Source organism: Carica papaya, chromosome 8 (assembly GCF_054855325.1).
Source record: "Carica papaya isolate Zhongbai chromosome 8, ASM5485532v1, whole genome shotgun sequence".
NCBI lineage: Eukaryota > Viridiplantae > Streptophyta > Magnoliopsida > Brassicales > Caricaceae > Carica > Carica papaya.
This window is the reverse complement of record NC_142316.1, coordinates 8,712,270-8,784,358: the sequence shown is the minus strand read 5'-3', so window position 1 is coordinate 8,784,358 and position 72,089 is coordinate 8,712,270. Positions and strand designations below refer to the sequence as shown.

At 33.8% G+C, this 72,089-nt stretch overlaps 3 protein-coding genes and 1 long non-coding RNA gene across 10 annotated transcripts; 3 read left to right on the top strand and 1 right to left on the bottom strand.

The window, feature by feature from the left end:
• Nucleotides 1–12,387: 12,387 nt before the first annotated feature.
• Nucleotides 12,388–16,266, top strand: LOC110814497 (ethylene-responsive transcription factor WRI1). Of its 3 annotated transcripts, XM_088209638.1 has the most exons (8): nt 12,388–13,003; nt 13,085–13,167; nt 13,366–13,374; nt 13,504–13,592; nt 13,680–13,804; nt 13,893–13,969; nt 15,294–15,713; nt 15,918–16,266. In XM_088209638.1, the coding sequence occupies exons 1-8, from the start codon at nt 12,765–12,767 to the stop codon at nt 16,022–16,024; spliced, it is 1,149 nt and encodes a 382-aa protein (XP_088065764.1). In that variant the 5' UTR covers nt 12,388–12,764; the 3' UTR covers nt 16,025–16,266. The 3 variants fall into 3 exon arrangements, with proteins under 3 accessions (XP_088065764.1, XP_021897663.1, XP_021897664.1); XM_022041971.2 differs by having other exon boundaries at nt 12,389–13,003; nt 15,294–16,266; XM_022041972.2 differs by lacking the exon at nt 13,366–13,374 and having other exon boundaries at nt 12,389–13,003; nt 15,294–16,266.
• A 17,442-nt stretch (nt 16,267–33,708) lies between these two features.
• On the top strand, nt 33,709–59,272 carry LOC110818164 (protein FAR1-RELATED SEQUENCE 3-like). 5 transcript variants are annotated; one of them, XR_015814099.1, is made up of 6 exons: nt 33,709–34,074; nt 36,248–38,590; nt 38,751–38,840; nt 46,565–46,714; nt 57,185–57,292; nt 58,949–59,272. XR_015814099.1 is itself a non-coding variant. In XM_088209892.1 (6 exons), the coding sequence occupies exons 2-5, from the start codon at nt 36,368–36,370 to the stop codon at nt 57,286–57,288; spliced, it is 2,574 nt and encodes an 857-aa protein (XP_088066018.1). In that variant the 5' UTR covers nt 33,710–34,074; nt 36,248–36,367; the 3' UTR covers nt 57,289–57,292; nt 58,949–59,272. The 5 variants fall into 5 exon arrangements, 3 of the variants coding, with proteins under 3 accessions (XP_088066018.1, XP_088066017.1, XP_088066016.1); XR_015814098.1 differs by having other exon boundaries at nt 58,866–59,272; XM_088209892.1 differs by having other exon boundaries at nt 33,710–34,074; nt 57,178–57,292.
• LOC148240471 (uncharacterized) lies at nt 46,724–55,775 on the top strand. Its single transcript, XR_015814100.1, has 2 exons — nt 46,724–49,030; nt 49,122–55,775. It is a non-coding gene; the product is annotated as an uncharacterized LOC148240471 (long non-coding RNA).
• Nucleotides 59,273–59,839: 567 nt separating the features above from the next.
• Nucleotides 59,840–66,248, bottom strand: VPS60.1 (SNF7 family protein). The gene is made up of 7 exons (XM_088209509.1): nt 65,996–66,248; nt 65,367–65,518; nt 62,662–62,755; nt 61,507–61,578; nt 61,312–61,423; nt 60,556–60,704; nt 59,840–60,210 (listed from the first exon to the last, which is right to left on the bottom strand). Exons 1-7 carry the CDS (start codon nt 66,062–66,064, stop codon nt 60,157–60,159), a joined length of 702 nt encoding a protein of 233 aa, XP_088065635.1. The 5' UTR covers nt 66,065–66,248; the 3' UTR covers nt 59,840–60,156.
• Nucleotides 66,249–72,089: the final 5,841 nt, after the last annotated feature.

Below are 72,089 nucleotides of genomic sequence, written 5' to 3'. Positions count from 1 at the left end.
AAATTCAGTAGAGCTGGGTTTGTCCCTCCTTTCTTCAAATCTCTTTCTCTCCTCCTTTTTAGGTTATATAGAACTAAACTGACGGGTAGACTAAGAATTATTTATGGAAGAACCTCTATACTTCAACTGTCTCTCAATCTTCATAGCCATGTGTACTGTATCATCCAGATCTATGTAGTGATGTTGTTCCACAACATTGGCAATCTCCTAATTCAGGCCACTCAAAAATCTAACTATGGTGGCTTTTAAACTCTCATAAACTCTGGCCTCGGCATTGTCATTTCCACCTCTTTATAGTAATCTTCTAGTGCAATTATCTACTATAATAAGATGGGACAAACCTCTTTCTCATGATGGACTTTATTTCTCTTGAAATGGATACAGGTTGGTCTCTATCTCTCCTCCTAAGGGTGGTCATTTGATCCCACCAAACAAGTGCATAATTTGTTAACTTAATTGCTACTAGCTTTACTTTCTTAGCTTCACTTTAGTTGTGGCAGTCAAAGATCAATTCTACCTTCCGTTTCCACTTGAGGTAGGTCTTTATATCATTCATGCCTTTGAACAAGGTTATCTGCATCTTGATAGATTTGGTGTCATCATCTTCCCTTTGGATTTCTCTTCTATCGACATCACTATTATCACCATAGAACTCATCATCGTCCTAGCAGTATCGGCATTTGGGATGGTTATGGATCATTCTTCCATCTCTCTCATCCATCATTGTTATACCTCCAATGGTTAAGCTCAGTCTATTGTACATATCATCCATCCTGGCTTTCATGCGTTCTTCCAAGGTGATAGGTTGGTTGGCTTCACTAGGTTGTGACATATCTACAAAAAGATATTAATAGAAAAAGAAAAGTAATCACTCCCTCACAATCACTCATGTTACCTCTCATATCTTCTTTCGTCAAGTTGAGTGTCAGAATTGGATCTCTTGAATCAAGATAACAAGGTTGTCTTTAAGACTCTACAAAGAATCTTAAAGGAATCTTGTTCTCTAAAAGTTCAGAAGTAAGCACATAGAAGAAGAATAAGCACATAGAAGAAGAATATGTGATGTTTTTATGCTTATAGCTAAGTAGCTAAAATGTAATTAACCACTTAGATGCGTAAGGGAATTAGAGCACTCAAGAAAAATGAAATGAGGAGTAGAAAAAAACAATGATGGATTTAAAGTGTCAAAGATTTGATTAATCCCTATGGATATAACCGGAAAGCTATACCTAATTATTCTACCTAGATTATGGATACGCTCTAAAACTGACTTGAGTTTTTATTATGCAGATGTTAATGCAGGATGTTTGAATACAATGCTAAAAAACAAAGTGGAAAACAAGGGGAATCAAGCATTTTTTAGAAAAAAAATTGGAATTTGACATTGGGATGTGTGACCTTGCTTATTGGCGACTTCGTTGAATTTTTTTCTAACCAAGCTTCTAAGCTCTTTTGTGGTTGACTTGCCTTCCTAAAGGGCAATCAGTCTTTCTAGAATTTTTTTTTACATATTTATTTTTCGCATAATGTCTTTTTTTATTGTAATAACATAATTTAACATTGCTTTGTAATAATTGAAAGAATTAGCATCTTATGCAATGAGTGTCAATTTAATGCAAAAGCCAAATACAAATAGTAAATTGAAAAGATAGTAGATTTACCAGAAGCTAAACTTTAATACCATCTAATGCAGAATCTAGGATTAATAACACAATCTAAAACCCTACATATACGTCAACAATCAGAAACTCAAAACTTTAAGTAAATCATCCATACTTGACCTCCACTTAATAAGGGAGTGAAAACCAAGTTTATAGGGAAAGAAATAAAGGACTAAAATTAAAAAAATGCCACGAGACTTACCTCAATAAGTGATCTCAATTTCTAGCACAAGTCAATCGAAGACCTATTCACTCACTCTTGAAAGATTGGAAGCTTAAAAAAAAGAATACTTGAATTTTATTGCTATAAAATCTTTGAATACCTACAACTCTAAATTAAAGGCCTATTTATAGTGTAGGTTATGTAAATAATAAGAAAAATAATCTCATAAATTAATAACAAAATTACATAAGAAAATAAATGTAGAGTAGAATAGAAAAACTAGCAAAACTAAGAGGATTGTTTTCTAAAATATGATAGATATTATCTCATTTTTTAAATAAAAGATATCTTAATCAATGGGGACAAATTTAGGAGGAATAAAATTGGAAAATTAGGACTAGCCATTAAAAGAGCAAGATTGCCACCCATTTATTTCCTTAATCGTGAGACTTGGCTCTTAAATGAGTTTTCCTCCTTTCTTCAATCAACTTGTAGTTTTATGAGCATCTTCCTCTTTTGGTTGATTCTCCTCCCTTAAGGGAAATTCCTTTCCTTTTTCTTGTTTGTTTTCCTCTTGCACTTAGAGGGAATTGTATATACCATTATACCCTTGGGTTAATGGCCTTATTGTCCTCTTTCTTTGGGCTTTTTTAGTGGGTCCAAGCCCATTTTCCTCACTAATCCACACTTGGACAAATAGTTAAAAGACTTGTTGTAATGTTTTAGCTCTTCCCCTTATAATGGGCCCACTTAGCATTGAGATATCTTCTTTATCCTTCCTCTCTTGGCCAAAAAATTTATCCATTCTTTTGGGCTTGGACACCACTCATCATCTCTTGGTCATTTTTTTATGATCCATGTGCATGTTCATATCACTTTATGCTTATGGAACCTGTCTATATGATTTTTAAATGAATTATGTCATTTTTTCCTTTGACCCCAAATTGTTTTCTACAATAACTACAAGTAGCTTTCCAACCATTATTTGTTTTATTTTCTTAAAATAATCCCAAACTTTACTATTTAGGTGTCCTCTACTGCTTTGAGTACTACTGTCACTATCATGACCCTATGTTGATGATTCTAGACTACTAGGTATCAGTGACAACTTTATTGGAGTAACAAAAACATATGATTCTCAACTGAATTGTCTGTTATAACTAAGATTTTGTTAAATCCAGACTTCTAATTCTTAAACATAAAAGTTTGTAGCTCACTAATTAGTAATTATGTAATATAATACAATGTGTTCATAAGTAATTAGTGCCAAATTTTCAATATTAAGTATTCAAATAATTATTAATTTCTTTTTGACAAGTAAATATAACTTTTTCAATTTGACAATTAAAAGTAAATTTTGCTTTAGTATTTTGCACATATTAAGTTTGTCTATGAAATTTATAACTAAAATTATGTCATAATTTTTTACCTAAATTTAATATGTCCATAAATAATTTCATGAAGTAACTTATATACTAATTTTGTACCTAATTTTAATATCTTTATAAATAATATCATATAGTGACACTAACAAATTAAGTTAGTAGAACTTGAACTTCATATTCTAAATTTCTTTTTAATGAATCCCACTCAACAGTAAAAAAATATTTTATACTAAATAGAAGTAAAAAATAGAAATTCTATAATAATTGAAAGATTCAAAACTAATTATAAACATAAATAGAACCTCATACTACTTTTTTTGCTTTGTTATGTAGCTTCTTACTATGTAAAGACCCAGAACCTTAAAGGAAATAAATTTATAATTTAAATGAGGAAGAGAACAATAGAGTTAGGGTTTACATTCCTTACACAATAATTTAGAATACCTAATAGGACTACGAGAATGTCACTTCTAAAAGACAAATGGTAATTAAAGAAAAAAATGAATAAATAAGCATCTTAGGACAACCTTCATTTGTACTTGAAGAGAGTCCGGTTGGTAAACTACTCATAACTCTCTTGCTGATCGGGAACTGGATCTTGGTCTTCTTGATCTGAAATGGTTAATAAAAAAGTGAGCTACACTAACATAATAAGAATATAATATTAATTACATATACATAAAACTGAATATTGGTAAAAATCAGAAAAATAACTAATGGAACCCTTGCTTTAACTTAAAGACGTTTGTTTGATACTTACCGTTATGAGTTTTTTAAAAAAAAATAACCTATGAAGATGTATATCCATACTACTTTTCATTTTCACATATAAGAGAACAAAAGACGAAAATTTTCCTTTCTTACTTGCTTACTGGTACACCTAGGGGTCCATAGGGATGTTCTCCTACTCATGAACCCAATATTCAATTTTAACATTTAACCAGTCATCCCCATACCCCGTCCAGTAATGGGCGCTAAACATTTCATCGCCTCGATACCCCGTCCAGTATGAGGGTGAACCATATCTCCCAAATTTTTTCGGTATGGGACTTTCCAGCTCCGTCCGACTAAGGTGATGTTCACGGTAGGGTTCCCTATGTATCGGGCCAGTTTGCCCTTTCCTTGGGTACCTAGTAAGTCTCTCATATAAAGATTCTCATTAAGCAAAACAACTAATAAACGCATACCAATACCTCATATTATATTTACAAATCAATTAGACGATATTTATGCAGATAATATAGCTTATCATAATAAGGGATCGAGTAACCAGATAATTGAATAAACTAGATAAATCGATAAGATCATTGAAACTATAAATTAAGAACAAGCATAATACGATAATAAGCAAGTAGAACAGTACATAAAATAAACAAGAAATCAGGAACATTGTGAACTAATCGGTTCTGTCTCCACTAGTGACTTGTAATTATTTTTAAGATTTTTTAACTTTTTACAAAAACACAAAATCATTCATCATTAAGCCTCAATTTACCGTAACGGAGAATAGGATGAGGGATTCTTACCCTAATCGATGTTCTGAGATGTTGCATTATCTACTACGCCTCCTAACGGGTACTAGATTTCCTGAATTTTTTCTGTGGAATCTAAAACACTCATCACGTATCTAAAAATACTTCAAAAATTCAAAATTGGCATCCAAAACTCTTTCCGACCAATTTTGGGATTCTGGCATGGTGCCGCCACCGTGCTCCAACATCGGCTCTGCCGCCCACGATAGTGGTTCGCCTCGGCCTAGCCAATTTTGGTCGATTTTAGCCAGTTTTTCACGTATCCCTGCTGAAAAATAAATTATAGGGCTTCAGTTGGTCAAAATATTACAAAAAACCCAAACCTACTGACAGGGGGTCTTTGGGTGCACCAACTCTGCTAGTTCTCATTCGCGGCTAGGGCTCCTTCTTCGGCTAACCTGTACAGAAAAGAACGGTGAACATAATAATAAAAAAATTACGTGAAATAAAAAACGAGAAGGGGCTCATCGGAAGGATTTTTTAGTTTCGGCCGTGGTAGCTCCGCCGGGATTTGCTCGTGATTTTTGACTCACTTGCCATCCCTCTTGCTTTAATATGGCCATAAGGATGCTCAAAATCGAATTCCGAACGGGTAGGAGAAAATTTTACCTTTTTTGGCAGTCAGCAGTGGCTCTAGTGTGGCGGCAGTCGGCCTTCTTCTCCGGCACCTGAATCTTTTTCTCCAGTGGGGGCTGGTGGCTAGGGTTTAGGTTCTCCTACAATGTAAGATATTTATACCCATCCCGCGTAGAACTAGATCGTTCATCACGATTGATCTCATCCGTACTGTAACGGCCCCAGAAATTTAGAATGAAATATGTGTATTAAAAATGTCAAATGCGGAAGCGTAATAAAAATTTTGATTAACATCCCTTACACTAAAACCAAAAACGTGCCCAAAGTATAAAAGAACAAACTAACTAAAAGAGATACTCGAAAATAAGAACTATAAATATAACTACGGAGTCCTTAGGCGTCCCCTTCGCCGTCTTCCTGTGGAACGGGCTCGGGAACAACGTCTTCCTGATCTGAAATGGTTAAATAAGGAGTGAGCTACACCAGCCCAGTAAAAACATCACACTATCTCACCGCCACGGAAGTAAAGGTGGGTAGAAAACTCAAAAGACCAATGGAGCATAATTTACAGTAAACTCGTTTATTAACATAAAAACCTTTACTGTCCACTTACCTCGGTGAGGTTCATAAAACAACATATGAAAGCAATGACGTTATCATCATCATGAAATCATATGAACTCTATAACAAAATACTTACCATGCCTTCGCATCTCAATCATTAAACAATACATTTTCCTCTTTTACCAACCTACTAGTATCCATGGGGATCCATAGGGGTCCCGCTACCCGTGAACCATTAACATTTATAACCTGATTCCAGAGCCGTCCCCATACCCCGTCCGGTATGGGTACCAGAACCATGAACCTCAATACCCCGTCCGGTATGAGGGTAAAACGGTCCATGCCCATACCCCGTCCGGTATGGGTGCCAAAACACAGAAGGTCTCCATACCTCATCCGGTATGAGAGACCACATTCCCGGTAGGGTTCCCTATAGACCCGGTCCGTCCACCATCTCCCAGAATATCTAGTCAGGCTATTCGCATTTTCCGTTTATCAATTCACGTAACCTTTTATTCCTTTTTTCCTCAGTCACCATCATCAAATCACACACAAACATGCAAACCAGTAGTTTATGCCAAACAAGACAACACACAACATCGGGTTCTCAGTCATTCAACCCATAATCAATAAAACAGTGATATATGCACACGAAACTATGAAATGAAAATACCAGACATCATACTGCATTTAAAACTGTAAAATAGAATAAACAACAATTGACTGACAAATACACCAGACTCGGGCTCCATTAGCGACCTTAAATAATTTCACACATCTATTGATTCAGGAAATACCGTTTTATCATTTATTGAACTTTAATACCATAATAGGAAATAGGGTGATGGGTCCTTACTTGTTTCGGTGTCTGAATACGGCTCTATAGTGCGCTTACAGGCTGTCCCTAATTTTTCCTGAATTTTTCTCGGGGAGTTGAAATGAACTACTAGTATCTGCACGTGTCCCAAAAATCTCAAATTAGACCTAGGGCCCCTTTCAGCCAATATCGCAATTCCGGCGACGGCACCGCCGCTTGCGGAGACGATTCGCCTCGAGTTGGCCGTTTTCAGCCGAATTCGGCCACGCTTGCATCGGTCCTTACGATAGAACAACCCTAAGGCCCTCGGTGGGCCAAAAAATCACGAAAAATCGAGTGCTCTCGGGTGCGGCGGCTCCACCGGCTTGAGTCGCGTTTTGATGTTTGGCTCGGATCAACCTGTAGAGAAAAGAGCGGTGATCACAGTGGTATAAAATTTGCATCAAACGGAGGCCGGGAAGGGCCTCATCGGAGGCAAAAACCGAGGAGGGGCACGGCGGCGCCGCTGGGTTTCGGCTGAGTTTTCTAGCCGTTTGGTCGGTGGTTTGGCTCCGGTTTGGCTATAGGCGGACTCAGCGTCGAAAAACGAGCAAGGGGGAGAAAAATTACCTCGATCAGCGGTTGGAAACTTCCCCGGTGCGGCGGCGGGTGGTGGCGGCCGGCTCCTCCGGCATCTAGTTCTTCTTCTCCGGCGAGCACTGGCGGCTAGGGTTTCTTTGGTCAGGTGTGGGTGGGGGTATTTATACCCTTTGCCTTTTAATCTTGACCGTCCATCAAGATTGAATCTGAGCCGTTCGATCGCGATTTAATTGGGATTAAATCTGGGCCGTTCATTGCGGTGCAATCTGAGCCGTCCGTACCTGATTGAATCTGGGTCGTCCGTGCGCACGTTTGATCTGGGCCGTCCGTGTGCGGGGGAACGGATCTGGGCTGTCCGATCGCGCGCAGTCGGATCGCCCCCGTGGCCCGTCCCCTGGTCAGCCTGTCCTTGCCACGCGACTCGTCCTGGTTGGCCGGGGCTGCGACCGGGCCGCTGATGTGGCTGCTGACGTGGTGCTAACATGGCACAACTTTTTTAAATTACGTTTTGACCCCCGGTTTTTTATTTTCTTTTCAAAAATACCCCCTGAATCCAAATTTTCACCCTTTTTTTTTCAAAATCAATTTCAATTAAATCCAAATAATATTTTTACCCAATTTTATCATTATTATTATTTTTATTTTCATTGAATTAAATTAAATTAAATTAAATAAAAATCCGAATAAATAAATAAATAATAAAAATAAATAAATAAAATATTTATTTTCATTTGGGTGTTGCACGTACGATCGCACTTAAGAAGGAAATGAATCTGGACCGTCCATCGCGATTGATCTCGTCCGTACGATCGCACCTAAGGAGGAAACAAATTTGAGTCATTCACATGCATGAGATCGAACTTGGGCCATCGGATTGCTGGGCATGTAGATCACCCGCGTGGTGCCGACATCAGTATGTTTTGACACGCGACATGTTTTAATTTGTCAGGGCTGCTAACTGGGTCATCCTACGTGGTCGAATTTTTTGTTTTTGCACTTTGACCTCTTGTATCTATTTTTTTTTTCAAAAACACCCCCCGAACTCAAATTTTCACTTATTTTTTTTAAAATTATTTTTAATCCCGTTCCTAATTCATTTTTTCTCAAAACTTTAATAAAATAAAACTAAAATAAATTAATTAATTATTTTAATTAAATAATTTCATGAGAAAATTTATCTCGGGTTGCTTTTCGGGCTCAGGTATTACATACTGTCACATTTACATCACCAACTTAAAAGGTTAAGAAAATTTAAGAGTAGGACAATATGTACATTAAATTAGTATACAAGAATTTCATATTTAAGCTCCCTTGCTATATAACTAAAAAAGGAAACTAATACTTCTTATTATTATTATATATATATATATATAAAACAAGAAACTATTTTATTATGAGATTTATCTTCAAAAGATTTCAATTAATCCATAAAAATTCAGAAAAAGTTAAAAAAAAAACTTTAATAAAAGTAGTTGAAATGAGAATCCAATACATTCTTGCTCTCTAACATCCCTATTTTTAGTGCAAAGACTCAATTGATTAAATATGAAATTAAAAAATTCCAAACGAAAAGAGTGGAAATGACGTAACAATATTATCAACACTAAGTATCATACTTGTATATCCTTTTGTAAATCACTATGAGATCAAGATCTCAATCTTTCAATTCATGTGTGTTGTGACAAACGCCAATATGATAAATTAAGGAAACAAATAAAAATTAATTTATACCAATTACCTGGCAATCTTTATTACTCCAAAAGATCTCTTAAACCTAAGATGTGAATATTCTACTAATGATAGAAAGGAGAATTAAAAACGCAACAAAATGAAACAAATGCTAATACTATGCCAATATATACAAATCCTAAGATTCACGATGTCAATTAGAAATCATTTATCCTATTATTGTTCATATCATGGTTATTTTAACTAAACCACCACCTATTCTCTAAAAAACTTCAAAAATCATACCAAAAAGAGAAAGAGAAGAAACAGTGGTTCCTAAATAATCTTATCACATTTTTAAACATTTCAAACAGAAGGTTCATATAAATATGATTATAATCCATTAAATCACATTTATATAAGCCTACCATAAGTACTGGTAAGAAAGAGGAACAAAAAGCATAACCAAGATATGACAATCTATCTTAATAGTTACTTCTCAAATTGAGATGGAGATAAAGAGTCATATCACCATAAAAGAGCATGGCATCTACATTATCATATCAATATGCCTACAAGTCAAGGGTACAAAAACTAATTCTATTCAAATAATATATATATGATGTACTTTTTTGTTTCTTTCTTTCTTTCTTTTTACTTGTTATATATATGATAACATATATATTTCTTATTAGTATACATAATTTACTTTTTTCTCTTTTTAGTTGAGGTGCATTATTTTATTATGAGCAAATTTATGAGGGATACAACATTTATTGTGGAGAAATGAAGGGAAACAAGATAAACTCGATGGGGAAAAACCCACATACCTTAATAGATAACAATAAAAGAAAAAAAAATATCAAACATATAATTTTATTCAACAACATTCTGAAAGAAACACATGACATGCAATAAGAAGTACAAAACCAAACTAACCTTGTATGTTAGTGCTGGCAGAGTTGTTGGCACGATTTCGTAGTCGATAATAGAAGGTTGAACTAGCAAGAAGAGGTTAATGAGAATTGAATCTGGTTGTTGACCTAGAGGTGTATTCAAAAAATAAAAAATGCAGCAAAGATGAAGGTTGGCTGCTGGACTGCTAGAGGTATGGATATGGCTGGTGGATGATATTTTGAGAGTGAATAATGAAGCAAAGGAGGTTGTTTGCTAGAGCTGGATTGTTGGAGATGTATGGGTGACTAAATAAGTGCTGTATTTAGAAGGTACATAATGAATAATGAAGAACAAGGATTTTTCTCTATGTATTTATATTTAATTAAATATTTATTATATATAGAAGATGGTCGAGTTCCGACAAATTTTGGAATCTGTAACCTGAATCTAACAATCAATATTTACCACCAATACATCTTTGTCCTTATCCGAACCTAACTTTTTTGTGAAAAACTACCTTGATCTAGATTCGAGTTAAACAGATCATGCAAGTCTAGGCTAGTCCAGTTGTCCTTAATCCGGAAAGTTGACTTTCACTTTTTAAATTAGCTTTTCAGTTACTAAATCTAAAAATTATTAAATCCAAAATTATCTAGGTTATAGTTAAGACTATAAAAATAAATTCATCATCAATAATTTTTTATATTTATTTTAGTTTATTAAAATGGTATTTATTTTAAAATAGCAATTAATAATGTAAATTATTATTTTATTGAATAAAATAAAAATTAAAGTACTTTAACATAATTTAAATTATTAGAATAAATTTCAAAAAAAATATTACTTAAATAGTTTTACGGTAGCAAATTTTTTATTTTTATATATCTTTTATCATCTTAACATTTATTAGTAATTCTATAACATAATTAATAAAATATAATCACATTTTATATTGAAAATATATTTACATCAGATTTTATTTAACATTATATTATCTTTTATCTAAATTTTTTTATTTAAAATTATTTAAAAATACTTTGACTAGTTCATAATATAAACACTAATGGGTTAAATAGACCTTAAAACTAAATAAATTATATTAAACATGACATAATAAATGTATTTGATATCAATGGAATTGGACAGAGCAAGCTTCTATTTTACATTTAGTAGCTAATGAATGGTTCAGAATATATTGAATCTCATGTCAATTGAATATCTTGTTATATATATATATATATATATATATATATTGGTACTAAAAAAAAAGTTAAAGTACTTTTTAATAAAAGACACCTTACTGTTTAATTAAGATAAATATTTAAAGAAAATTTAAAAAAGTAAAAAAGAAAAATCCCAGACATAATAATAACAGTTTTGTCCTACCAAATAAAATAACTAATTATTTTACATTTAATTTATAAAAATAAATTTAAAATAAAATAATTATAATGAATTATTAAATTTGTTCTCCATATTTAATACTTGTTATAATAAGAGGTTAAATAGTTATAATATATTTAAATATTTTAAATGATTTTAACTAATCAATTAAATTAATGAATAAATAAACTACTAATAATATTGGTTTTTATTACTATTATTGATTTATTAAGTTAACTAGTTAATTAAAATTAATTTTTTTAATTATCTTTACGATGCAATTTTTTTATTAATAAACAGAAAAAATATAAACATATAAAATAAATTAAAAATTAAAAATTATGTTATGATGAAAATAAAATTAAAAACAAAATTATAACAAATGTTAAATGGAAAATAACAATTAGTAGTTTGTCCTCATAGTTATTAAATGATTAATACTTATTACATTCTTTTGATTGGTTAAATATGTGTTTCTGCGTAATTATCGATTATTACAGAATTTGTAATTTTAATAATTTATAAATCAATAATTATAGCATCGGCTTTACATCATTTATTTATTTTTAAAATGATTATATATCTATTCATCAATGTGAGTTTTAACTCATTAATCATTTTTTGAAATTAAATTTTAAATATATTTTAAAATTTCAGCGACGAAATTTGACATTTTTAAAATTTTAATTAATTGAAGATTTTGTAATATTTAAAAAATATAAGAACAAATAATTTTAATATTCGATGTGGATAGATTTTATTATTTAGAGATTATTTTAAATTACTATCAACATAAAACACAAACTTTAGATACAAATTAATTTAATACTTGATTAAATTATTTTAAAAAAAAAATTAGAAAGGCGTTGAGGTGGGGCCCACCAACGGATGGTAATTTCGTAATATTGTTAGAAATAGATGGGCAATATTTAATGACGTGGCTGTTCTCTCTTCTCTCGGATTGTCTCCCCCAGTTTTGAATCGATTCCGCAAACAAATAACAAACGCCCCTCAAGTAACTCACTCTGCACGTACATCATCCCCCTATAAACTCTCTCTCTCTTGTCTTTTAAAAATTCTTTTCCCAATTTATATATATATATGTAGAAAATTAAATATTTTAGAAATTAGTAAATCACGAAATTCTTATAATATATATATGTGGGTAACAAACAAGGAAAAGGGAGGAGAGAAGGAGAAAGAGAAGAAAGGGGATTGGGAGCATGGCTGGAGTGGAACGACAAGTGTTGGGTTTGGCCAGTCCAGATGAAAGAAGAAATTAACCCTAACCCATGGTTAAATATTAACCATGGTTAAATTTCACTCTGTCTTTCCTTCCTTCCTCCTTTTTAACACAAATCTACTCTCCCTTAACCCCTTCTCTGTCTCTTCCTGTTTTGGTAAACCACTTTTGCTATTATACACAAATACATATACTACTGCTCTCTATATATTCATATCAATATCATTTTCTCCACATTTTTCTTGTCTCCCATTGCTACATTTTCTTCTTATTTATTCAATTTAACAGATTGTTTGAATGAAGAGATCGCCTAATTCTTCCTCTTCTTCTTCTTCTTCTTCTTCTTCTTCTTCTTCTTCCTCTTCTTCTCCTTCTTCTTCTTCGTATTCGAATTCGTCTTCGCATTCGTATTCTTTCGATCACATGCCTCGTGAATCGAGCGGGAGTAAACGCGTTCGAAAAAATCGAAAATCTGAGAATGCAAACAGTCCAATCTCAGCTACCAGAAGAAGCTCTGTTTACAGAGGAGTCACCAGGTAAAACGCAAAAATACTCTGCCGTTTTGGTTTTCTGTCTCTTAATTTGTTGCATGCGTCAGTTGTTATTGGTCAACACAGGCACAGATGGACAGGAAGGTTTGAAGCACATCTCTGGGACAAAACCTCATGGAATTCCACCCAAAACAAGAAAGGAAAACAAGGTACAATATTAATTAAATCTATTTTTTTATACATTAGATTAATCAAGATTCAATTCAATTCAACTGAGATCTGTAATGCTTATTTTATTTCAACAATAAATTAATTTTTTCTAATTAAATTTTTCTGTGTACTGACTATGTTTTATTCCGACTGATTCTGTCACTGTAACGTTCACATCCACTTTTGTCGCCGCTTAGTTTATTTAGGTAAGTGGTGTCTCTCGCAGCTTGCATAATAATTTCTTAATAAATTTCTGTTTATGGACGTTGTCGTTTTGCACTCAAGAAAACCGAAAATAGGGAAAAGGAAAAAAGTGATCATGTGTAAAACTGTAGGGGCTTATGATAGCGAGGAGGCTGCTGCTCGTACATATGATCTTGCTGCCCTCAAGTACTGGGGTCCAGACACAATCTTGAATTTTCCGGTTTGCAGACTGACTAATTAAATTAATTTACAAAATATATGTTAATTAATTGATTAACTAATTAATTATGTTTAATTATAATTACAGACTGAGGGATACAGTAAAGAGCTGGAGGAGATGAAGAAAATATCAAGAGAAGAATACTTGGCATCCCTGAGGAGACGGAGCAGTGGGTTTTCCAGGGGAGTGTCTAAGTATCGCGGGGTGGCCAGGTAATAAATACTACGTCGTTTTTCATGTTTAAAAAACTTTCTTTTCTTTAATTATTATTTCTTATTTTAAAAATTGGACCAACAACAGACATCACCATAACGGACGGTGGGAAGCTCGAATTGGACGAGTATTCGGGAACAAGTATTTGTATCTGGGAACTTACAGTAAGCAACTTCCACCTTATAATAACCTTAATCAACTGGGGAATACTTTCGTGTTTTTTTTTTTTATTTTTTTTATTTTTATTTTGTGGGTTTGATGAATAATCATTATCGGACATGATTGATGATTTATAAGAAATAGTAAATGGTTTTCCAAATTTGGGTTTTTTTTTTTTGCTTTCAATTATAATATTGACAGTCAAACTTGATATTTTATTATAATTATGTCGATTATTTTAATGAACAACAAAATAAATGTTTTCCATTTTTGAAAATCATTTTATTTTTATATTTATATGTATATGTTCGACAACAGTTATAGACAAAATAGGAAGATGAATGGTTAAAAAAAAAAAAAGAAAATAGGAAAGTAGGTGGCCTAGTTTGGGAGGTGCCATCTAAGAGTGAGAAAATGAGTTGCGGACTCACAATTGCTTGCATGAAGCTGACATGCACTGGCGCACGTGACCTGCCCCAAACTAAGGACAACAAAAGTCTGGTCACCCTCTCTCTCTCTCTCTCTCTGTTGCAGTGATAATTTTATTTATTTAAAGTACTGAAAAGATCTTCTATCTTTTTTGCTGACTAGGAGTCACGAGTCCTCACGTGCCTTTCATTCATATACATATTATATGTATATGAAATATATATATATGCTGGATATATAATTAGGTGAGCTAACTAAATCCAGTTCTGTTGGCCAGAAATCATAATATTTCACCAAATATTGGTGGCCAATTAAGTAATATATAGCGAACATATAAAATTTGAGTAATGGGTTTACTATTTGAAGGCACGAGTTTCTTTTTTCTTTAACATAAATAAATTATTGCACATGTTGAAAGGATAAATAATTTTCCATGTTTTGGGTTTGGTTAATGCCACGAAAAACAAATGTAGTTGGGGACATTTCAAGGTCAAATATATATGTATAAATATAGTTTGAAAAATCATCAGTGGTCAAATGCACACTTGATTATATATGTGTGTGTGTGTGTGTGTGTACTGCGTACTGTGTATATATTTTTATATATAGCATTTGTATGGTACAGCTGTACCTCTCTTCTAAATAAATAAAACAAGGGTATAGAGACATAACAGATGCTGGTGGACAAAAAGTCAAGATTTTTACGTTTATTATTACGAAAAAACAGATGGGTCTTGCAGTTTATTACGTTTAAAACTTCAATCTTCCCACTACCCTCAAATTTTCTCATTACTAATTATTTTTTTTTATAAATTAATAAATTAAACAATAATCTATAAATATATTTGTTGTGGGCCTAGAGTTTTGATTGTTTTTTTTTTTTTTAAAAAAAAAAAAAAGACACACAGGAAGAGGCAGCGGAAGCATATGACATGGCGGCAATAGAGTACAGAGGAGCAAATGCAGTAACCAATTTTGATATCGGCAATTACATTGACCGTTTGGAGAAGAAAGGAATTATCATCTCACTTCCCCCAGATAATAATCACCAGCATAAACCTCAACAACACCAACAAGTAGAAGAAGATGAAGAAGAAGGAGAAGAAGAAGAAGATGATGATGATGATAATGATGTTAACGATGATGATGATGATCAAGAAGATCAACAAAACCAGCAGCAGAAGCAACAGCAGCGGCAACAACAACAACAACCACAACAGCAGCAGGAACAGCAAGTAGAAGATCTTCACATACTGGAATACATGGAGCAACTCCCTCAATGCATGGATTACGGATGGAACTCCATAGATCACATAGCAGGTAATTTCAACTCCTTTCTCCTTCCAGATCACTTCCCCTGCACTTTCGAGAATCCAGCCGCCGCTCCTCTCGACTACTTCCCGACATTGCTAGGAGACTCTGTAGGTTTCCAAGACAGCATTGACGATTTGCTATTCGAAATAGCCGGACCAAACGATAACGCCAATAAACAAAACGAGGTTGAAGTTGGTGCTAATGTTTCAGGAAACATGGAAGGTGATCGAGGTGGCGGAAGAGAACCTCCATTACTTTTGTCTTCTTCTTCTTCATCATCTTCTTCGACCTTGATTTCTTGTAACTACCGGGTTTGAATAATTGGCGGCTTGGCGTTTTTTCCGGGAGCTTTGTTTTTTGTTTTTCTTGCTTCTTGTTTTCCGGATCGGTTGCTTCGTAACTCGAGAGAGGGTATCTGTGTGTGTGTGTGTGTGTCTGGATGCCAGAGGATAAATTCATAATTTCTTTTTCTTTTCTTTTTATGTATTTTCCTTCATTTTCTTCAAAGATCACATCGAAGTTTCAATAGAAAAAAAAAAGCTTACAAATGAATTCTAAATGCTGTTCGTTCAATTATTTTTTTTCCTCTGTACTTAATTTGACCTAGGCAAATTAATAGGTATAATTTGGAGTAAATAAATTGGTAACTGTAAATTATATTTTTACCTACCGTCATAGTCTCCATAATATTTTAATTAATTATAGTGTTAGTTTCAGTAAAAAAATTGAATTTGATATTTTAATTTTAGTATTTTTTATTCGATGGTTAATGGAATATTGTAATTAACTTTAATTTTGGTTTAATTTTCAATTATAGTTAATTAGTTTTTTGTTAAATACTTTAGTAATCTTAATAGAAATTGAAATTATATAGGTTTGTATAATTTTAAATTTGCTTATAAATGTATTAATGTAATAGGAAGGAAAATTATAATCTTAGTTTATGTAAAGTTAAGCTTCTAATCTAATCTATTTTGTAACTAAGTAAGAAATGAAAATATTTTAAAAATAATTCAAAATATTATATTGAAGGAAATCATATTAAAGACTAATAGATAATAAGATAATTGCATACATGTACTTGAAGATTAATTTGTAATACTCGGGTCCGAAAATCGGTTCGGGATAATTTTTTTTATTTATAAAAATTATATAAATAATTAATTTAATTTTATCTCAATTTAATTTTAGTGAATTTTTTAGAAAAAAAATAGATTAGAGACAAAATTAAAAATAATTCTGGAAAGAATGAGTAAAATTTTGAATTCGATGAGTGTTTTTGAAAGAGAAATTAAAAATAGAGAGTTAAATCGCAAAAAAAAAAAAATTGGCAACGTGGGACAACCCAATCAGCAACCCGACTGAACCAGAGCACGCCGCATGGTAGGTAGGCAGACATAGGTACCACGCGGGAAGCCACGTGAATAATCCGCATGCCTGACAATCTGACGATCTAGACTTCATCCCGCGCGTGTAAATGGCTCAGATGCATTTCCTCTTTAGATGAGATTGAATGGACGAGATGAATCGCGATCGGACGGATGAGATAGATCGCGATGGATGGTCCGGATTCATCCACGCCATCAACCTAAATGAAAAATCATCAAAGAGTCCTCCTCACTCCACGTCAACACAAACGGACAGCCTGAATCAAAGAGGAGATGACTATTTAAACTTCTCTTCGCAGGAAAACCTAACCCTAGTCGCCCAACCATCGCTAGAGAAGAAGAACCAAACACTAGAGAAGGAGGTCGACCCCCAGTTGCCGTCGTACTGGAGCCATCATTGACTGCCAAAAAAGATAAAATTTTCTCCTCCCCACTCGAAATTCAATTTCGAGTCTCCCTATGGCAATATCAGAGCAAAAAGACGGCATATGAGCTAGAAACTGCGGATAAAGCTCGGGTGAGCCGAAAACTGCGGGTAAAATTCGGCGGAGCCACCACGACCAAAACCCTAAACCCTCTCTGATGACCCTTTTCCCGTTTTTTGTTTCACACGATTCTTTGACTATCGTGTTTACCATCTCTTTTTGGTGCAAGTTAATCAAAGAAGAATCTCAGCTATGAAGGAGAACCGGCAGAGCTGCTACACTTGGAGTTCTCCGTCGGTAGGTTTTATTTATTTTTTTATTTTTCTGGCTAACTGAGGCTTCCTAACGTATTTTTTCGCAGGGATACGTGTAAAATCAGCCAAAACTGGCTAAAACTGGCCAGATCGAGGCAAACCACCACCGTGGGCACCAGAGCAAGACGACGTCACCGTGCCGGAAGCCTAAAATTGGCTGAAAAGGTTTTCAACACCGATTTTAAGATTTTAGAGTATTTTTGGGTACGTGACGAGTATATTAATTTTTACATAAAAAGTTCAAGAAATCCGAGACCCGTTAGGAGGCGTAGTAGATAGTAGCATTTCGAAATACTGATCCAAGTAAGAAAAATCCTAAAAATAATTACCCATATCAGTGTTTCGAAACGCCGTACTATCTACTACGCCTCCTAACAGGTCCCAAATTTCTTGAATTTTTTATGCGAAAACTAATATACTCTGTTACGATAAATTGAGACTTAATAATCGAATCTTGTGTTTGTGAAAAATTAGAAAAATCCTAAAAATAACTACAAGTCACTAGTGGAGTAGAAAACTGGTTAGTATACGATTGTCCTAACTCGTCTATGTTACCTATTTATTTTTCTATACTATCTAAATTACTTATTGTTCTACCGTGTAATTTAAATTATTACTTTTAAATTGTTTTCTCATTTATTGATTGTCTAATCGTGATTTTTATCTGATTGACTGATTTGAAATAAAGGCTCTAATTACGTTCTTAATTATTGAGGTATAAAATTGTACTGTTTGCTTAAATGTTATTTAATTTATTCGTGAATATAAAATAAGATGTTGGTATCCGATTAGTAGTTGTTTTGTTGATGAGGATCTATATATGAAAGGTTTACTGGGTATCCTAGAAAAAAGTGGACAGATCTGGTACATAAAAAACTCTACTGTGGACATTATTTGAGTCAGACGGGACTGAGAAGTCCCATATTGGAAGAGTTTAGGAGATATGGTTCACCCTCATACCAGACGGAGTATTGAGGTGATAGTGTGTTTGACACCTATTACCGTACGAGGTATGGGGACGACCAGTTTAATTGACAAATCTATATATGGTTCACAAGTAGAAAAATATCCCTATGGACCTCCAGAGATATCGGTAAGCAAGAAATGAGGTAAGTTTATTATTATTATTCATGTAAATATAACATAAGAATGATATTCAAATTTATTGTCTTCATAGATCGTTTTTTGAAAACTCGCAACAGTAAGTATGGAACAAACGATTGTCTTTATGTTAAATGAATTTACTCAAATTAAGAGCTCTATTAGTTGTTTTATGATTTTTACAAACCTTCAGTTTTCCGTCTCAACGATTAACGTGATATTCTTACTGGGTTAGTATAGCTCACTCTTCTATTAACCATTTCATATCAAAAAGACCAAGATCCAGATCCTGATCAGTGGGAGGGTTATGAGTAGATTAACTTTCTGGACTCAATCAAGTGCTAGTAGAAATTAACCCCTAAGACATTTATTTATTTATTTTAAATCATTTATTCGTTTTTATTTACGAACTGCTGTAAAATAGACATTCTCATAACCCTATTAAGCATTCTAATTTACTATGCAAGAAATGTAAATTCTAACATTATTGTTTGCTTCCGTATTTAAAATACAAATTTATATTCTTTAAATTCCGGGTCTTTACATAATTCGTAAGTATATCAAAATGTATCATATTCAAATATCTCTAACAAAAACATCATTTGAAGAAACAAAATTTATCTCTACACTTTTTTCATTTTTTTTTTAATTAAGTTTGATAAAGATCAATTAGATGTTTTGATGTACAACATGTATGAGACTCATGCCTTTTCATGTCACATCGATAGCATATACTTTAAGTATTATTTAAATTGTTATTATGACCCTTTTCCTTTTCTTTTTTAAATTTTTTTCATTTTTAGTGTATATGATGGTTCTTAAGAGATTTCGGAAATGATAAAAATAATTAATTGAATAAAATTGTATCCAAGTATGAAAAGTGAAATTACATGTGAGAAAGTATTAAACTCAGATAGTGCTGATAATTTATTATGAAACTTCAAAGTAGAAGTATGATAATATTAATAATCACGAAATCAACAAAAAATAAATACAAGGTAAAATGAAATTAGGTCTTTGATTTTTTATATTATCTAAAATATTTTATAATCCTTATTTATAAAGATACAAAATATCATGGATTAATATGGATACTAAATTAAAGGAACATTACGAATTAAATTAGAACTTATTAATGAATATCCATAATGAATGATGGTAGCTTCAGTTTCATAACATAAGAAAATTTATTAATTAAAATCTTATAATTATAACTACCAAACTAATTAACTATAATAATAACCTAACTCTCAAATTATTGTAATGTGTAGTAAATTCGTTTTTGTAGTTTAAGATTTTAAATGTGATAAAGGTGGAAAAAGATGAAAGACAACAATTATTAGTTAATTAATTATTGAATTTAATATTGACTTTTAATTTGTATTTAGAATTTAATAGGTATATGAAATCTCTCACATTATCACTTAAAGAAATTAAAAAATTGTAATATATGATATTTACATTAAATTACAATTCAAATTAAGAATTTGAAATATTACTTAAATTCAAAATTAAAAAACAAAAACGTGACATATGATATTTATGGCGGTGATTATTTCTAGATATAATAGATTTTTAGAGATATGAAGCTATCCAATGGAAGAAAATATGAATCAATTCTCCATTAATGTTCATGTCACGTGGCTCCTAATTTTCTTTGAAAAAGACTATTTATTTTTTCTCGTCATCCAAACACACCCTTAAAGAAAGAATGAGTAAAATATGAACAATCATCATTAATACAAATCTTTGACTAATTTTTCATTTTGCTTTTGTTCAAACTTATTGAGAGCAAAACTTAGACCAACAGAATCAATTCTCTCCACAACATGGGGGAAAACAGTCTTACAATAAAATTAAACAAAAGCAAATCTAAAAATTGTTTATAAGTGAAAATATAATCAATAATTTCAATCTTTTTTTTTTAAAAAAAAAAAAAAGCTAAATTGATTAAAGGGTAGTAATCATTTCTTGATTTTGTAACTTGAGTTTCCAAAAATTTATTGACCTAATCATAAATTAGGCATGTATACCATAAACAAGACTAAAACGATATTAACAAGCCATAAAATCTTGACTAACTAAAAATTAGAATGTTTAAATTCAATATGTCCACAGAGAAGGAAACTGTTGTGCAGAGAAGGAAACTAATCATGCATTCTCGAATCCTTCATACTACTGCTATTATAGTCAACCACTTAGTGAGCTCATTAACATTATCAGAGAAAATTTCATTGGTGTTTTTTGACCTAGAATATGCAACATCTAAGTTTTGTTTGTTCTTTTTTCTCTTTCGTATCTAAAAAAAAACTAGTAGTTTGTTTTTAAAAATAATTAATTGATTGAAAAAAAATATCTCAAGAAAAAAGTTACTCGAATAAAAAAGAAATTTTTATTTCATGCACCAAATAAAACATGGATTTTAATTAATATAAAACTGAAATTATGGAGATAAAACGAAATTGGAAAAAAAAAAAAAAAGGAATTGCTCAAAAAATTAACTAGATTAGACTGGGTTTATCAAAATTGAGAAAAATAGAAGTGAAACAATATTCTTAACCCTACTTCAATTGCATATATTTGAGTTTTATTTAAAATATAATAATTAATAATTTTAGTTCAGAGAAAAATATTCTAAAAATTTACACTAATTATTTGGCCATTGGGTAACTTTGAAAAGTATTTTGAAAAATAAACTAAATCATTGCATTAACAATTCTTTTTAGAGAAAGATAATAATCAATTAAAAGCAGCAGTAGGAGAACCATCCTGCCACAAAAAAAAAAAAAAAACAGAGAGAGCCAAGAAATTATATGGTTACCAAATAATACAATTATTCAAAGGGTTGTAAAGAGGTTTACATGCAAGTGCATGAGTTATCAAGTTACAATCTCTCACGATCCCCACTATGATTTTTACATGTACAATACTAAATGTAGTTGAAATAATCAAATTAGTTGTAATATTCGAGCTCAAAAAACAATTCGGGATAAAATTTTTTTATGAAATTATTTAATTAAATTATTTTAGTTTTATTTTTATCAAATTTTTGAAAAAAAATAAATTGGAGACAAAATTGAAAATAATTTTAAAGAAATGGATGAAAATTTGAGTTTGGGAGTGTTTTTCAAAGAAAATTTAGAAACAGGGGAGTCAAAGTGTAAAAATAAATTCGACCACGTGGGACGACCCAGTCAGCAGCTCCGATGAACTGGAACACGCCGCGTGTCAAAACACGCTGACGTCAGCGTCACGCGGTAGGCCACGCGAGCGATTTGCATGCCCAGCGATCCGACGAATCAGGTTCGATCCCACACACGTGAACGGTCCAAATTTATTCCATTCTTAGGCACAATCAGACGGATAAGATCAATCGTGATGAACGACCCAGATCGATACGGGATGGGTATAAATACCTCGAGTCGCGAGCAAACCCAAACTCTAGCAGTTAGCCCCCGATTCTGACCATTCTTGTAGCCATATAGGAGCAAGAGAGATAGTGAGTGAGCCGAAAACTACGAAAAAGTCCAGTGGAGCTGCCACGGCCAAAATTAAAAAATTCATCCGATGAGCCCCTTTCCGCTTCCCATTTCATGCGATTTTCTGACCATTGGATTCATCGTTCTTTTCTGTATAGGTTAACCGAAAGAGGAACCTCAGCCGTGAAGGAGGACCGGCAGAGCCGCCGCATTCAGAGACTCCCCTTTTGGTAGGTTCAGTTTTTTGTGATTTTCTGGCCAATTGAGGCCTCCTAACATATTTTTCTCTAGGGATACGTATAAAACCAACCAAAATCGGCTAGGCCGAGATAAACCGCCATCGTGGTCAACGGAGTCGACACCGAAATATGGTGGCACCACCATGCCGAAACTCCAACATTGGCCAGAAAGATTTTGGACACCGATTTTAGATTTTTTAATATTTTTAGGTAGATGATGAGTGTTTTGGATTCCGCAGAAAAAATTCAAAAAATTCAGTACCTGGTAGGAGGCGTAGTATACAGCGCAACATCTCAAAATACCGATCCAAGTAAGGATCCCTCACCTTATTCCCCGTTACGGTAAATTAAGGCTTAACAATGTATAATTTTATATTTTTGTGAAAATTTAGAAAACCTTAAAAATAATTACAGGTCACTAGTGGAGACAGAATCGATTAGTTCATAATTGTCCTGATTTCATATTTATTTTCCTGTACTTTCCTACTTACTTGTTATCGTATTGTGCATGTTCTTAATTTACAGTTTTAATGATCTTATCGATGTATCTGGTTTATTTGATTATCTGGTTACTCGATCCCTTTATGATAAAGCTATATCGTTTGCATAAATATCATCTAATTGATCTGTAAATATAATATGAGATATTGATATGCGTTTATTGGTTGTTTTGCTTGATGAGAATCTTTATGTGAAAGGCTTACTAGGTACCCTAGGAAAGGGCGGATGGGCATGGTACATAGAGAACCCTACCGACAACGTCACCTCAGTCGAACGGAGTTGGGAAGTCTCATACTGGAAAAGCTTGGGAGATATGGTTCACCCTCATACGTGAACCTCATACTGGACGAGATATCAAAGTGATGGAATGTTTGACGCCCATTATCGGATGGGGTATGGGGACGACCAATTAATTATTAAAATTCGATATTGGGTTCACAAGTAGGGGAACATCCCTATGGATCCCCAGGGGTACTAATAAGCAAGTAAGAAAGAAAAATTATTGTCTTTTGTTCTCTTATGTGTGAAAATGAAAAGTGGTATATGGATATAGGTTTTCATCGGTTGTTTTTCGGAAAACTCATAACGGTAAGTATCAAACAAACGTTTTTAAGTTAAATATATTTAATTAAAGCAAAGGCTCTATTAGTTATTTTTTCTGATTTTTACTAATCTTCAGTTTTTCGTATATGTGATTAGTATGATATTCTTACTGGGTTAATGTAGTTCACCCTTTCATTAACCATTTTAGATTAAGAAGACCAAGATCCAAATCTCGATCAGCAAGATGATTGTGAGTAGTTCACCACCCAAACTCCCTTCAAGTGCTAGTGAGAGTTGTCTTAGGATGCTTATTTATTCATTTTTTTTCTTTAATTATTGTTTGTCTTTTAAAATAAACATTCTCGTAGCCTTATTTATCATTCTAAATTATTGTGTAAGAAATATAAACTCTAACTTTATTATTCGTTTCGACATTTAAATTATAAATTTATTTTCTTTAAAGTTCTTGGTCTCTATAGTTGGTATCAGAGTCGCGTTCATCGGAACAATTCCTTACAAAAAGACTTAAAAACACCAAATAAGAACTATTGCTCAACCGTTCCTTGTGAAATGCAGGTATAAAGATATAAGGAGAAGAAGGCCCGCACTAAACCAAGTAGCCCGAGATGGTTCACTTCGAGAGGATGTTGACCGACTCTTTGAGATGCTGAAGATACTCATCTTTATCCAGCAAGCCCGGGAGGAAAGGAGGGAGCTGTCTGACCTTCTCCCACTGCCACAATTTTAGCCACCCTTACAGCAAGTAGATCCGGAGCACCCTGGTATAACCCTGCTCTTTCACCATACCATCCAGCATTGCAACAAGACAATTTGGTGCCTCCAATGCATCATCCAGCACTGTCACAATATAATTCGGTGTCTCCACTATATCATCCGGCACCACCACAGGGCTATCCGATCCTTCCCAGCACAATCCAGTCCCTCTTTCACAGGACTCAGTTCCATCCATGATGGACCCAGACTACATTGAAATGTATAAAAAACTAAACTCCTCTACCTTTGTAGGGTCATCCTCTTTTGAAGATGTCGAGTATTGGTTAGCTAAGATAAAGAAGATCTTCGCGACTCTTGGGGTAGTTCCTGAACATAAAGTTGTACTTGCCACCTACATGCTTATGAGAGAAGCAAGTCACTGGTGGTAGCTCAAGCAGGCCACCCTGTTTGTTTCGGTTACTTGGGAACAGTTCCTGATGGCCTTTAATGTAAAGCACCTCCCGGAGCACCTCTAATATTTGAAAGAAATAGAGTTTGCACACCTAGTCCAGGGTGATATGATTGCATCGAAGTATGCCTAAAAGTTTCTAAAGTTAGGCTATTATTCCCCTGAGAGCATGATGGATGAAGGCAGGAAAGCAAGTAAGTTCGAATGGGGCCTCCGTCCTGAGATTAAATAGTAATTGTACGTATTTGAGCTTAGTACTTACTAAGCCGTTCTGGCCAAGGCACAACTAGTGGAGAGAAACCTTCGCATCTTTCCTCCAATAGTGGAGAATCCCAGACCTCCAGTTTCACACTGCAGAACAGCACCCCCTGCACTTATTTAACAGAACAAGAGACCTAGGTCAGTGACTCAGGCTCCGGTAACAAGACGCGGTAGAACTTGTCAGCACTATGGCAATGATCATGCGGACCGACCCTGCTATCGTCTCAACAATACTTATCGCATATGTGGAAGTGTCTAACACAATGCGAGAGAGTACTCGTGAAATCAGAATTAGGCCAGACCTCCTATCTAGGGTAGAGCTTACAACCTCACTCAATAGGATGTTGAAGTCAATGCAGACGTGATGCAGGGTACGTACACTATCTGTAATCAATTTGCACATGTTTTGATTGATACTGGTGCTTTATATTCTTTTGTCTCATATGTTTTTACACCAAACTTGATTGTATTACCTGAAAGTCTTGATTTTGTGTTGTTTGTGTCTACTCTTGGAAGTAGGACACTACTAGGGAAAGTTATATATATAGTTTGTATCATAGATATAACAGATAAAAAATTGAGTGTGAACCTAATAGATATTGACACAGAGGACTTTGATGTAATCCTAGAAATGAATTTGTTAGTGGCGTATCATGCCACTCTACATTGTTTCCATAAAAAACTTGTATTCAACCCTCATAATGAAGAGTCATTTACAAGTTAATAAAAATTTTAAATATTATTCCCTCATAATAATTTTCTTATTACATAGTACTTTAACTCGGTTGTTTTCTCTACATTAGGCAAACCTAAGAAAGAAATTTGTATTTAAGAGATCCCGGTAGTCCAAGACTTCCTGGATGTGCTTTCAGATGAACTATCCGAACTACCAGTGGATAGAAAAATTGAGTTCACTATAGATCTTCAGCCTGACACCTACCTTATCTCGATTGCCCCTTACTGCATGAGTCGTGTTGAGATGGAAGAGCTAAGGAAACAGATTAATAAATTACATGATAGTGGGTTCATCTGACATAGTGTGGCCCATTCGGGTGCTGGAGTCACATTTGTAAGGAAATAGGATGGGACGTTAAGATTATGAATTAACTACAGGAGATTGAATAGGATAACAATAAAAAACAAGTACTCCCTCTCCAGGATCGATGACTTTTTTGACCCAGTTGTAGGGTGTCTAGATCTTCTCCAAAATAAACTTGCATTCAAGTTGCCATCATGTAAATATCAGGGCAAAGAACATTCCCAAGACAGCCTTTAAAACTAGGTACAGACATTATGAGTTCCTAGTTATGCTATTTGAACTAACCAATACACCAGCCATTTTTATGGTCTTAATGAACAGGGTTTTCAGACAATTCCTGAATTAGTTTGTCATTGTGTTTATCGATGATATCTTGGTATATTCAAAAAGTAGAGAGGAACACCCTTACCACCTGACTCAGATTTTGCAGGTTTTCAAGGAGAAAAAGTTGTATGCAAATTGAGCAAGTGTGCATTTTGACTCAAGCATACTATATTCCTAAGACACATCATGTTAAGGGATGAAGTATCAGTGAACTTCGAAAAAGTTGAGGCAGTACTTGGTTGGAAGAAATTGACATCGGTCAAGGAGATTCATAACTTTCTGGGAATGACATATTGTTACCGCAAGTCTATGAAAGAATTTTCTACTCTAGTCATTCTTTTGACCCGACTCACAAAGAAGAATGTTAAGTTTGAATGAAATAAGGACTGCGAAAGAAGCTTTATAGAACTCAAGAAGCAGTTGACTACTGCACCTGTGTTAGCTTTACCAGGTAGGACAGGTTGATATACAGTTTATAGTAATGCCTCCTACTTAGAGTTAGGTTGTGTTCTGATGCAGCATGAGAAGGTCATAACCTATGAGTTCAGGCAGTTGAAGAGTCATAAGAAAAACTACTCCACCCACGACTTAGAACTTGTCGCAATTATCTAAACTTTGAAGACCTGATGCTACTACCTGTATGGGGAGACTTTTGAGATTTATAACGACCATAAGAGCTTGAAGTACATATTTACTCATAATGATCTCAACATGTGTCAGAGGCGTTGGATAGAGATCCTCAAAGACTACAATTGTAATATTTTGTATCATTCGGGCAAGGATAATGTGGCAGCTGACGGGCTCAGTAAAAAAAATATAGGTATGTTAGCTCACCTAATGGTTTTTGAATGTAGAGTAATTGGGACCACACAACAGATACGACTTCAAGACTTAAAGAGAGTTACATGTTTGGTCCACTTAATTGTTCAACCCGAATTGATCTAGAGAATAAAAAAAGTTCAATCCATCGATTCTACCCTAGCAGCTCTCAGGAAAGATGCAGAACAGGGAACAAATTCAGAATTCCGAGTCTTTTCCAATGGGTTTCCCAGATTTCAAGACATGGTGTATTTTCCAAGTGACAATGAATTGAAAAAGGATATCATAATAGAGGTTAATAGCTCAAAGTTTACCATGCATCCTAGAAGTACTAAAATGTATCAATATATGCGACTTCGATTTTTGTGGAGCAGGATGAAAAGAGAGGTAGCTAACTTTATTTCTAAGTGTTTAGTATGTCAACATGTTAAGACAAAGTATCAACGCCCAAGTGGGCTACTTCAACCATTATTGATCCCAGAGTGGAAGTGGGGACATATGATTCATGACAAGATTGTCTAAGGCACACTCAGGACATGATGCCATTTTGGTAATTATTGACCGGTTCACTAAGTTTTCTCACTTCTTGGTTATCAAGATGATCGATCCCTTGGAAGAGATAGCAAGAATGTATATTCGAAAAATAGTCATGTTACATGGAGTTTTAGTGGCAGTAATATCCGATAGAGACCCCATGTTCATTTCTTAGTTTTGGTCTAATTTTCGGCAAGTCATGGGAATGAAACTGTCTCTTATACCGCATTCCACCCTTAAATTGATGGACAATCAGAGAGGATGATTCGCACACTAAAGGATATACTCCGAGCTTGTGTTCTAGACTTCAGGGGCCGTTGGGATGATCACCTACATTTAATAGAGTTCGCCTACAATAATAGCTACCAGACAAGTATCAGCATGAGTCTGTACGAGTTATTATATGGCCATCACTACAGACTGCTGATCTATTGGGAAGAGGTGGGTGATAGAAAATTATTCGGTCCAAATCTTGTAGAGGAGACTACAACCAAGATAGTTAAGATTAGGAAGAATATCTAGATAGTTCATAGCAAATATAAGAGTTATACAGACACTCGGAGGAGGGATTTTGAATTTGAAAAAGGTAATCGAGTGTTTCTTAAGTTCACTCCTTTCAAGGAGATCAATAGGTTTGGCAAGAGAAAAAAATTAAATTCCCGATTCATCAGGCCATTTGATATCTTAGACCATATTGGTACGACTGCCTATAGACTGACACTACTTCCAAAGGTATCCAGGATTCATAATGTGTTCCATTAATTTATACTATGCAAGTACAATACGGACCCCTCACATATCATATTCCATGAGCCCCTTTCACTCCAAGGAGATCTATCCTATGAGAAAGTGCCAGTAGGCATTGTACATCGAAAGAGTAGATTACTTCGCAATTGAAAAATTTCATTCGTCAAGGTGCTATGACATAACTATACGCAGGAAGAGGCCACTTGGGAACTAGAATCAAGCTTCAAGGCCCAATACCCCCAGCTGTTTGACTGAGTAAGAGAGTGACCAATTTGAGATACTAAATTTTCTTAAGGGGGAAGAGTTGTAATACCCGGACCCAAAAAGCTGTCTAGGATAAATTTTTCTTATGAAATTATTAATTAAAATAATTAATTATTATTTTAGTTTTATTTTATTGAATTTTTGAGAAAAAATGAATTGGGTACGAGATTGAAAATAATTTTAGAAAAAAATTGGTAAACACTTGAGTTTGATGGGTGTTTTTGAAAAAAAATTAGAAACATGAGGTTAAAGTACAAAAAAAATTCGACTACGTGGGATGGTCCAGTCAGTAGCCCCGAAGAACCGAAGCATGTTGCGTGTCCAAACACACTAACGCCGGCGTCATGCGGGAGGCGACGTGGGCAATCCACGTACCCAGCAATCTGATGGTCCAGGTTCGATCCCGCATACATGAACGGTCCATATTGATACGAGATGGGTATAAATACCTCGCGTAGTAGGAGAATCCAAACTCTAGCATCTAGCTCCTGCCAGAGAAGAAAAACCAGGCGCTGGAGAAGAAGGCTGATTGCCAACCGCCGTCGCATTGGAGTCACCACCGACTGCTAAGAAAAGTAAAATTTTCCTTTACCCGCTTGAAATTCGATTCAGAGCATCCTTGTCGCCATACCGGAGTAAGAGGGACAGTGGGTGAGCCGAAAACTACAGGTAAAGTCCAACGGAGCTGTCACAGCCAAAACTAAAAAATCCCTCCGATGAACCGTTTTCACTTCCTGTTTCATGTGATTTTTTTATTGTTATATTTACCATCATTTTTTGTACAGGTTAGCCAAAGAAGGAACCCCAACCGTGAAGGAAAACTGGCGGAGTTGCCGCACTTGGAGATCTCTTTGCTAGTAGGTTCATTTTTTATGATTTTCCAGCCAACCGAGGTCCCCTAACGTATTTTTCTATAGTGATACGTGTAAAATCAGCCAAAACTAACCAAAATTAGCAAAAACCGGCCAGGCCAAGGTGAACCGCTGCTATGGACAGCGGAGCCAGCATTAGAGCACGACGGCGCTGCTGTGCTAGAACCCCAAAATTGGCCGAAAAGAGTTTTAGATATCGATTTTGAATTTTTGATGTATTTTTAGGTACGTAACGAGAGTTTTGTATTATGCAAAAAAAAGTTAAAGTAATTTAATACACGTTAGGAGACATAGTTGACAGAGCGACGTCTCGAACCACCGATCCGGATAAGGATCCCTCACCCTATTTTTCGTTATAGTAAATTGAGGCTTAACGATGTATAATTTTATGTTTTTGTGAAAACTTAGAAAATCCTAAAAATAATTACAAGTTACTAGTAGAGGCGGAACCAGTTAGTTCACAATTGCCCTGATTTTCTATTTATTTTTGTATATTGTCCTACTTGTTTGTTATCGTATTGTGCATGTTTTTAATTTACAGTTTCAATAGTCTTATCGATGTATATGGTTTATTCAGTTATCTTGTTACTCGATCCTTTGTTATAATAAAGCTATATCATCTGCATAAATATCATTTAATTAATCTGTACATATAATATGAGATATTAGTATGCATTTGTTGGTTGTTTTACTTAATGAGAATCTTTATGTGAAAGACTCATTAGGTACTCCAGGAAAGGGCGGAGAGATCTGATACATAGAGAACCCTACCGTGAACGTCACTTTAATAGGACGGGGCTGGGAAGTCCCATACTTGAAAAGTTTGGGAGATATGGTTTACCCTCATATTGGACGGGGTATCGAGGTGATTGAATGTTTGGTGCTCATTATCGGATGGGGTATAGGACGGCCGGTTAATTGTTAAAATTTGATATTGGGTTTACGAGTAGGGGAACATCCCTATGGACACACAAGGGTACCAATAAGCAAGTAAGAAAGAAAAATTATCATTTCTTGTTCTCTTTTGTGTGTCAAAGAAAAGGGGTATGGATTGGATCATCATAGGTTATTTTTTTGAAAAACTCGTAACAGTAAGTATTAAACAAACGTCTTTAAGTTAAATGTATTTAATTAAAACAATGGCTCTATTAGTTATTTTTTTATAATTTTTACCAATATTCAGTTTTTCATATATATGATTAGTGTATTCTTACTAGGCTAGTGTAGCTCACCATTTCATTAACTATTTCATATTAAGAAGACCAGGATCTAGATCCCGATCAGTAAGAGGATTGTGAGTAGTTCACCACCCGAACTCCATTCAAGTGCTAGTGAAGGTTGTCCTAAGATGCTTATTTATTTATTTATTTTTCTTTAATTACCGTTTGTCTTTTAGAAGGGACATTCCCGTAACCATATTGGGCATTCTAAATTATTGTGTAAGGAATGTAAATACTAACTCTATTACTCGTTTCCACATTTAAATTATAAATTTATTTATTTTAAGGTTCCGGGTTTCTTCATTAGTAGTTATATTGACTCTTATCTTCCTTCTTAAATCTATATTAATAATTATATTCTAAATGATAGTGACAATTACAATGATAATTATATTTATAGTAAAAGTAAAAAAAGTAGTGAAAACGAAAATTCTACTATAAGAACTATCACGAATTGTAGTGATTTAATTATAAAAAAAAATTCTAAAAATTCGAGATATACAAATAGAATTAAAAAAATTAAATAGAGAAAATAAGTTATCGACAAGTAAACCTATGTTCGAATATGTCGATTATGGAAATTGCAAGAAGTTGATAACATGTTGTATGTTGCTTCCAATCTAAATATTTGTGACCTTTATTGACATGGCCACAACACAAACCTTACCAAATAGAAAAAAAATATCTATTTTTTTCAAATTAACGTTTTCTGTTTTTCGTTTCAAATAGAAAAATTTTATGTTTTCTTCCACAAAATGTCCTTCATTTTCCCTCAATTTCTTTTTGTTCTTTTTCATCTCTAACAAAAAAGTTCTATGAATTCCCTTAAAGCTAATCAATTTTTTTCTTTTTCATTTATTTATAATTTATAATCATGAAAAAAGGACATAATTAATATTCGAGTAACTAAAAAATCAGATCTTTAACTTGTATTAAGGAAACAAAACAATGTTCATTCTAGAAAATTACAGAGTAATAAGACAAAATAAATGCAGGCACATGATATATTAAATGGAAACATGCAACAAATTAAATGGAATGTCTCTACCTAGGAAGTAATTGACTTCCATTAAAGGTACTTACCTTTCATTAAAAATTAAAAATGTTAACTTTTTCTCTATTATTTTCTTCTCAGGTGCTCCCTGGTTAGATGACCACTTACTTTACTGAAGCATAGCCTCTTGGAAAGGTATGTGGAACATTATTGTGTGGGTCTAAATGTGTTATTGCGTTGTAATTAAGAATGTTTTATCCTTTTTTGTATTATTGATCGAGAAAGAACTAGAAATAATGAGGAAAAATTGAGAATTACTAAGAAAAATGACCTCAATGAGGTTGAGTGCAATAATATGAAAGGAAGAAGGACCTCAATGGCGAAAAAGGTCTCATCTTTTTGTGGTAGTTAAATGAAAAAGGACCAAAAAGCATGGAGGAGAAAATGGAGAGCCAAAAAACGTGCAACAATTGACTGGTTTGAATTGCTACAAGTAAGTAAGAGGAGACAGCTTGAGAAGGAAGATAAAGATGGAGGAGACAGTTAAATAAAGAAGCAAGAAAGTGAATGAGAGAATGGGAGGAGAGAAATGGAATTTAGGACTTATATGGGCAATTTTTTTTCTTTTTTTATTTTTTTAAATTCCTGAACCATGTCAAATAACACGTGACTTTTGATATGATATGATATTTACTTACATAATCGCAAATCAAATGGTGTCACGTGCTATTAAAGTTAACAAATGACACTATTTTTAAGGTGTATTGGATGACTTTCAGAATGGTTCATTAATGTATGATATTATATGGTAAATGTAAAATATAATAATATTAAAATTATACCATATTTGGGAAGATTGTATAATGACAACTATTTTTGTTTATATTAATAGAATGGTATAACTATATATTTGATCAAATTATCTATTTTATCCATATTTTATTGTATGTAATAATAAATAAAAAAATAAAAAGAGAAAAGATAAAAAATATATATAATTAAATATACATATATATGTATATATATAATTAAATATATTATATATATGTATATATATAACTAAACTTATACATGTATATATATAGTTAAATGTATAAATACATCTATATATATATATATATAAATAAATATATAATAAAATAAATAAATTTTATAAAAAAAAATCAAGTGGCAATGCAGTATACATATATATATATATGTATATATGTACAATTAAATAAAATAAATTTAAGAAAAAAAAAAGATATTTTTTTATATCCATATTATATATATATAATTGAATAAATAAATGAAATACAAAAAAAGATCAAGTGGCTATATGTATAGAAGAAAAAAATGTGTATAAATGTAAATAATAAAAAAATTTAAGGGTATAAATAAAAACAAAATCATCCAAACTACAAAAAACCGCTAATTGGATTGTTTGAAAAAATAGTGATTTTTGAATCATACAATAATTATAAAAAAAATTATATTATGCATATAAAAATACAAATAAATAAAATAAAATAATAAAAAAATTATATTATATATTAATATATTATTTATCAAAACAAAATTTTAATGTTGTTAATAGAAAATTAAAGAAAAAGATTATATTAAAAAAAATTTAAACATAGGAAAGGCCAGTTTGATGGAAAAATTGAGGTGAGAATTAATTTGAATAAAAATTAAAAGTATAGCAACCAAATTATTATTTTTGCTTCATATGAATCCATGAACAAAACATATATGTACATATAAATATATATGTTTAGTTTACTGTGTCCTAGCCCTAAAAAGCTTGCTCATGGTTCCGAATTGTTTTCCAGAGGCCGGCCTTTTGTCTGGCGACCTGGCTAGATATACGGGCTTGTGTCTAATCCCATCAAGCAATTCAGAAGAGAAACGGTACAGGAGAAATGGAGAAGAAAAAATGAGGCAACAGAAAACAGAGAAGGGAAACCAAATCATCAAACGGAAAAGTAGAGCTCCTTTCTGGTTTTGGGTGGGGAGTCTAACCTCTTAAACTCGGAGCTGGTCCAAGAAACTTGAAATTTCTCAGCCGTAGAATCCAACTGCTATATCTGAATTTTCAAGAACCTGAGGCTCTGTTGACTCTCTTCATAACAATCACGTAGGTCCGTTTTTCTGCTTCTCTGATCATTCATTGTATTTGGCATGTGGAGCTGAGAAAACTAGGGTTCATAATTGGGAAGTTGCATAGTATATATATGCTAAAGGTTTTGTTTTTGAATTTCATTTGGTGTTTCACAGAACGGGAATGGGAAGCAAATGGTCGGGTAACTTACTACTGAATTGAAGGAGTTGCTCGTTAGTCGTTATTGTAGTTGTTTTTTTTTTTATTTAAATTTTCCTCTTCAATGAAAGTATCTTCCTTTCTTTCTCTTTCATCTTCTTTTAGAAGTAACTTTTTTAAGGGTTGGGTAGAGCGGAAATTGCAAGCAAAAGTTTGGGCAACTTGTGACAGAAACTTTTTTTGATTCTTTTAAGCAATGGTATTGGTGATTGTACTGAAGTTGCATTGTGGGATTACTTGTTATGTGAATAGAATATTTATGACTTTTGCCTGCAAGGAAAAAGAAAATTAGGATTGCTACGGTTTCACCTCTGTATGTCCTGATTTCTGTTTTCTCTTTCAAATGTGTGCTCTTGTATATTGTGAATTTTGTTTATGGAAGAAAAAGAGAAATATTGTAAAGAAGCCACTAGGGGGTGCCACCCCTGTACTTAGATCTATCAGAAGAATGCAAAACGTCTATGATGTCTCCAAGATCCACACCACAAAGGACAGATTGACCTCTAGACGAAACAATCAAGATCTGGAACCAATAATCTTCAGTGCTACCAAAAGAAGATTTAGTGCCCTTGAACATTCGGTTGTTCCTTTCCTTCCAAATTACTGAGATAGTAGCCATAGGAATGAGAGAGATGGATTCTTTCTATCTATGTTACTGGTGATACCATCCCAAGCTTCTTCCGCAATCATGCAGCCAGATGCCCAAGAGAGGTTGGAGAGATTGAGTACTGAATCCCACAGTTTCTAGACTCAAGGCACAAGAGAAGAAGATGATTAGGGTATTCATTATGGAGGCATAATGGATGGCCATTCCCGATGATTCTCCCTCTTTTCCCAAGATTATTATAGTGAGGATTTTGCCCAGGTAACTTCCCAAGCAAAGAAAGCTATAGAGGCTATGCCTTTTGCTTATAAAGATGCTTCTATGAAAATCTGAAAGCAACTTCAGATTGTCAAGGGAGATTGAGGTAGTAGGACTTAACAGAGAATTCGCCATTCTTTGATAGTGGCCAAACAGGATTGTCAGAAACATTTGGATCATCCTGGCATTAGGAAAAACTTGGGAGGAAAACATTACTTGCTTATTCGTCACCTTTTCTTTGGAACTAATTTTACTTCCTTTTGAAAGGAAAAATATGATTCAATTTTTTCTTGGGTATGAGAGATGATTTTGATTAAACAATCATGCCATATTTAATAATTCATTTAAGAAACATTTTGACTCTTAAAAGGTTTTGATCCAATGGTGCTCTTTGCCCAAAAGTGTATTATGTGTTTTTAGAAGGCAATTTGATTATCACTTCTTTTTGTCCATAACGATGCTGTCTAGAGACTTTGAAACTGGTTGTTTGATTCCTTTTGTGTTTTGTGGGTCTTTACTCCTCTGGAGTTGGGGTTAAAAGGAGGAAAAGTTTATTTGTAGAGGAGTTCTATTTGAAGGATTACGAGTACTGTGGTTGGAAAGAAATGCTAGTCTGGATTCAAAGTGGCGTTTACCTCCTCCCACTTAAGGGATTTCTTTTTGGCTGTTTTGCAAATGTAACGGGCTGCAGTTATGTTGATTTTAATATTCTTAGTTTTTTTGCCTTTTTCCTATCTTTGTTCTGGAGGATCTCTTATCCTTCACTCATGTATCTGTCTTCTCATTCTATTAACATTTCTTTCTTTTCATAAAAAATTGGATATTTCCTGTTTTCATGTAAATTTTAAGAGGAACAATTCTGTATTCTGTGGACACAATTTGATAATGTCTTTAAAATTGTATTATCTATGGGCTCTGCTGTTCCACTGTGGTTGCTCAAGAAGGACCAAGCAACTTCATAGTAACTACTTTTTTTGTTGTTCTTTTCTGTATCCAAAACTGAAGTTTCTTTTTGAAGATATTTTCTTCTGAAACTTAAATAAAAAGATGTGGTATCTGTATGTTTACATCTTTCAAAACAGATTAATTACTTCAAATGATGTTTTGGCTAATTGGAAATTCCAATTTGCAGAGGTAGACTTGCTATAAGAATTATTTTCAATTTCACCGAGGCTGGGATAATCATGAAAAGGTGGTCGTAGTGTCCATCGAGATGCAATTTAGATGTTGTACCATATGCCCATAAACTAGCATGGATGAAGTTATAGATATGGAAGGAGAAAAAGGAGATGATTGTCTTGCTGTAAATGCTGAATTCAGCAAAGCTGATAAACAGAATGTAAAAGAAATTTCCCCAGAGAGAGAGTTGAGAAATCAGGATATTGATGGAAGTATTAATCCTCATGTGGGCATGGAATTTGAGTCAGAAGATGCTGCTAAGACATTCTATGATGCATATGCTAGACGTGTGGGCTTTAGTGCTCAAGTTGGTCAGTATAGCCGCTCTAAACCTGATGGACCAATCATAAGTTGGGATTTTGCATGTTCAAGAGAGGTTTTTAAAAGAAAGAATGTTGAGAGCTGCAGTGCAATGCTTAGGATAGAGAGAAAGGATGCAGAAAAGTGGGTTGTTTCAAAATTGGTTGAGGACCATAACCATTCTATGGTGACTCCTAACAAGGTCCACCAGCTTCGACCTCGTCGGCATTTTGCAGGTGCTACAAAAAATGTGGCTGAAACATTGGATGCCAGTAGTGATATATACCTTTCTGTGGATGGTGGTCATGTATCATATGAATCAAATCGCGTTAGGAATTGTTCCTCCATTGAACCTAATTGTGCAACTAGGAATTTCGGACCTCTGAATTATGTTCGATCTCCTAGCCGGAAGAGAACTCTTGGAAGGGATGCTCAGAATCTCCTGAACTATTTCAAGAAGATGCAAGCTGAAAATCCTGGCTTCTATTATGCTATACAACTTGATGATGATAACCGCATGACTAATGTGTTTTGGGCTGATGCAAGGTCAAGAACTGCTTATAATCACTTTGGGGATGCTGTTATTTTTGATACAATGTATCGACCAAATCAATATCAGGTCCCATTTGCTCCTTTCACAGGTATAAATCATCATGGACAGATAGTGTTGTTTGGTTGCGCCTTGCTTCTTGACGAGTCTGAGTCTTCCTTTTCTTGGCTATTTAAGACATGGCTTTCGGCAATGAATGGTCAACCTCCTGTTTCTATAACAACAGACCAAGATAGAGCCATACAAGCAGCTGTAGCTCAAGTTCTTCCTGGAACTCGCCACTGCATTTGCAAGTGGCACATCTTGAGAGAAGGCCAAGAAAGATTGGCTCACATATATCTTGCCCATCCTTCGTTCTATGGAGAGTTGTATAGCTGCATAAACTTTTCAGAGACGATTGAGGATTTTGAATCATCATGGAACTCTCTTCTTGATAAATATAACCTTCAGAAAAATGAGTGGCTTCAGGCAGTATATGCTGCTCGCAAGCAATGGGCCCCAGTTTATTTTCGAGGTACTTTCTTTGCTGCACTTTCTTCAAAACAGGGGGTTAGCTCCTTTTTTGATGGATATGTGAGCCAACAGACTACCATACCACTTTTCTTTAAGCAGTATGAAAGGTCTCTAGAGCATTCTATAGAAAAAGAAATAGAAGCCGATTATGATACAATTTGCACCACACCAGTGCTGAAGACGCCATCTCCAATGGAGCAACAGGCTTCAAACCTGTATACAAAGAAAGTTTTTGCTAAGTTTCAGGAGGAACTAGTTGAAACTTTTGTGTACACTGCCAACAAGATTGAGGGTGATGCATTGATAAGTAAATATAGAGTTGCAAAATACGAACATGATCACAAGGCTTTCATTGTCACCTTGAATGTTCCTGAGATGAAAGCGAATTGTAGCTGCCAGATGTTTGAATACTCAGGCATTCTTTGTAGGCATATATTAACGGTCTTTACCGTGACGAATGTTCTCACTCTTCCCTCTCATTACATACTAAAGCGATGGACAAGAAATGCCAAATACTCAGTTGGATTGGAAGATGAAAATGTAGATCCTCAAGGTATTGAAAGTCTAACCCTGCGATTCAACAATCTATGTCGGGAAGCTATTAAATATGCAGAAGAAGGGTCTATTGCAGTTGAGACTTACAATGCAGCTCTTAGTGCACTTCGAGAGGCTGGGAAAAAGATTGCCTCTGTGAAAAAGAATGTAGCCAAAGTCACCCCTCCTAGCTCACAGGGTTCAGGAAATAGTCATGAAGATGGTTATAAAAAAAGCGCACCACTGGTTTCTGAACTTATGCCATCGTTGTGGCCATGGCAAGATATAATACCTCAGCGTTTTAATCTAAATGATATTGGTGCTCCTGTTGCTGATCTGAATCAGCCTACCATGGCACCTGTGTCTATTCACCGTGATAATGGTCCTCCAGATAGCCCGGTATGACTAAGGAGAGCATTTAATCTTTCTGTATGGGTGGCTTATTGCAACATTAGATCTAAACCATGAATTCTGGTTACCAAACATTTTTCCTTGGGGATGGGGGTGTGGTGTTGGATCTTTTGAATTTTTGCATGAATGATGTCTACTATGAATGTAGGTGGTTCTCACTTGTTTTAAGTCCATGACTTGGGTTATTGAAAATAAGAATGCATCATCTGCTGGCAAAGTAGCTGTTATCAACTTAAAGGTATGCAGCATGTTCTATTTGGCAATTTATACATGCTTGATTTTCTTCTTCACACTTTTGATTACTAAGTTCATTACCATCATGTTAGCTTTAAACTTTGTGAAAATCAATACCTTGTTAATAAAGATGAACTCATGAGTATATTATAGTTTGCAGTTGCAGAGCAAAAATGAAACTTCTACTATATCTTTATTATATTAAGGGTTATGACCTCACCTTGATGTAGGACCAATTAGGGTTAAGCTGATCCATTCTTGGAATCTTTCACTCGACATAAAGTCTTTATAGAACTAGAACATGGTAAAATTATTATTTATTAATTCTATTATTTAAAAAAAAAACATTATTATTTATTAATCCAATGATGATGTAGGACAAACAGAAACAAACACAGGACTTAGAAAATTAAATAAGAATAAAATTTAGAGATCTCGAGTTTGAATAACCAAATCAATAATGCAATATTTGTATAAAAATTATATGAATCGTCTATCAAATAACTAAGTTAAAGATAGCTCATTTATGGGCACGAAGATACAATCAAAATAGGAAATTCAAAACCAATCTTGAAAATATACTAAATGGGAAAATGAACTAATTAATTGAATAAGTCAATGTAGTAAATCTACAAAATAGGAAAATAAACTAATTAATTGAATATTATAATAGCACTAAAATTCTACTAGAAGAAGATATTAAACCTTTCTATTCTCTTTTGATGTAAAACTTCTCAAAACACTTATTTTCCTTTATTGATTTTACGTCATATGTACTAGGTGAAAAAAAGGAGAGAGTCTAAAGTGGTCATTTAATGGACTAAACTAGTTGTGAATAATTCAGTAAGCATCAAAAAAGGAGAAGAGGTACATTGATGAAAACCTTCTCGCAAGCCTTGAGAAGGTAACACGACGCAATCAGGTGGAAAGATAACATTTGGAAATGCCATAAAGAATCAAAGAATTGAATTTGTTGCTCTCTATGTTTGAACTAAAGGCTTTTTATAGATGAATAAATAAGCTATTGCCTAGTTTTTTAGTAATTACACTTAGAGAATCTTAAGAACTGCACTTAAAGGTTTAATTGTATAAAAAAAGAGAGAATTTACAAAGTACTTTATTGAATAAATAAATTGTTTCAAAAAGTGAGATAAAAAAGGTATCTATAGTGCTTCCCAATTAAATTCTGTGAAATAGGATTAAACCTAAAAAAAATACTAAGTTTAATTGAAAACTAAATACTAAAAAACTAAAATCTTAAAGTTACTAGACTATGATAATAGATTCTATTAAAATTACCAAAAAATCAATTAAAAACTAGTGCCATTTAGGGAGGTGGGTGATTGTGAATGCATCTTCACATTAGGATTATCATCTCGTGGAATGTTAGGGAATCAATAACCACAAGAAGAAACAGGTGATAAGAGGGTATATGAATAGATGGAAGTCTGAGGTTATCTTAAGATGAATTCCACTTCAATTAGCATAGCCCGTGACCTTTGGAAGACTAGGGAGATTGGTTGGAAAAAACTTCCAGCTAATGAGGCTTCTATAGGATTCTAGTACTATGGAACAATGACCTTCTTAATTGCATGGAGATGTTGATTGAGGAATGTTCTATTTCATGCCTATTTGAAAACAGAAAAAATGGGTAGGGATAGGTGTTTACTGGTTTGTATGACAGAGGTGAGGGGAGAGAGGGGAAAGTTGTGGGAAGACATGATGAATATAACAAAAAATGAGATCTTCCATGGATTATGGGAGAAAACTTTAATATTGTTTTGAGTATACAGGAGAGACTGAGATAGCATTTCTCCAGGATTTGTGCTAATGAGTTCCTGGGAGATTCTAGATGAACTTGACTTACTAGATTTGTCTCTCATGGGAGGTAAATAGAGATCAAACCCTGTTTGCTCTAGAATTGATAAGTTTTTGGTGTTAGTTTCATATCAGTTTCAAATATTAGGACTATGTCAAAATTTTTTGCAACACATTATCTCTTAATCACATTTCCATTTGTTTTAGACTCCAATGGGATTAAATGGGGTCCCTACCCTTTTAGGTTTGACGATAAATAGCTATAAGTTGATGAGTTTTGTGACAAGGTTAGTGGATAGTGGAGATGGGTGACGGTGAATGGAAATGCTATTATAGTGGCTAGGAAGTTGGGAGGTAAAAGTTGAAATTAAGAAATCGAGTAAGGAGAAGTGGTCGGGGGGGAAGCTATGCTTACTTAGTGTTTACTATAGGACCTCGAGGCTTGGACCGGATAGAGATGAAGGATGGTTTGTCAACTAAAGATTTGACTCACAAAGAATCCATAAAATTTAAGTTAGCAAACAGAATACAAATAGAAGAGATCTCTTGAAGACAAAAATCAAGAGTTAGATGGATAAAGGAAGGGGATAAAAACACGAAATTCTTTCATTGTACGACAATTACCACATGAGAATTAATTATGTGGAGAAATTAGATATATAAACTAACGAAGGCACTGCATAGACTCAAAACAATCGTAAAAAATATGGTTTAGCAGGTTCACAAGGGGAATGATAGATTTAGAATTTAGGTAGGATCAAGAAGATCACATGATGTGAGCAAAAAGAGGGAAAAAAATTTCTTTGAAGGGAGAATCAATCAAAAGAAAAGACTTCTTTTTAAATCATATGATATCTTAAAGGAAGAGAAAATCAAATTTCATTCCTTAAATAATTAAATCTCATGGTTTAGGAAAGATATGGGTGACCTCTTTCCTACTTTAACGGCCAGTCTTAATGAACTATATTTATTTCCCCTAATTCCTGCACAATTAATTAAAATATTATCATTTAAAAAGAAAATATTCTATCTAGCTTATTATAGTTAAAATCTTCTTAATTTTTATTATTTTCTCATTTAATATGATATTTAATTTTCTTATAATTTCTTCTATTAATTTAGAAAATTTATTTACTTGTAATGCATATGGTTTACTCTATAAATAAGTGTTCAATTCACAATTGTAAAGAACCAAGTTTGATAATAATAAAATTATTAAGTTTTAGTTTTCAATTAGTTAGGTTTCTTCAAAATTCTTGTTGAATGGGAATTGATTTAACTTATCAAAATAAATTCTTTTGGCGTTTTATCAATTTTCTTTCGAATTGATTTCTAACTTATCAAGTTCATACTTGTGACATTTTTAATAAATTCAAACTAATCCAATTACCTTAATTGACATTCACGTGTTGAATGTAGGTCAAGTAGGGAAGATTTATTGAGAGTTTTATGATTCTGAATTACTAATGTTATATGCGAAGTTTTTAATCACGTTAGTTGATTTTAGATTCAGCATTATTTGGTATCAGAGTTTAGGCTTGAGATAAATCTTACTATCCTGCATATTTTATGTTTGCATATTTATTAGCCTTCATAGTAAAAAAAAAAAAAAATCATACTTTGCATCCGCTCATCTATATAAAAATAAATAAAATCATATTCATATTATTTTTCTTGCACTTTATGTTTCCTTGTGCTATTGTTTCACTACATCTCTAAGTAGTTAATTGCACCATAGTTACTTAGCATCATACATAAAACACGCACTATTTTCATCTGTGTGTTTGAATTGTTACTTTTAAAATTATTTTTCTACTTTCTTTCCCTAAGATTTCTTGAAGTATTATAAACAAAATTTGATTATTTTGATTCAAGAAACTTCAATTCTGACATTCAACTTGAAGAAATGAGGTCGAGTGAAATACGAGTGAAACACGTGAACGAGTGTTATTTTCTTCACTAACTATTGCTTGCAGATTTTCACAACGGTCTTATACAATGTCTCAACCGATGACATTTTCTCAAAAAAAACAGAATTGATAAAATCTCAACATAAGAAGTGTCCGATTCGAGGACGAATCGTTTTTAAAGAGGGAGGAAATGATGTGAGCAAGAAGAGGGAAAATAATTTCTTTAAAGGGAGAATTAGCTAAGAGAAAAAACTTCTTCCTAAACGATATGATATCTTAAAGGAAGAGAAAATCAAATTTCATTCCTTAAACAACTAAAATTCACGTTAGAAAGATATGGGTGACCTCTTTCCTCATTTAATGACCAGCTTTAATTAACCATATTTACTCCTTAATTCCTCAACAATTAATTAAAATATTCTCATTTAAAAAAAAAATATCCTATTTAGCCTATTTCGGTTAACATCTTTTTAATTTTCATATTTTCTTATTTAAAATAAGATTTAATTTTCTTATAATTTCTATTATTAATTTAGAAAATTTATTTTCTTATAATGCATATGGTCTACTTTATAAATAGGTATTCAATTCACAATTGTAAAAAATTAAGTTTGATAATAACAAAATTATAAAGTTTTAGTTTTCAATTAGTTAGGTTTCTTCAACCTTCTTGTTGAATGAGAATTGATTTAACTTATCAAGATAAATTCTTGTGGCGTTTTATCAATTTTCTTTCGAATTAATTTATAACTTATCAAGTTCATACTTGTAACGGTTTTAATCAATTCAAACTATTTCAATTACCTTAGTTGATATTTGTGTATTGAATGTAGGTCAAGCAGGGAGGATTTGTTGAGAGTTTTATGATTCTGACTACTACTATTATATACGAAGTTTTTATCACGTTAGTTGATCTTGAGCTCCGTATCATCACATCTTGATATCGTAGGGACTGTCAATAAGGACAAATGTGAAAGAGACCTTAGCAATACCTTAATATAGTATTTTGTATATTAAGGTATTGCTAAGGTCAATAGGGACAAACTATATTAAGAATGTCAATAGGGACCTTAATGTAGTATTTTCTTCTTCCCATCAAAAGAAAATCCTTTGTAGCTCACAGGGACTGTCAATAGGGACAATAACTATTAAGAATTGTTTGATGTATATTCTATTAAATATTTTTTTTTGAAATAAGTGTGTTTCATTGATATATTATACTCCTATATATATAAGTTTTCCAGGATGGGAAAAAGAAATAGGCAATTTAATGACAGTTATTTACAAAAGATGTGATTTACCCTTATACCCTTTAATATTATTTACTTGATTTCCTGCAAGCTAAATAGCTATATTGCTGTGACAAAGACCTTAGCAATACCTTGTTGGAAACTAAATTGCAGCAATAAAGAGATGATAATGAATCTACAAATTACTAGGGGGAATGAAGAAATTGCTCATTTGTTCAATCTATGCATCTAAATCCACAGTGGAAAAATGAGCATAAATGATCTATATCTTCGTCGTGCTTCGTATACAGGACACAAGTGAATCCATCAAGATCAAGAAATTTTCTAATCTAACCATGACTGTAGTAGACTTCACAACCACCTCTCCTTGAAGTCCTGTTGTCAAAAGACCTCCACGTTAAGAGGAGCCAGACACATCCTGGCAGAAGTTGTAATGGGTATTAAAATAGTTTAGCTGCGACTGAAAATCTTTAGAAGCAGCTCTTGCACAGGAAATTCCTATCATCTCCAAATAAGCCTATCATGTCAGTGCTACATGCATAAACTATAGAAATTTAATGTAGAGAGGAACTGATGCCACCAAGCTAACTCCTAGTCAGAAAAAGTTCATACTCTATAGGAATGAATTTCAATGTCCTAGAGATGCCATATTGAGAACCAAATTTATCCATTTTTCCCCTTTTCCTTACCCACTAAAGCATATATACTAGGAAAAGCATCTTTCAGGCATTGATCAGTTATTCACATATCTAACCCGAAAATAGGTGCTTATTCCATTGCCAACTGCAATTCTGATTTACTGTGAGAAGGGATTTTTAGGGATTTCGGGGCATAGAAGATATTCCTCCAAATTCCTGTTGTAAATTAAGGGGATATGGTTAGGGAGAACCAGATGACAATTCTCATACCATATTTTGCCACAATGGTCTTCTGTTCTTATAAAAGATTAAACAGCACAAATTACTCATTTCACCATAAGCAGCAGATATAAATTCTTTAAATGCTTCCAGATTCCCCTAAAAAATCTGGCAGTTGCATTCTCCAAGAAAGATTGCAGGATCTTTGTGTTGTTATACTGATCGTCCTCAGCCATTCAACTGATATTCTTTTCTCCACCTGAGAATTATTGCTTGGGAGAAAAAATGAGAGATTTTATTTAGTTTTTCATGAATTTTGAACAAAATGGCGAACATGAATCTTTACCCATCCAAAACCACTCCCTTATATAGGATAGTAGCTTGTAAGTTCCTGTGGCTGGTGATTTCTTTCTTGGATCTGGATGTGGGTAAAACCCTCATGGACACCCATCGGATCTTCTGGCCTGTTCCATATACCTACAGTTCAGACCTGCATGCCCATTTTAAAAGCAATTTCTTTTTTCTTTTCTCTAAATTGCCCAGCCAAGACCATCTCTCTCTTTTCGGCAAAAATAAATTTCCAAACTGATAAAATGAATAATTTGCTTGTTTGAAGATCCTGGCCAAAGGAAATCTCTATTGAATTCTCCACCTCTTTTTTCTTCTAGATCTCAACCACAAAGCAGAAAGCACTAGTTATGGGACTGCCTTGTGATGCAGTAGGACAGATTTAATCAGAACAAATATCACCACCTATAGAAATATTTTAACTTCATCCTTCATCAGTTGAAACTTTCATAATTCGAGACCCCAAATTCCTCTGGATAGGGTTGCACTTCTTTCCAGATGAACCGTCATCGTGCTGGAAAGATTCATCCTCCAACTAAGAATCCAAGACCGTCACTGAAGCTGCAATAACAAAGACATCTAAAATCTTCTCTTGTTCTGCTGCAATCTGAAAATTTGAGTTGCAATTCTAATACAAGTAATTTTTGGGGGATTGATTTCAGTCTCTGAAGAGGTCAGAATTCTTCCAACAACAAATTTCTCTCAGTTCTTTTAAAAAAAAATAAAAGAGAGTACAAAATTTTCTTAGTTAATTACAACAGGGTTGATAGATAAAAACGCACAAGATAATTACCGATCACTGAGAAGAAATTATATTCCAAACATATGTTTGAATATCTTCGCATTTAACCTAAGAAGCCTTTGACAGGCTGACACATAGCCTCAATTTATGGGAACGTTAACGAAATTATAGGAGACCCCATGATTCAAACTTCATATGGCCATGCATTTACTGAAGGAAATATTGATTGGCCAACCAATGATCTATGGAAATTTAGAGATTTCTACCGGAGATTTACTCAACCATTCCCAATTGTTCTTGCTTATGAGGAAATGTCAATCTCCTAATTGAGGAGCTTCTTAAATAACAAAACCCTGATGAAAGGTTCTGGTTGAGCTTGGTTCCAACTCTGGCCCACATCACTATCATAATATGAAATAAATTGAAACTCATAAATTCCACATCTTCCTAGATTATCCAAGTGATTGTAACAACACACAAATATTTACATTGCAATTGTAATAAAATTTTCTAATGCTAAAATTCTTCCACTGTAGTTTGTTCAAATAAATTACTTTTTTCCCAAACCTTTTTACTGCTTTTTTGTACTTAAAATAAATTAAAGCTTATTGCTTTACATAGGACGGAGGATTTTGGCTATATGGTTGACATATTTTGTAAATGGGTGGTACTCCCTTGGTACTTCAATTTTTTAATACATTTTTTATTGTTACATTAAAAAAAAACGCTTGTTGACTAGTTTAACCAGAACTTACTACTTTTGATTTTCTAATTTTCCTTTTTTCTCTATGCCTCTGCTCTAGCTGCAAGATTATGGAAAAAGTCCTTTCGGAGAAACTGAGGTGCAATTTAGGCTAACAAGGGTCACGCTGGAGCCTATGTTGAGATCCATGGCCTACATTAGCCAGCAGCTGTCAACACCAGCCAATAGAGTTGCCGTCATAAACTTGAAGGTATGCCAGGTTTGAATTTGTCTTTATCAGAAGTTCAAGGATAAATTACAAAAACATGGCTGAAGTTTAGTGTAGTCTCAAAATATTACTACATTTTGGAAATATGCAAAACACTACTTGACTAAATTTGGCTGTTTAACTGGTAAATTGGTCTAACAGTTTTCTTAAACACATAATTTGTATGACAATTTTGATAAGACAGCTGTGCTACCGTTGCATGTAAATTAAAAGATTGAACTACCCCTCTGCTCTGTAAACTAACCTCAACATGTAAACAAACATTATGCTGAATGTTGCAGTAACCGATAGCCTGTAAGCTGGTTTATATAATTTTACATCCCTTCACATTTTTGCTTGATTGTTTTCTGGTCTTCTTATTGATGATGATACAATCTACAAAATCTTTTGTATCAGTAGGAAGATTCATTTCTCTTGCAAACTTGGTATATGGTATATAATAGAGGCTCTTTAGAAGTGCCTATTAGTAAAAATGTTTGCTAGTCTCCTTCCCTACGACAAAGCCTTTCAAGATCGCTCTCTCCAACCTTCTATTCAACATCCTACTCAATACATCCACCACTAATGTAAATAGAAAAGGTGTGAAAATCACTCTGCTCCATCTTCTCAATGCCTGAAACCACCACTGTTAAGGCATCAGTAGTGCACTACACTCATCTTTAACCCTCTATTTGAATCATGATAAATGGTAAAATTTTAATGTATAGTATTTTACCGGCATAAAAAAATCGTGTTTGTTTCAATTTCTAATGGTAACAAATAGTATTTGACTGACAAATTTTGAACTGAATTTTTAAACCATCAAATTGGTGGTATTTGGTGGGCATTCTATTTGTTTCCCATTATGTCTCATCTAATTTAATTAATTTCATATATGTCATGACAATTAAAAACTCATTAAATTAATATAATAATATAAATAATTATTATTTATTTTATTAAATATAAAATTTTAATTTGATTATCTATAATAATTATTTATTTCAATACAAATATAATTATATTGATAAATTTTTTTTTTTTCTTACATACTTTTTTTATACCATTTACTATTACATATAATATGTAGGGGTAAATTAATAATTTAGCTAAAAGTACAATCATACCATCCTATTATTCAAACAAAAATATCTCATTAACATAATTAATATACTATCATCCAAATGTAAAAAAATTTCTTCATTACAATACTGTATTATTCTCATTCAATTACTGCCATTACTATACATTAATTAACTATTACTGAAATTTATCCAAATAAAGCCTAAGTGTTCGAGCAAATATCAAGATTAAGGATAAAATAAGTGAAGAGTGGGATCATTAGGATTAATTTTGGAGGAGGGAACGGTTAAATAGTTAGCATGTTTGATAGAATGTACTAAATTAGCATGACCTATCGCATATCTTGGTGTAACATTAGATGTTCAATCATAGAAATAGGAGTTTTTGGGAATGAATAGTAGATAAAGTGGTCAAGAGGTTGGTATGCTTGAAAGGGGGCTGTCCTCCCTAGGGGAAGGGTAACATTTATTTAAGCGAGTCTCTCTAGCGTATCGATCTACCTTTTTGTCTCTGTCTAGGATACTAGTGGGGTAGCAGAGAGAATTGAGGGGTGCATGCATCACTTTTTATGGGCAGAAGCGGTGGAGGAGAATCAAGACCACCTAGTGGGATAGGAGACTTGTTGTTAATCCAAATATTTAAAGGGCTAGGTATAATTTTAGATTAAAAACTATATCTTTATTGGCTAAATAATATTGGCGCTTCTCTGTGGCACAGAGTCATCAGCAACATTGATGGGAGTAGTGGGACGGAAGGATGCCTTAGCAGGTTGTCGGTCCATTTCTCATAGAAGCCCTTATAAAGCCATTTCCCAAGTTTACCAATTGTTTGTTCCCTTAACCAACCTGAAAGCAGGAAATGGTTTTATACATTGCAGTTCTGGGAAGATATCTAGATCGTGGATCAAGCTTTGCTGAATGAATTCCCATGGTTGTATAAACTATCTTCTAGATAAAATGATCCTATCTCAAGCTTTACATCCAATACAGAAGGAGGTGGAGCATGGAATTTTCACTTACATCGTAATCTCTCTGAAAAGGAGGCTCTTGATGTGCTCAGCCTCTTAAACATGTTGGAACGAGTTTCTATCAACTCACTTCATGATACCAAGGTTTGGACATTTGGAATCCTAGGGGCTTTCACTTATAAGTCTTTCTTTGACCACTTTACTAAACACCCAACCTTTAACCATCCATGATGTTTGACAATTTTTGGAAAGCTCCAATTCCAACAAAGGTAAGTGTATTTGCATGAATGAATATTCATTAAACGCTGAACACAAATGAGTCACTACAAGTTTGTCGGCCTAATAGAGTTTTGTCTCCAGGTATTGATGTAATGTGTTTTAAAGGAGGGAGACACATTCCCACTTGTTCATTCATTGGTAAAACAACATGGAACCTGTGGACAAAAGTACTTGATTGGTTTGGTCGTCGAGTCTTGCAGGTAGCACGGTTGACAATCCTTCACCCGACGGGTCCACTATTCTACCCAAAGAGACTGTGGATGATTGCGGCAAAAAGAAGTCACCAAGTGAATTCTCCAATCTCCTCATCTTCGTTGTCTGGCCTTGAAATGGTTCTTATTCCAGAGCCAGTGTTCTATCTACTTCCTATCTCGTCTGTTGAACCATGCATGGAAATGATGGGGCCGACAGAAGCTGTGACCCACTGCGACGAGAAATTTTATTCAAGATGGGTCAAACGAAATATTCTTAGAGTTAGCAAACTCTTAAGGTCACTTTTGAAGGCTGCAAAGAGCAATCAATAGCATTATTTGCCATGTTGGAAACAAAAACCCTTGAAAAAACGAAAGGCGAGGAGACAACCAGCCGGGGAAAGAAAAAACCGATCAAGGGAGGATCCCGCAAATTGAAAAGACTGCATTTTTCTATCAATTATGAAGGGAGAAACAAAATAGCATCCAACAGTGGGACAAAAACCAAGGAACGTCGATGATTAACAAAATTATATCTTGGAATATTCGGGGTTTAAATGATTTAAAGAAGAGAAATATCATCAAGGGGTGCATAAATAGATGAAAATCGGATTTGATTTGTCTGCAATAAACCAAAATGGCAGTCATTGACAAGATTACAGTCAATAGTGTGTGAGGCTTACAAGATATCGACTGACTCTATCTTCTGGCAAACAACACTGCTGGAGGTATTCTCATTTGTTAGAGATCAGACACAGTAGCATATATTGATTACATAAAAGTGAAATATCTATTTTTTACTTATTTGTCAACAAGAAAAATGGTCATTCTTTGCAATCTGCTGCCGGGGGAATGCATCGGATAGAGAAAAATTATGGAATGAGCTGCTCTAGTGTCAAGTCAGATGAGGAGTACATAGCATGGTGGGTGGTGATTTCAACATGGTCATGCACCGAGATGAATGATTGGGAAAAATTTCTCTGCTTTTGTGACCCAAAATTTCAAAGATAATATCGACAGTCTTGGGTTAGAAGACATTCCTCTCAAAGGAGGAAAATGGACATGGGGCAACCAAAGAGACAAGTCTTCTTTCCCCAAAATTGATAGATTCTTGATCTCCACTGACTTTCTTGTGTCTATTCCGGGCCTCAATCACTCATCCCATTCTGATCATTTTCCTATATACCTTGCTTCTGATGGGTTCAAATGGGGACCTACCCCATTTCGTTTTGACAATAAATGGCTACTAGTGAACAATTTTAAGTCCATGGTCAGTATAATATGGAACCATCAGTTTGAAAGAGGCACCGCAAGTTTCAGACTATATAAAAAGCTGATTAGACTCAAATAGAATATTAAATCTTAGACCAAGGAAGTTGGTTTGAAGGAAGAAAGCAGAACAAATGACTTGTTGAACAAATTTGCTGAAATTGCTATTCTGCCAAGTGACTCCGAACTGCTCCTTGAACAAAATGAGAAAAGGAATAGCATGCGTGAGGAACTTGCTAACAGACTTCATATAGAAGTAGTATCCTGGAAACAGAAAGCTGGAGAAAAATGGATTAGAGATGGGGACAAGAACACAAAGTTCTTTTATTGTTTGGCAAACCATAAAAGAAGATTAAATTATGTGGAGGAATTTTCTGTGAACGGTCGCCCAGTCAGCAGCAATGAGGCCATAAGGGATGTTGCAGGAAACCATTTCAAATCATTATACACAGAATTTGTTGAACAAAGACCGAGACTCGACAACATCCATTTCAACAAGATAACCGATGCTGACAGATCAATTCTAGAATCTGAATTCTCGAAAAAAGAAATTTTGACTGTTTAAAACATTGTGATGGTGACAAAGCACTTGGACCTGACGGTTTCAACCTAAAATTCTTCCAAGAATTCTAGTATGTGCTGAAAAATGATGTTTTTGATTTCTTCAATAATTTTCACAAGAATGACTCATTTGTTAAATCAGTCAACTCCATATTTCTTGTCTTAATCCCTAAGAAAGAAGGGGCTAGTTGTTTTGCCGATTTTAGACTAATAAGTCTAGTGGGCAGTGTTTACAAATTGTTTTCAAAGGTGTTGGCTAGAAGGCTCTCTAAGGTTCTAAAGTCTATCATCGGGGATTGTCAACATGCTTTTGTTGAAGGAAGGCAAATTTCTGATGTCATTTTGATTACAAATGAAGTGGTCGACGATCTTAACAGAAATAAAAGAAGGGGTTGTTGTGTAAATTGGATATGGAGAAGGCTTTTGACAATGTTAGTTGGGACTTTATTGACTATATGCTCAATTGTTTTGGCTTCGGTTTAAAATGATGCAAATGAATTAAAACTTGCATATCCACAACTAGTTTTGCTGTCATGGTCAATGGTGGTCCTTCCTCATTTTTTAATACTTCAAGAGGGTTGCGCTCAGGCGACCTGCTGTCTCCATTACTCTTCATCATGGTTATGGAAGCTTTAAACAAGCTTATTGAGCAAGCAAGAAACTCGAATCTTATTAGAGGAATCAATATGGGTAAAGAGGAAAACATAGAGATCACTCCCCTATTCTTTGTTGACGATATCATAATTTTCTGTCAACCTGAGGTTAACATGCTGCTTAATCTTAGATGCATTCTTCTTTGCTTCCAAGCTGTTTCAGGCTTAAAGATCAACATGTCAAAATCTGAGATGGTGGGCTTTGGGATCAACAATGACGTGGATCCTCTAGCTTCGGTTTTGAAGTGCAAAACAACTTTGCTTCCCATAAAATACCTTGGGGTCTCCTTTGGTACAAAACATAAAGATCCTAAAAGTTGGGAGCCAATTATGGATATTTTTGATAAACACCTTGCTGTTTGGAAGAGAAATTACTTGTCAAAGGAAGGGAGATTGACTTTGATCGAAAACACCTTATCAAACCTCCTAACATACTATCTTTCTGTCCTAACTATCCCTACGATAGTTGCCAAAATTCTTTAAAGAACACAATGCAGATTCCTATGAAGAGATGAGGAAAATAAGAAAAAATTCAATCTTGTAAATTGGGAGGAGGTGAAGACTCCCATCAGTTCAGGACGCCTCGGGTTGAGATCCATAAACACTTTAAATAAAGGTTTGCATGAAAAAATGGGCATGAAGATACTGGAATGATTCTAATAGCTTGTGGAAAAAAGTTGTGGACTGCAAATGGAATATGAAGGGTTGTCTAAGCAGAATCTGTTGAACCACAGCAATTATGGAATGAATCTATGGAAGAGTATCTCTAGTATGGGTAAAGCTGCTATGCAATGTTCTAAATGGCCAGTGGACAAAGGAAATAAAATCCAATTCTGATCGGACATCTGGTGTGGAAACAAAAATCTACAATCCCCTTTCCCTCTAATTTATGCTTTAGCCAAGGATAAACTTATGTGCATTGAGCAAGCGGTAGACAATAGTACGGGCAGCTGCTGGAATATCGTGCTGAACAGGAATATAAACGATTGGGAAATAGAGGAACTTGATAACTTGATGGTTATCCTAGAATCTATCAGAATAGTAATAAAAGATGACAAGCTGATATGGTCTTTGGATAAAGTGGCTTTTTTAGCACCAAATCTTTCTATAACCACATTACTGGCCATAACAGCGGGATCAAACAGGTTTTTCCAGCAAAAATGATATGGCAGACTAGTGCACCCCTAAGAATCTCCTTCTTTGCTTGGAAGCCTCCAAAAACCGTATCCTTACCATTGATAATCTCATGAAAAAAGGCATTACTCTAACAAACAGATGCTACTTGTGCAAGAACAATTCAGAATCATGTAATCATCTGTTGCTTTGGTGCCCTATCACTTACTCTCTATGGACCATGGTTTATGGTCTTCTTGGCATTTATTGAGTTATGGCTGGTACTGTCAAATATGAATTACTTGCTTGGGAAATGATAAGTAGAAAGAACAAAAAATTCAGACTCATCCCACTTACTATTTTCTAGATAATTTGCAAAAAAAAGGAACAACAGAGTTTTTGAAGGAAAGGAAGACACTTTTAGCAATATTTTGAACAAATGGCTCCATATCTTTAGTTCCATTGTGTTAGATCATAGCATTACCCATTTTAATAATTTAGGGTCAATTGTAGATATATTAATTGACTTGTAAATCCTTTTGTACATGGGTTGGATCCCCTTTGGTACCCCATATTAATATATTTCTACATTTTTATTTTTTAAAAAAAATTGAAGAAGATAAAAAAATAAGGACTTAAACCTAACTTTTTAGGTTCTTATTTTTTAAATAATTTACTTAATAAGTCTCTTGGTATTTTTTAAGATTAATAATACATACGTAAAACAATATAACTAATAAAATATTTTTGTTGCTTTATATAACTAATGAAATACAAACATATTTGTTAATCTTTATAAAAAATACTTGCTTATTTTTTGCAACAATACTTATTGGAACATGTAACTGCTTATTTTTTGAATAACAATTTATTTACTTTACTTTACTGCTTTAAACACGTTTCTTTCAGCAACCCAAACTCTCTCATAGAAGCTTCTTTACTGTGTTTTGTGTAGAATTTAAGTAATTCTCCTGGTTTATGTTGAGACTCCTCCACCGCTTTTTAATTTTCTTTTTTTAATCAAATCATATTTTTGTAGAATTGTTTGTATGAATGATGAGATATTAAATCTACTGATTGGGAAGTTTTTTTTTTTTTTTTTTAAGAAAAGTTAAACTCTAAAACAATCAAATTTCAGGAGCAAGGGTACGTCTGGAACATTCATGTTTCTCTAGAATTGGTCAACTTCTAGTGATAAATTCATGTTTCTCTAGAATTGGTCAACTTCTAGTGATAATCTGTGTTTCTCTAGAATTGATCGCCTCATCATTTCAACTTCATTCCAATCACACATGCCAAGAATGATATAGTGATTGCTGCCACAATTCAGTATGCATCAAAGTGAGGACCATCTCCTTTTAGATTTGAAAATAAATGGTTTAAGGTTTTAGGATCACATGACAAAGTTAAGGAATAGTGGGATGAGGCTCTGATGGAGGGTCATTCTAACTACAGGATCACAAAGAAATTTAATATATAATAAAACAAGATCAAACTGTGGAATAATGTTGAATTTGGTGCAGAGAGGTTGAAGAAGGAATGTCTTCTAAGAGAATCGGAAACGATAGGCGGATTGGATGGGGAAGGCAGAATATCTCCGGAAGATGGAGAAAGGAGAGTTGAATTTGTCTTCAAGTGGCCAACTTGTTCTAAGTGAAGGAGATTGCATGGAAATAGAAATCAAGAGCCTCACAGATTAAAGAAATGGATGAGAAAACCAAATTTCTCTGCAATATAGCTAATCATCATAGAAGATATAATTAAGTAGATGAGTTTGGAGAGTGATGGCCAAATTTTAAAGTGAACAGGGTGTTGAGGGAGAAAGTGAAAACTGTCTTTGAGAATCCATACTTGAGTGATGTTTTGGGAGATCTACATAAAGATGACTTAGACTTGTAATACGTTGGAGGAGCAGGAGCAGATTTGGTGGGATCTCCTTGCACGCAGGGAGAGATTTTTTGATCTTCCATGTCATGGATATTTGATAAAGCTATTGAATGGCTTCAACAAGTGTTTATTGAAGAAACTGGACATTGATAAAGGATGATTTTATGATGCTATTCAAGGAATTTTGTGAAATGTCTTTTTCATTTTCAGTCTTCACTTTCCTAGTATTCATCTCAAAGTTTGCTGGGGACTTAAGCATAAGGGACTTCCGACCTATCAATCTTGTGGGCTGTGTATACAAGCTCATTGCAAATGTACTAGTAAAGGGACGACATAGTAAGGTACTAAGAGAATGTCAACTTGCCTTTTTTGAGGAGAGAGAAATTTTTGATGCAACGGTGATCAGAAATGAACAGTAGATAGCTTATTAAGAATTGATGTGGAATGGGTAAATTTGCAAGCTTAGCATGGAGAAGACTTATGAATGTGTCTTTTGGAGTTTCCTTTTTCTATGTTGAATAGAATAAGTTTTAATGCCAAGTGGTGTTCGTGGATGAAGACATTATTACTTACAAGTCCTTTGCTGTCCTGTCAGCAGTGGTCCTTCAGGACTTTCTGAAGTCTCTAAGGGCCTTGGGCAGGAAGAACTTCTCTCTCCATTACTTTTATCATTGTAATGGAAGTCTTCAACGGATAGATCAACAAAGCTAGAGAAAATTAGTTATTTGGGGTTTTTTGGCAAAGGAAAGTGAAGATGTCTTAGAGGTGACTCATATGTTTTTTTGTCAATGATGGATTGCTCTTTTGCGAGCTCAACCCGAACGCTACACTAAATGTTAGATGTATTCTACTTTGCATACAAGCGATATCTAGTCTCAAAATCAATATACCCAAGTCTGAATCGACATCGATTGAAGAAGGGTGATATTTGGTTTTACTTGTTAGTAGTCTAGGGTGTAATGTGTTCACATTTCCATTAAAATATATGGGACTTCGCGTTGGAATTAAATTCAAAGAAATTGCTGTTTGGGACCTGATTATGAATAGGTTGGGTGGAAAAAGAGTTACCTTCTGAATGGGGAAGACTGAAACTTATTAAGCACATATTGGCTAATTTACTGATTTATTATTTGTCGCTTTGAACTATGCCAGAGAGCATTGGGAAAACTTTGGAGGCTATTCTGTGACACTTACTATGGAGTGATCCTGAGAAGAAAAGGAGCTTCCACTTGGTCGCTTGGAATACGGTTAAGGACCCATTTCATGAGGGTGGTCTTGGGATCAGGTCAATTGTTTAATTCAATAAAGCATTATAGAGCAGTGGCTAGAGAGGTTCATGTGAGAGCAGAGCAGTTTCCGAAAAAGAGTGACCAAAGCTAAGGTCGGAACAGAAATCAGGGATTGGTACTCTAGAAGTACTAGGGGTTTGTAGGTGTTGGACTATAGAAGAAATAATTTCGATAAGGAAGGTTTTTAGATGGATGTATCCAGTAAAAGATTGGATTGGGCCAAAAGGTTAGCTTTGGATGAATGTCATGAGGGTGGAACATTTGTACAACACTTTCCTCCAACTTAGTATGGAGTAAACATTTATTCCAATGTTTGTCTGAATGTGAAAGGCCAAACGGAGCCTTGGATGAGGCAACTTGGAAGCTTGGCTTGAAAGGGGCCTTTTTGATAAAATCCTACCATCTCCATTTAGCAGAGAACAGAAGAATCAACGTGCAGTTCCCATGGAAACTGATCTGGGAGATTAATGCTTCGCCTAAAATGACCTTCTTTGCATGGGAAGCGTCAACAAATGTATTTTAACTATATATAACCTCATTATAAACAGTAATGGTTATTGTGAATAGGTGTTGTTTATCTAAAACAAGTGTAGATTCAGCAATTATCCTCTTCTTTTTATCTATTGACTTTGGTACACAGTCTATAGTCTGTAGGGGGTCAATTGAGTGATGGTTGGTTCAGTATGAGAGGAGATTTAGGTGTTAAGGGACATCCATGGGGATAAGCATTAAAATAAGAACTTGGGCCCTATCCCTCTGACTATCTTATGTGTTAATTTGAAAGAAAGAAACATAAAGGCTTTCGAAAGTATCAGAATTTTCTTTTGATACTGTAAAAGGTTGTTTGACCCTAGACTTTAGGTTTTTTAACTAGGGTCATCATCTTTACATTTTTGAGGATTTAAGAGACTTGGTTGATATTTTGACAGATTTGTGCTTCTTGTATACGGGCTGCACATCTTTGATGCCTATATATATTGTAGTAATTTTTACTGTTAAAAAAAATCATAAGGTATCTACTGATGAAATATAGGTGATGTAAAGCCTAAAAGAGCATCTTGTGTGACTTTAAGCCTGTGGTAAGATGTCGGAGTTGCTTTTGAGATTTCTAAAAGGCAATAATTTTGTTCAATAGTCTGTTTTTAAGTAAGGATTACTAATTAGCACTTCTCAGCTCCAAGATATGAAGACTACTTCAGGAGAAACAGAGGTGAAATTTCAAGTGTCAAGAGATACACTCGGTTCCATGTTGAGATCGATGGCCTACATTCGTGAGCAACTCTGAAGTCGTAAGCATACTTTTTCCTTTACCTTTTAAGTATTGATTTTCTTGCGATTTAATTATTTGTCAAGAGCCTGTTTGCTGCATCCATGTTTTCTCTGAAGCACAGTTTCCCTTAATAGGGACCAATAGTTAAGCAATTTGCTTGAACTGGTTAAACATGTGGATCTTGTTGACCTTAATGGAAACATTTCAGCCTGACACCAAATTTAGTTGTAATAAGGACCAACTATTTGGACACATGTAAACTACTGTGCAGCTATGCATAGGCCAAAAAGTATCATGGGAGTAACTTTAGAATGTACATGAAATATTATATGTATGATATCTGAAGCATGAACCACTTATTGTTCCTTCCAAGACATAATTTCCTCATCACTTGTCTTTTTAATTTAAAAACAATTTCATTGATTCATAACCAAATACCTAGTCAATTGATTATGCTAGCTGTTCCTAACGTCATACCCTGTGCAACTGGTCAGGCCAGGGAGACTTTCCTGGAAGCAAATTTGGAAAACAAACACTATTCTTGAAATTACATTTCTTTTTTTTCTTTTTTTTTTTTTTGTGGGAACCTGCCTGGAAGAGAATTCTAGTAATAGACAGGAGGAGGAGGAGGAAGAGGAGGAGGAGTAGGAGGAGGAAGAGGACGGTTAAAGTACTAGTCAATGGTTGTTGTTTGGTGCCTAAAAAGGCATCTTCAAATTGTCTTCTGCTGGGGTGTTCGCAGCCTTGAAAGCTGTAGAATCGTTCTTTGGATATCTGAATTTGAGTTGCAAAACTTTTGAAAAAACAAGGACCAGTAGAGTTTATGATGCTGCATGTACCCATCTTTATAGAATTAGATATTATTGGTTTCACACTCCCTTTTCTTTTTTAAGGGTCGAAAATTCTCCCATGGGGAGTATTACAGGACACCATCGATTTGACTGACTTATGACCATTCTTTTGTATTGTCTTGGTGCCAATATCTTTGTAATACCATGAGTTAGTACCCACAGTTCTTATTAATTGGTATTTTTGCGATTGTTAGATTACAAATATATACAATCACAAATTACAAATATATGCAAAAATATCGGATGTGGAAGTTACATAAACAACATAATACTTCACACTGGTTTCACCTTTACTCAGTTTGGTTTGTAGAAGTCCACAGTTATACATCACATTGGAGTGGACACACTCATTTAATTTTCCCACCTTAGCAGACATTATATTGATGTCACGGGGGTAGGCAAATGCATGTCTCTAAGAATTTTATTTTCTTGTCATATATAACAATAATAAGCAAACTGGTAGGACCTACACCTAAACTTCATTTAGGAAGCTTCATGCACAAGAACCGGAGGTGAAACTTGATTATGCTATTGGTGCAACATGTCTCTTGTTCAGTAAGTGCCTATTTTTCGTAACTTCTTGTAAGTGGTGACTTGCTGTTAGAATAGCTTTTGAGTAACTGAGGTGAAGGAAGCTAAATAGTTGGAGCGTATTACAACAATTTTTTTTTTCCATCTATGATTTGTTCTTATGGACCCAAAAGTTATGATCGGTGACCCCTTTTTTTCTCTTGAGCACAGATCCCCTTGTGCTAAAGGAAGCATGTTTCTGGTTATGAACTCTATTAAGAAGAGGTCTCTCATGGTGAAGTTTCCCATCACAGGTCGAGACTCAAATTGATCACTGTATCGAGGCACAAATGGCGAGCCGCTCTCCATCTAAAAGGTTGTGTACCATGTGAACATTTTACTGACAGAATCTAGTTTGGTTATAGGTAGGCATTTGGTTACCTAAGTTTTTATCAACCACAATTGGTTTGTTTGTAGTTAGGTCTGATCATCCATATGTATACATACATCTAACGCGTAGATGGTATATCGTTTCCATGTAGAGGTGTATTGGAAACCATTTGTAAATGTATGTTGGCAACACTCAGATCTTGATTTAATGCACATTGCAGATATAGCTACATATCTTTCATTTTTAATTCCTTTTCTTTTGTTTTATTATAGTATAAAATCCACTTTTCAAGTGGCAATATTGGCATTTGAAAAAATTGCTATCTTCACTTTTGCTATATGTAATTAATATAGTTCTTTTAATGAAATCAATTGGATTCACTAAGATAATCAAGTTAAATGATACAGCGTTATGCCTTGATCAAATAAAAAATAAAAAATAAAATGAATTACATTGTGTTTAGTACATTACATTTCTGAATAAATATAATTTAATAGTACAAATCTTGTATTTAGTATATGTGGATCTAGACGACAATTGTTGTTTGATTATTTAAATGTTATCGTGATGATAAATACTTAATTCTATTTGTATTTGATGGTTTACAAAAGTATAACATTCTTATTTAATCAAAAATTTAATTTACAAGAATTATATACATTAATAAATTATAATTTCTAAAACTATTAATACTTGAACAAATAATTTGAGCCAAATATTAAGTAATCGTGTAGATTAATCATCCGTTTGGAAAAAAGAAGGGAGAGGGAGACAAGGAGAACAACTATTTGATCTCTACGGTAAGCAAAAAAAATTTCTCATCAAGCAATTATATCCAATTCGTTATATTAAAAATAAGATTTTATTGTGAAGACCAATAATCATCATCTCATTCCATCCCATCCAACCTATTCATTCTCCCCCCCCCCCCCCCCCCCACCACAAACAGAGTTTTCTTGTTACTCACAGTATGTGTCCGCAATGGCGCTTAGCATGTAAACAATAATTCCATGCAAGACAACCAATGGATAAAAATAAACAAATCACAAGAACAATCCCAAAAGTTCTGCACAATACGTTTACAAGAGCTCACTCTATCCAGTTTCCTTACATGAATTGTCTCAGCAACCATCATCCACGAATTGATGCCCGAGGGACTGCAGGCAATCCAAATTCATCCTCAGCCTGCCAACCAGAAATATTTACACAACAATAGACTGTAAGGCATATGAATAAATGCAGAAGAAACAATGGAGATCCTCAACAGCTCTATCCATGAAGAGTAAGACCCATTTAGTATAATTTCATTGCTAGAGTGTCTGAAAACGATCAAACCAGGAATAATTTAACGTAGAGTTAGACTAATGGATAAAATTGACTTTGTAAGACGAATATCAAATAAGACATTATGCAAATTGGAAAATGGAAGAGAACCAAGGTCCTCTTTTAATCACATACATAACCAGATTTTTTAATATACCTGCACTTTTTAATAAAATAAAACTAAAAATATTGTGATGACAAATTCACCTTCACATTTGATCTGCCAGGTGGTGCTGCTGTTTGTCCTATGGGTGCTGAAGGCAAGTTCAGCTCCGCATCCAAATCAGGTTGGAGATAAGAAGGCACCCCATCAGCTTCTGTCTCGTTTCCCATGTCTGCTTCCAATGCATCGAGTTCTGTACCCTCAAATTAGTTAAGAGTGAAGTAGGATGCATAATAAACGAAAATTTATATTGGTTTTCCCTCCAAAGAAAATAAGAGTACATAAGAGAGAGCATGACTTCGACATTGTTGAATGAGAATTCATGTCACAGTGATTCAAATGCCAGTAATACACTGATAAGGCAGTTTCATCCAGAATAAGTCTTTTTATATTGTAGGCATGGTGCTCTGATTAGACATTCCTACTATTGTTCGGCAACACAGCCCACAGGGATGCCAAACTTTCTTGAAGTTCCTAAATGTTTTCCTCATTTATTTTACATTCCTCTCACTATAGAGTATTTTTTAGGAAACAAAAAACTGTAAATCTGTGACCTAGGTTTTTCTTCGTTATAAAAGATTTTCAAACAACACAAGCATAGGTGGTAAGGTTTAGAAGGTTATTATGATCATGCACATGCATTAAGTGGGCTCTTAACCTAGTAAAATAATAATGACCTAGAACAATTAACTTCTTCCTATGTTGACAGTTTCTAGATGTAAAATAAATTCAGAAAAAACTCCATATATCCAAAAAACGTTCTTCACACCAACTATGAAGCCCGTAAAGTGTAGGCCTACCACCCATTAGGTCTTCTTCATCAATGTCATCAGGCACATTATAGCTTCTGCCTAAGGTCTCTTGAATTTCATTACTCACATCCATCAGGTCCATCATCTCGTCTTGCAAATTCTGCAGGGAAGAACTGATTAACACAGAAGTTCTCAAGTTAATATGGACTTAGCAAGGTATAAATTCAGAAAAACTCAACACACATCGATGTCTTGAATCTTCACAGTTTTCATCATTCCTTTCAACTCCTTGTTGGCAGATTTCAGAGCTGACATCTGACAAGAACAAAAGAAATTGACCCATAACAAAGTCAAGCAACCATAGAATTCTATTCTTTGAAAATATCTTAACATCAATCCAATGCCAATAACCTCAACTAATCTCAAATATAAAAGAAAAAGAAAATCATTTGTTGTAGGAACAGATTCTTCTCCTCCTCACAAATGGTTTAACCCCTACCTCTTATGAGGTAGGCAGAAAGTCCCAAAAATGGTACAGATAAAGCTCCGCCTCAACTGCCTTGAACCATGCCCCTTGGGGCGCTATCAAGAGAAACAAATATTTCAAAGTAAATAATCCACAGCCCCATACATCCCAGACTTAAATGTAATTTTAGGTAATCTTCAATGTTTTGTCACAATAAACACTAACTTCACAACGGCGATAGCTTATTCATACAAGCCCATATAGCAAACAGTATGACCCTGTAAAAGGGTAGCAACAGAATAGCTTTCAGATTTTATTGGCCACACTTTGTATATAAATATCAACAAATATACTCTCAGCATGCTTCTTTATCTACTACTAGTGCTGCAGTTGCTGCTTTTCTTCTGTACTAATAATTACAATTAGATTTAAATAAAAATATAATCTACAGCGTGTAAGATAGATGTATGGTAATCCTACTGTTCATTGTTTTAACGCTATTAACATTATTCCTGCTACTTTTGTTGTTGGTGTAATCATATATGTAAATTGTCATGCTACTATTACTAGTACTGCCACCAATACTAAGACTAATACTATTGCTACTATTGCCATGATTTATCCAAATACCACAGATATAGAACTGCAAATAAAAATCACCCTCGAAATAAGCCTTAGCTTCATTTGAAGTTCCTTATAAATAAGTTTATGTTGATCAAATTTAGAAAGAAAGCTAAGCCCAGCCTAGAAGAAAGCTGGATTTCATCTAAAACTACTTCAAAAGCAACTCAAAAGCATATTAAAGTCTTAGATTATGTAATTATCCAAGCTAAATTTTGAGTGATTATGATCAAACAAATGAAAAAGGAGATTTCTTCTTTGCCAGAGTACACATGATTATAACAAAGGAACATAAACACTAAGGGACTTACAGTTTGCTGAGCATCTTTAAGGCCTTCAGCAGCAAATGCAACTTGATCCAGGTTGAATGTCTGATTGTAAAGCATGTCACGTTGTCCTTCATACCTGTATAAGAGCTTAGTAATTTGTATAAACCATGAAACTTAAAAAGATTTCTTTTCAATAGGATAATGCTAGAACTTTTCTTCTTTTGGAAGAAAAAGAAAGATTCATTAAAGAGCACCAAAGGTAGGGGTATTCATCTGTCTAGAAACTGACCAGACTGGACTGAACGAAACTTTTTCAAACCTCTAATTTCCCACCAAAGATTGAAATGCATTTTTTGGTCCTATAACCAAGGAGGTGCAGCCTGAATATAAAAGAAAATATAATATAAAGTTTACAAGTTCCTCAAGGTGTTTCTGATGTCCCCTAAATCTTCCACAACTAAGCGCATGGCTGTCAAACCAAAAACATAAGGGTTTATAATCAGAAATCCCGTATTCCTAGAGCATAGTTATGAGTACTAGCAGCAGAGTTGTATTGAAGGTAGTTCAAACTAACAGGACTTAATGTTTACACCAGCTGTTGTTGGAAATGATAATAATCGAAAAGAAATCAAGTCAGCCAATTATGTGAACATTTTGTTGTAGCTTGGGTTGGAAATAATTCTGCCATCTCAAGCAGAGCACTTAAATCTTAGTGAAGTTCAAGCTCCATTCAAATTTGCTGAACTAGATTATTGCACTGAAATCTAATGGCATGCCTGGTCTAAAGAAGCAGCAAGTAATCCTAGTAATATGGGTTGGTAATCCTTTATACCCGTTCGGTTCAATTTTGAATTTAAATTACACGGTGGCATATTTACCTGCCTAAGGAAGTTAAACTATGAAGTTGAGAAGGAAACTCATCTACTTGGATGGGTACTGATAAGGAAAATTAGGGTACAATAATATTATAGTTGCTATTCTTGCTTTTATTTTAAAAAAAAATATTGTTGTCATTCTTGCTGCTATTTTAATAGGGTCCTTCAGATTTCTTTTCCGCTTTCAAGGTCTTGGGGAGGGTGACCATATCTCCTCTACTATTATTTTCATCATAGAAGCTTTTAATCGCATGACCTCTAAAGCGACAGAAGACAATTGTTGGAGAGCTAGCCTACTGGTTGGGGGCGAGATTTATTGGAATTTCCTATGTTGCTTGCAGGTAACTCTCTTTTGTTCCTCAAGCCGAATAGAGAATATGTCCTGCATCTAAGAGCTAGTCTTCTTTGTTTCCAAGCTGTCTAAAATCTAAACGAATTGGGGTGTGATCAACCCCTTGGTGATGACAACTCATCGTCCCTCTTTCAGGAGATCAGATATCATTGGTTTAGAATATTTTGCTTAAAGGTCACTCCATCTCTGATGGTGTGGATATGTTGGATCTCTTTGATCTTCTTTCCTTTAAGAGCTTGTAATTTGTATATCCTGGATTCTTGCTTGTATTCGGGTTTTTAGTGAATCTTCAAAAATGCTGAACAGTAGCTTTTTTTTAATAAAGATAAGGAGCAAGGGAAAAGAGAGAAGAAACTAAAAGCTGATACGATTTTGAAAAGAAAGAAGAAAGAAAACTGGAAGCAAAATGAGGAACCAAAAGCAATTACTATACATTAAAGGATAACATAAGTAAGTATGATTTAGGAGAGGACATTTTTTGCTCTTATAAGATAATTACGATTTGGCAGAGCTATGGCTGCGTTGTTGGCTATAGTCTCAATTTTTCACATGTGGCTCACTGAAAGATTCCAAACAAAAAGAAACATAGATTTACAGGGTGTATGGGTGAAATATTATTTTAACACAAATACAAGTGGCTTCTATATTGAATGGAAACAAAGTGAGCAACTTAAAAGCAAAGATTAAATATCAAGAAATGTAAAATTTGTAAGGGTTTTGGCGAGGATCTTTTGTGTTTTAGCAAGTACAACAATACCAAGATGATGACTACAACAGATTTTGAGAGCATGTGCTGGTGACTGTAGTGTAGTGGGATCATGGATGAGAAGTAAAGAGGTGCCTGATGAGAGTTCAGCATCAGCATTAAGCGGATTGTGAAGGGAAGCAAAAAGCACGAACTTCCAGAATAAATTGGCACAAAAAAATGTGCATTCTACAATTTAGCCTTGCAATAGCACAAATTGCCTTTCTAAGCATTTCCAAAGCAATTCAAGCTAATTATAATATCACATGTAAAAAATATCAGAACACAGTCCAGAATCGCTAGTCTCACCAATCAAACATTCTGATCCACAACAAGACAAAAGCAAGTCACAAAGGTCAAAGCCCATAACTATCAAGCTATCCTCTAAAACAGAAGCTTTTCCAAATTTCAAAAACCTGAGATTTACAAGTTGGAGAAGGTCATTGTCACATCTTTAAGTCTTTTATTAGAGCATCTTTCATCTGAAAGTTGTAAATGCGTTTCTCTTCTCTTAAAACACTAGCACTTTGAACTGTTTTTCACTTCATCTAATTCTATAGAATTGATACCCCTTCCATGAACTAATCTCTAGAAATCTTGTTCCAATACTAAGATGGAAGTATAACAAAAAACAAGATATAATATGAGTATTCCTTGCATGGATATTGTTTACAGAACAAGATCAATTTAAGAAAGTAAACAGCTAGCATCCCAGAAAAATTAATCAAACCTAAACATACATAAATGGGAATTTATGTAAATCAAGCACACTCACATCCTTTTCTGCTTTAGAACCCTCATGGCCCGAGCTTTAATAGCCTCCTGAGCAGGACCAGGTCTTGTTTTTTTTATTTGTTCTCTGTATCTAGTAAGTTCAGCATCTAACTTTTTAATCTTATCTTCCACTGTATCCCCTCGTTTGTTAATCTGTAATAAAAACATCAGCTAATCAATACATTCACAAAAATATGCAAAAGAATGCAGCTAAAAGAAAAGGATAACATCATCCCGTATGTTGGAAACCTTTAAAGTTCACCTCCATCAGACATTATCACTAACTACAATTAGAAGTACCAATTATCATCAAAACTAAATCAAAAGCCACAGTTAACCCAAATCTCAAAGGCCATAATCGTAAAACCCAAATCCTAAGATGCCCTAAAGTTTGTTTACCAATTAAACGTAACAAAATTGATTATGTTTCTAATAGATCACCACAATTCTCGGTAACCTAAAGCAAAGGTATAGAAAACGGGCTGAAACAAAAAAAAAAAAAGTAAAATCGAGTGAGTGAACAGAATAATTAAAGCAATAAACAGAGAAGAAAATATTCTAGAGATGCATATGCACAGATTTATAAACAAAATTAAAAAAAAAAAAAAAGAAGAAGAGTGTAGCAGAAACCTGATCGGAAGCGTCCTGAATGGACGGAGGAGGTTCCTTCTCTTTCTTAACACCAAATACTCTCTTCATTTTGTTGCTTCCTTTTCCTCTTCTGCGAAAAAACTGATGGGAGGTAAACGGAGAACTCTGGTTTCTAGAAAATTCAAGGGCTTCAAAGTTATTATCTCTTCATGAGCTCTTCATATTATTGAATTTGACGGTGTAAACCCACAATCCCGAAGCCAGAATCTTATCGACGAAATTCAATAGCAATTTCCTAGAAAATAATTAAATTTCATTTAATTTTAATTTCCTACCTTTGCAAACGGTGCTAATCAGGTGAGACAAAGCCTACCTGGGCATTACGCGTGGCAGATTTCTATTCGTTTAATTGGCGAAGTGCTGTGATTTGTCCCCATTCTGGATAGATTCTCCGCCTAGTCTAGCAATGTGGTTTACAAGGATTGCCGGTGTCAAAAGAGTTTTTTATTTTTTAAAAAAAATTCAATATAAAATATGATATTATGTTGAATTAAGTATACTATTAAATTAACTATAGATATTAAAATGATTAAATTTTGCAATAAAAATAAATTTTCATTATTATAATTATTTAATTAACAGAATTTGGTGTCACTTTAATGAAGTTTGTGCATGCTTAAAAAAATATTTTATAAGCATGACAATATAAACTCACAAGCATGTAACTCAACGACTAATTAGAGCTCATGTCGAGCTTATAACTTACTTAGATTGACTTTTCTATCTTTCTCAAGGTCACTAATAGGATCCTTTTGTTATAGTATCAATTCTAGTAGTATTTTTATGTTTTAACTCTCTTAATATGCAACCTTCAACATAAACAATAAGGACGAAGTATTAGACTCTTGGATTTTTCCTGACATGTGAGCTTAATATGCATTTTGATATGTGTATCAGACTATCAATTTAATTGATTCGTTTAAAAGTGATCAAATATGCTTAAACAATATTGGGTCTTAATGTATCGAACTTAACTATAAATTTGTAATGTGTAGATACTATTTTTATAATATTCTCATTTTATAATAAGCAAAATAAGAATTACAAAAATTTATAAATATAAAAGGCAGTTTTGGTTCCCGACAAGATTGTCATTTTATTTTTTTTAAATTTTGTCACTAGAAAAAACTAATTTTTTGATGTATCGGATTGATTTGGAAGATTTTACTGTCAGATGCAAACAATTCTTCTATGATGGATCTAGGTACGCTTCCGTTTACATTTCTTATTGATTCAGTACGAGATTATATGTTTAGATTTACAGATCTATTTATTTGAAAAATATTTTTATTCCAACAATTACTAATAGGGTATTTCTCGTATTTAATTTTTTAGATTCAATTTTTTTTTTTATAAATTTAGATTTTGAGAACTATATATATAAGGATTAGAAATATATATTTAGGATCCAGAAAATATATATATGTATTTTTAAATCAAAAAATAAAAATATATATATATGGATTTCAAAAAAACTAAAGTAGAAAATATGTGTGTATATATATATATATATGAGTTTAGGATATATATATATATGTATATATATGAAGCAGAAAACAAAAAAAAAATAGTGGTCGGCCGTCGCTGCATGAACAAAAAAGCACGATGGTCACGCGATCGTTCGACAGCTGAAATGGTTGTCGAAGCTTGCGCGTAACGCCTGGTTTTTTCAGCTGTTACTGTAGCATCTCAAAAGCCCATTTGGGCATGAAGAAGAAGAAGGAAAAAGAGAAAAAAATTAAGTTATGGGTTTATTGGGTTTTCTTCTGTGTTTTTTAAATTTAAATTATGCAGGCTTAGTCTACAAGACGGGAAAAAACAAAAGAAAACAAGAAAGAAAGGGGAAAAAAAAAAGAGGTCGATTCGGCTAGGCCAAAGTTCATATGGGTATAGGCTGGGCCGACCCAGATCAAACCAACCTGGTCCAGGATCCGACCGGATGTTGACCTAACTCGATCAATGGTTGATCGGTCAATGGTCAACGATCAATGTTGACTTTAATCGGTCAACAGTCAAGCTTTTGACAAAAAAATAGAATTTTTTAAAAGTATTTTTGGTCATTTTGTAGTTAATTTTCTTCCTAATTCAGTTTCAATTTGGTTTTAATTTTGAATTTTAAGATTGGTATGTGCATATACATATTGAAATAAATTAATTTATACAACATGTCATCAAAGTGACATCTTTTGTGTATAATTTATTTATATCATAATGTAACCAATTGTATGAGTGTAATTTATGTGAATATTAATTGACACAAAAGAATATTAATATTTAACATTATTGCATTCTATTTTTGTAGTAATGAATGCATGACAGTTATTTACTATAACATGTGACATTTAAATTGGCTCAAATGAAAGTTTATTATTTGATATTTTTTACTCTCTATATTTAGTTATTATTATAGGGTATCACTTACAAGTTAATATTTTATCCAAAGATAGAGTATTAATACAGTATTCGGTATCTTAAAATGAGAATATACATTTATTTAAAATTCATTATTAAATTTTATAATTTATAATTTTATGCGAGTATTAATTAATTTACTATTGTATGTTCTCTGTTCAGCTTCCTTTTCTACTGGAATTATATCTGTGAATGTTAATTTTATCCCAATGTTGAACGACACAAACTTCAAGTAATGGAAGAATAGTGTTCAACTTGTGCTCGAAGTTATGGATTTGGATTGTGCTTTACGTGTTGATCCACCCGATCCGATTACTCCTGACAGTACCTTTGAGGAAAAGAAAGAGTTTAAAGATTAGATCGGTCAAACTAAATGAGTATGTTGGTTATAGAACGGGTTATTCTAGAGGTTCTTCGGGGCACTATGTCCGATGAGATCACAACAGTTAGAAATTTTCTTCATTCTCTAGAACAACATTTCACCAGAAATGATAAGGCAGAGATGTATATACTTCTATCGTCTCTTGCTTTCGTGAGGTATAAAGGAACTGTAAACATTAGAGAATATGTAATGAAGATGTCACATATGCATGCAATGCTCTAAGCAATTATAGTGGAATTTTAAGAAGAAGTACTTGTATATTATGTTTTGATTTTCCTTCCACCACAGTTTAATCATTTGAATGTGACATACAATTGTCAGAAAGAAACTTAGAATCTGACAGAGCTTATTTCTCATTGTGCTCAAGAGGAGGTAAGACTCAAGTATGAGAGGATAGAGAATGCTCATTTTGCTGTGATCTCAGAGGATAAGAATAAAATAAAAAAAACGGATAAATCTATTGTGGTTCGAGTATAACAGAAGAAACAACAGAAAGTTCAGACCGAAAACGTTTGTTTCTTCTGTAAAGCTTCGGGACACCAGAAGAAGCAATGTGCTAACTACATGCGTGACACACAAAGAAATATATGTTTCTTAATTTTGTTTATTCTGATGTTAATTTAACTTCTGTACCTACACACACTTGATGGATAGATTATGGTACCACAACTCACATCAGTATGTCTATGCAGGGTTGCCTTCATTGCCATAAGTCAAGTGATGATGTCATATTCATTTATGTAAGCGATGACAAACCAGTCAAGGTAGAAGCAACTAGTAAGTTTAGATTGTTGTTAAGGACTGAGTTTTATTTAGATTTAGAAGATACTTTTATTAAACTGTCATTTAGACGAAATGTGATTTTTGTTTCTGCATTGGACAAATTTGGTTATTTATGTTCATTTAGAAATGAAAATTTTAATCTTTTTTTTAATTGAAATCTAGTTGGTTTGATTATTTATTAATGCATAATAATCTTTATTTGCTTGATATAATTGCTTTTTATAATGAATAATTGCATGTCAGGTCAAAAGGTGTAAAAGAAATTAACCAAGGAGAATTCCACTTCAATATAGTATGAGAGATTATGTCATATCTCCCAAAGGAAAATTATATAAGATAAAATTCTAGATCCCTTTGATTTTACAGATTTTGACATATGTGTCCATTGTTTCAATAGAAAACATACAAACATTAAGAAATTAGGTGCCAACATGACTATAAACGTATTAGAGCTCATTCATACAGATATTTATGGACAGTTCCCTACGGCTTCTTGAAATGGTCAACAATATTTCATAACGTTTATAGATAATTATTTCAAATATGGCTACCTATATCTTATTCATGAAAAGTCTCAGTCCTTAAATGTGTTCAAGAGTTTAAAGAGAAGTTGAGAATCAATTCAACAAAATGATTAAGCCTATTAGATCTAATTGTGATGGTGAAAACTATGGTAAACCTTATGGATCAGGTTAACAGTGTCTAGGGCAATTTGCTCGATTCTTAGAGGAATTTAGTATCGTCCCACAATACACCATGTCAGGTTCTCCTAGTATGAATGATGTTACTGAAAGGTAAAACAGAATACTTAAGGATATGATGAGGAGTATGATTAGTTATTTTACCTTACTTGAATCACTCTAGAGAGAAGTATTAAATACTATAACATGTTTACTCAACAGAATTTCAACTAAAGGAACTACAAATACTACTTATGAGTTTTGGAGGGGCAAGAACTCTAGTTTGAGACATTTGCATATTTGGAGATATCCAGTTGAGGCTAGGCCTTATAGGCCATAAGAAAAAAAAAACTGGACTCTAGAACTATTAGTTGGTATTTTATTGGTTATTTTGAGCGATGTAGGGGTTATAAGTTTTATGATATAACTATTAAGATAATTTTTGAGATAAAAAATGTACAGCTCTTTAAGGATGTTGAGTTTGCGGGGGTAGAAAGAGTTCGAGATCTTGTATTTGAAGAGGAATATGTCAATATTTCTATTTTCTCAGTTGTTCTTGATAATGATCAGGATCAGCTTCTTATATCTAGTATTATTCAAGAAGCAATTCCAAATTAAGACAACGTCATAGTATTTCTCGTTCCTGTTCAAGAAACTGTTCCTAAAGCATAAACTTCACACTCTCAAGAACTTATGTTATTAAGGAGATCCACTAGAAAGAAGAGAAGTGCAATTCTAGATGATTATATTGTATATCTCCAAGAATATAGTTTAACATTGGTATAATCAAAGATGATCCTATCAACTTCTATCAAGTCATGAAAAATTCTAACTATCAAGTCATGAAAAATTCTAACTCTAAAAAATGGATTGATCCCATAAATGAAGAGATAAAGTTCATGAAGGACAATGATGTTTGGGATCTTGTCCCATTACCTAAGGATGCAAAATCCATTGGTTGTAAATGGATATTTAAGATCAAGAGAGATTTGAAAGATAATGTGGAGAGGTGCAAGACTCGTCTTATCACTAAGGACTTTACAAAGAAATATAACATCGATTATAAAGAAACTTTCTCTCTAGTTTCGTCAAAAGACTCTTTCAGGACTATAATGGCCTTAGTGGCACATTTCAATCTTTATATTAGAGACATCGTTTCTTAGTGGTGATATTGATGAGACGATTTATATGATGCAACTAGAAAACTTTGTATCCGGATATGCACAACAAATGATTTGCAAACTAAAGAAATCTATCTATGCACTTAAGTAGGTTTCCTATCAATGGTATCACAAATTTCATCAAGTCGTCATCTCGTTTGGTTTTGAGATAAATTTAGTAGAAGATTATGTATACCACAAGTTTAATGGAAGTAAATACATTTTTCAAGTTTTATATGTCGATGACATACTACTTGTCAGTAGTGATATAGGCTTATTGTATAAAACCAAGAGATTTTTGAAAAAAAAACTTTGAGATTAAAGATTTGGGAATGCATATTTTATATTAGGGATCCAGATAAATTGGGATCACTCTCAGAATATTCTTGGATTATCACAAAAGAGCTATATCGAAAAGATTCTTAAAAGATTTGGCATGTGAGATTGTAAAAAAATGACCCATTTGTATCTAAATGAGACAAGTTTACTATAAATCAACGCTCTAAGAATAACTTAGAGAGTACGTGAATACAAAGATTCCTTATGCTTCAGCTATAGGGAGTCTTCTGTATGCACAGGTTTGTACGCGTCCAGATATTGCGTACATTGTTAGGTATATAACACCCAAATATTAATTTTTATTTTTATTTTTGTAT

Excerpts from the sequence above, each read along its gene's own strand:
- LOC110814497 (XM_022041971.2), top strand. The coding sequence starts at position 12,765 with ATGAAGAGATCGCCTAATTCTTCCTCTTCTTCTTCTTCTTCTTCTTCT. Across the intron at positions 13,593-13,679 it reads ACACAATCTTGAATTTTCCG|ACTGAGGGATACAGTAAAGA; the intron begins GTTTGCAGACTG and ends TTATAATTACAG. Across the intron at positions 13,805-13,892 it reads AAGTATCGCGGGGTGGCCAG|ACATCACCATAACGGACGGT; the intron begins GTAATAAATACT and ends GACCAACAACAG.
- VPS60.1 (XM_088209509.1), bottom strand. The coding sequence starts at position 66,064 with ATGAAGAGAGTATTTGGTGTTAAGAAAGAGAAGGAACCTCCTCCGTCC. Across the intron at positions 61,579-62,661 it reads TTAAAGATGCTCAGCAAACT|ATGTCAGCTCTGAAATCTGC; the intron begins GTAAGTCCCTTA and ends TGTTCTTGTCAG. Across the intron at positions 60,211-60,555 it reads CTGGCAGATCAAATGTGAAG|GCTGAGGATGAATTTGGATT; the intron begins GTGAATTTGTCA and ends TCTGGTTGGCAG.
- LOC110818164 (XM_088209892.1), top strand. The coding sequence starts at position 36,368 with ATGGATGAAGTTATAGATATGGAAGGAGAAAAAGGAGATGATTGTCTT. Across the intron at positions 38,841-46,564 it reads TAGCTGTTATCAACTTAAAG|CTGCAAGATTATGGAAAAAG; the intron begins GTATGCAGCATG and ends CCTCTGCTCTAG. Across the intron at positions 46,715-57,177 it reads TTGCCGTCATAAACTTGAAG|CTCCAAGATATGAAGACTAC; the intron begins GTATGCCAGGTT and ends AGCACTTCTCAG.